Genomic DNA, 64,538 nt, shown 5'->3' with positions numbered 1-64,538 from the left:
TGAGACAGGTCTGATCATTAATCAATATCCATTCTCCCCTCTTAATCTTAGTTCTAGTGGGATTTAGGTGAGTTTGAAAATGCTAAAAATATTTTGGGCTTTTTTTTCTTACATATAACATTTTTTCTCTGAAGCTTCAGGATAAAATAATGTTCACAGACTAGTCTTAGTGTTGTCATCTGATGAATGCAGCTGTGTGGTTGCAATATGCAATCATCCTTTTCCTACAAAGTTGGGATTCACTTTTATATAGCTGATGCACTGGATCTGCGGGTTTTATAAAGAAATACACAGTCACCATCATTAATAATCTACTATTGCAAGACTCAGAAAACTCATATATTGGAAGTTACTTCTTTGAGCTTGCATAATTCCTTTCTCAGCGGCTTTTCCTAACCGAGACGTTGGTGACACTAGAGAAAGGGATAGACCGTTTGAATTCCATTTTGTGTTTCCAGTTTTCCTGGTTCTGAATCCCAGACTCCACAAGGCCTATGGGACTCACTAGATCAGTGAGGAGCTGTTAATAAATTTAACAATAAACCTAAGTAGAAACATAGAATTATTTATTCTCAAGTGGAAAGTAATTTCAGATTCTCTATTATTACTATTAATTTTTACACACAGATAAATGCATTTATTTGAACATGTAGAAATCCCATAAAAACACAAAACCAGAAACCATAATATATAGACAAAGGACCTGTAAGGTTCAAAACAACAAAAATCCCTGACAAAACATTATAAGACAAAGTACCTCCAAAAGTGCCATTGAGTTCATTTTGTGTATGTCATCTACTGATGGGCATTGAACCTGGTCTTAAAAGTGGTTTGTACTTTCTCTTCTATGAGGTTCAGTGTGGTTTGGCTTTATGTTGAGGTAATTGATTTATTTGGACCTGAGTTTTGTGCTTGGTGCTAGATATGAGTCTATTTGCATTCTTCTACATGTTGATATTCAGTTATGTCAGCACTATTTGTTGAATATGCTTTCTTTTTCCCATTTTATATTTTTAGCTTCTTTGTCAAAAATCAGGTGTCTGTAGGTGTGTGGATTGATATCCGGTCTTCAATTTGATTCCATTGGTCCTCCTGTGTGTTTCATAGCAGAGAAAGTAGGAAGTACACTTGGCATAGGAAACCACTTCCTAAATATAACCCCAGTAGCACAGACACTGAGACTGAGATAAACAATAAATGGGACCTCCCAAAACTGAGAAGCTTATGTAAGGCAAAGGACATAGTCAGTAAGACAAAACAGCAGCCTACAGAATGGGAAAAGACCTTCACCAACCCCACATCAGGCAGAGAAATGATCTCCAAAATATATATAGAAGTCAAGAAACTTGATATAAAAAATACAATAAAAAATGGGGTACAGACCTTAACAGAGAACTCTCAACAGACAAATCTCAAATGGCTGAAAGACACTTAAGAAAATTTTCAACATTCTTAGCCATTAGAGAAATGCAAATCAAAACCACTCTGAGATTCCATCTTATACTTGTCAGAAGAACTAAGATCAAAAACACCTATGACAGCTTATGGAGGAGAGGATATGGAGTAAGGGAAATTCTCCTTCATTGCTGGTGGGAATGCAAACTTGTACAACCAGTTTGGAAATCAGCATGGCTATTTCTCAGAAAATTAAAAAACAACCTACCTCAAGACCCAGCAATACCACTTTTGGGTATCCAGCCAAATGATGCTCAATCATACCACATGAACATGTGCTCAACAGTGTTCATAGCAGCAGTATTTGTAATAGCCGGAACCTGGAAACAACCTAGATGCCAAAGAATGGACAAAGAAAATGCAATACATTTACACAATGGTAAAAAGTGATGACATCTTTAAATTTGCAGGCGAATGGATCTATTAAAAAAACATATTGAGTGTAGTAACCCAGACCCAGAAAGATAAATATAATATGTACTCACTCGTAAGTGGCTTTTGGATATAAAGCAAAGAAAAACAGCCTACAGTCCACAACCCCAGAGAACCTAGACAACAAAGAGAAACATACATGGATCTACATAGGAAAGAAAAAGACAAGATCCCCTGGGTAAACTGGGGAGGGTGGTCATGGGAGAGAGTAGAAGGGGAGAAGGGAGGAAGGGAGAGGAGTGGAGAGAAAGGTGTAACTCAGTTAAAAACAAGAAAAAAGGAGTGGTTTGTACATGAAGCAAGACTCTACTGAAATAAACTAATTTTTCATTTGTAAGTGGTTATCAATTGAAGATAGCTTCTAGGTTAAGGATGAGGGCTTATGTCCACTTTCCCTCTCAACACTGGGACCCCATCTGGCCAAGGCCTGTGTGGGTCCTGTGTATACTACCATACTCTTTGTGAGTTTATATTTGTACTATCCTATTGTCATTTAGGAGTATTTGTTTCCTTGGTGTCCTCCACCTTTTCTGACTCTGAAAAGCTTCCTGCCTCCTCCACAGTTTTCCCTGAGCTCTGCAAGAGGGGATTGATGAAGCCATTACATTTAGGATGGTCTATCACTCTCTAGGCCTTATCCAGCAGTGGGTCTCTGAATTGGTTTGCATCTACTGTATGGGTAAACATCTCTGATGATGGCTCAGGATGACACTAATCTGAGTATCACAGATGTTTTTAGGAGTCATTTTATTGTCCCTCCAGCAGAAAGTAGTATTTTGCTGTCCCTTAAGGTCCCTGACCTTTCTAGTCTTAGGTTTCAGGCTACTCAAACACTATCAGTCAGAAAGTCCCATCTCATGAAGTGGGTCTTAAATACAATCAGAAATGGGTGGATTAGTCCCAAAGGCTTTGTGCCAGTATTACACCAGTACATCTTGCAGTGGGGTCACCATTGTAGATCTAAGGGTTTATAGCTGGATTACTGTTTACCTTTCTCCCTCGGGAATGGGGCAAAGTACCTTCCAGTACCATGAGCACTGGTCAGGAGGGGTGAAGGCTCTATGTGGGCACCAGCTTGAGTTCTCCACCTTCTGTAAGTCTCTTCAGCAGTAGTTCTGAGCATCGGTTTGTGGGGAGCAAACAATAGCCTGGGTTGTTTGTGAGTTCCCATGTGGTCCCTTTGACCAAGAATTTGAATAGATGTGACCCTTTCCTGGGAACTGAAGGCTTCGTTTGTTGATGAGAAATGTCCATTTGGGGTTCCCCCTTCCTGTCTCCCCTCAGTATTATTTTTAACAATGAATGAGTTTGGGGCTCTGGCCCTATGACCCCTGCATCAATAACCATAGTTAAAAACCATCAAAATAAATGCACAGGAAAATTTCTGTAATGCAGAGGAAAATCACTTCCCTTGTTGGTAAAATGCTGTTGCCAGATCGGTTACTACGTCTGTTAACCCTTCATAAACAGTAGAGTGCCTCTTCTTTCTGAACTGGGGAATAAATCATTCACCTCAGATTAGTACATCTTTGTCAAAGTGGTCTACATTGTAAATATGACACACAGAGTAAATGAAAACATCATTGGAAATGCTATTGTACAGAACTATGGGTTTCATTACAACAGCTTCACTCGTGTACTATGTGTTTAGATCCTATTCAGTCTCTTTGCCCCCTCTTGTCACCTTCCTGCTAATCCCTTTCTCACCCCCAATAGTCCACCATTGACTTTTCTATTTCTTTAATCTAAATTTCTGCATATGGAAATTGGTCATATTTTAGATGACCCAGATTCTTTTCAGAATCTGCAATATATTTATAGGCAAGCACATTAAAATATTAAAATGGAGTAAGAGATGCATGAACAAAAACAGATACAAATTTGTTATTACAGAATTTTAATAACAATTAAGACTCAAAATCACCATATTAGCAACAAGTGAAAGATATTAATGCAATGTCCGTTCACATTTGGCTTTGGCCTAAAGCATATAACTGCAAGTTTTAAATGACTATTTGAAACTAAGAAAATGTGGTAGTTTAGTTTTCATTGACAAAAGGCAAAAGAAAGTATATTCAAAAACATGATTGAATATTGGCATAAATGTATTATGAGTCATTATTTGTATATCAGTTTAGTTTTAAGGTGGAATTGATAAGTCAACATTTTTAGCACTTCTTTCTAACTTGTGAGACTCCACATCATTTTGCTTTTTTTTTTTCTTGGTTTTTCGAGAGAGTTTCTCTGTAGCTTTGGAGCCTGTGCTGTAACTAGCTCTTGTAGACCAGGCTGGTCTCAGACTCAAAGAGATCCACCTGCCTCTGCCTCCTGAGTGCTGGGATTAAAGGCTTGTGCCACCAACGCCTGCTTCTTTTTTAAGTTTATCTTCTGAATTCTCTGAGTATGTGTTGCCTTCCTTGAAGAAAACAAAAGCTTCTTCATAGAAAACCAGGAAGAAGCAGAAAACTTAGGCAGCCAAAGGAGCCCCACCATGCTAACACCATCCCCATTAATAATGCAAAGGCTCAGGTTGCCTATAGGACAAGGCTGTACCCACTGCTGCTGGCATCTGGATCTCTGCATCACCAATCAGTGCTACAGCCTTCTCTACTTGATGTTGTTGTTTTGTTTTGTTTTGTTTTGTTTTTATTCATTCTCCCTGAAAAGTCTTAAGTGTTGGGGAATGTGTACTGTGTTTGGCTATGCTTTTTCTAAGTATAGTACGCATATTTACACGCTACCCTGGCTGCCCTTTCCTGGAATCAGTTCTCTCCTGTCAAGTCCTTTTCAACATCCCCTGCTGAGATCTGACCTCGACCTAAGTAGAATCGCGTTGGATCTACCAAGGCCTGCTCGAACCAGCACACAATGCCTGAGTGCTTTTTCCTACGCAGCTCCTGCCCTCTCAGGAGGCCCCAGCACTTGAGCTTTAAAGCAGAGGTACCAGCCAAAGGGGAGCTTGTTAACTTAGTCTCCTCCTTATAAGGTGGGTCAGCTATGGCATGGGGCACGGAAGGAGAGGAGGGAAGCTGATGTAATTTGAACTGATGGCTTTTACCATTGCTGCCCCATCCCTGAAGAATTAGAGAAGATGATAGGGGTAAGACAGTTAGGGGCTTAGCAAGATCTTGGTGCCTAAGTTGTCTCAAGCATAGGCAAGACAGGAATCCTGGATCTACTGCTAAAAACATCCAACTGTCATGGAAAGACAGTATTCTCTAGAGACAGTGTTAGGTATGTCTTGGAAATTAGAATTGCTTGCTTGCTTGCTTCTCAGTATCCCAGAATACTCCCGACGAGTTTAATATTCAGTCAGAAGATTCTCGACACAGTCACGTCTGGCTATTGTGTCACTACTCTTGTTTGATTCAAAGACCTCACCTCTACTTTACGAGAGAATATAGACTTCCTTCCCCCTATTTCTCCAGTAATGTCTAGAAATCTCTAGTGCTCCCATTTTGGTTTTGCATCTTTTCAAAAAATAAATGTGAATGGAATTGGGGCTAAGGAGTATCTTTTTCAAGAGATGTAAAAATGTCCCCACACTAAACTAGTATAAGTGTACACACAGAATAGTAACTTCTGCTCCTCCTAAGTTTCCTGAGTACTCACAGCTCTATCACTGCACTCAATAACTGTACTCTTTTGATCTTTTAGATTATTAGTCGAAGTTCAATTTTTCCCATGTATTTATTCTTGAAGTGGTGTGGAACAGGCTGCTAAAGTGGAGTATGCAGTGGTTGGTCTTTCAGCAGCTGTTTTAGCATATTCTGATGATGTCTCCCGGGGTGATTGTAGCACAAGGTGGTGTCCTGAGCCAGGATCTCAGAACAGCATTGCAAGGCTGTACCAGAAGGAAAAATGGTCAAATATTTCCAGGTACTGTGGTCACTTTTGTTCTTCATCATGCTACAATCGGTGCTTCTATCTGGTAAGAAATTTCGCTTTTTCCATCAGAAATACAAAGTTTTGTGGGTGCTAACATTGTAATCTTCAAGTAAATGCTTTGAATTAAAATGATTGTAATGAAAATGCATATGAATATAGGTACAAACACCTGCATACATGCTTGTCCACACATACACGCTGAGAGAAACAGTGGGTCAGACTCTGGGCCAGAGAGTTAAAGTTTTGGTTTTCCTGTATATGATATGCATGTTGGGGTACCTAGTGCATAGGGCCAAGGAGACGCTGATATTCGGGGAGGTAGTTAGTTAGTGGAAGTGACCAGCAGTATCTCTTCATTGCAGAGCACACCTCAGAAATACTTGAAATGCCTCCCAGGGATCCCCAATGGTTCAGAATCTCTGTGGTCTCTCTAGAGCAGAGATTGTGCAGAGAATCACAAGGAGAATAGCATTCTGGGTTTTTCACATGCCTATCACAAATTACTGAGCATTGACTTAAGAAGGTATTATTTCCCTTCCTGCAAAATGCAGGATCCAAACCAAAAAAATTATAAAGTCCTGACCTTTCCCGCCTACTATACCAATCCTCTCCAGCTTGGCAAGTATTAATCAAGGAAAGCATTTGATATTCTGGGAGGGCAACCTCTGTAAGCAGTGATGTACTGTTCCCCTCTGCCGGTGATTTACAGGAGCAGAGTGACAGTCCATATCTTAAAGGGGATGAAAAAAATAAATAAAAGAAATATTATTTTCAATTACTTCAAAATTGTATAGTAAGGAATTGGAGTTTTTTTTCTCCAGGCAGTAGATTAGACTATGATTTATCAGGAATTAAAGTTTGTAACATATTTATGTATTACCTAGTTCCAGGTGCTCGAGTTTGGTGGCCACCACATGGAGTTATTAAGGTAATTGCCTACTAGGTTTTCTAGGACTCAGATTTGAATACAATTTTTCAAAGATTTTTAAAATAAATTGTGTATGAGTGTTTCCCCTGTTTCTATGTAAGCGTATTGTACATTGCCAGGTGTCCACAAGGGCCAGAAATGTGCACTGAACCTTCTGGAGCTGGAGTTACCAATTATTGTAAGCTTTCAGAAGGTGCTGGAAACTGAACCCTGTTCCTCTGCAAGCATCAAGTGAGCAGCAAATACTTTTAAACACTGAGCCATTGCTCCAGGCTCTGAATCAAATGTTTTAGTTTTTTAATTTTATTTATCTATTCTTTGAAAATTTCATACAGGTATATTATGTGTCTTCATTTCGTCTACTTCTGCTCCCTTTCTAACTTCTCCTACTAACCTCCTAATGTTTTTGGTTTTTCTCTTCAAAATTCACTAACTCAAACTACTGATGCTCATGGATACATAGGTTAATAGACTGCCCCTGTTCATTGAATCTTGTTTTTTTAAAAAAAAAACATTATTTCAAAAGTTTACCATGACAATTAAACCTATGACATTTTTTGAGGTCTATTCACATGAAGACTACAGGTCCACGATTCGTTAGTCTACAGTAGAGTGATCTAAACTGGGAACCAAGCCAAATGTAGACAAAGAGAGAGAGAGACAACAGACAGACAGACAGACAGACAGAGACAGAGAGATAGAGACAGAGAGTGAGTTAGAGAGACAGAGACAGGACAGAGACAGAGAGACAAAGACAGAGACAAGAATATCCCAAGGTGTCTGAAAACTCTTTCTGGATGCTAACACTTTCCAGTTGCCAGCCACGAGGAGTTCTAAGACCCATGGACATGAGTGTCCACAAAGTCCCTGCTCTGGAAGAGTTGCGCTTCTGTAGAGAGAGTGGACAGAACACATTCTCTAGGTTGAAAATATGGAATGCAGCAATCTCTTGGATTCTGGAAGCAGAAAAATGTGCAGGAATCTCTGAGCAGAGGCTCAAATTATGTCTGCAGCTTGTGTTTGAGTCAAACAGAAGGGTGTTTTTTTTTCCTTTTTGTCTATCCTGCCCAAACTTGTGTGTATTGTGGGTCCACCAAATGTTTGATTAGTAAAAGAAAGGATAAATTAAAGATTACTTCTTTTGTGCTTTTGTAGACTTCCTGCAGGGCATTCCTTCACTTTTGATGTATTTGTGATTTAAGCTTTGTTTCCTTCATGAATTTAGATGTTTTCTTTTCCTTCACTATAGCTTGCCAGGCCTGTAGGAGCTCCTGACCACAAGACATGATACTTATCAGACCACAGAACGTGATACTTATCAATGGGAATGTGCACAGATTCTAGTGTCATTGTTTTATGCAGATATACTGGGAGAGCCTGGTGACATTGGAATGTGGTTGTGACTTGCTTAGATGCCATTAGTGCAGTCCACAAGTAACCTGTTTTTTGAGTATAGTTCTAATTATACCTTTTTCTGCTCAATTTCAGATCAAGTGTCCTTATAAGAAAGTAAATTTGAGCTGGCTCAATAAAACAGTTGATCCTTGTCCTGGCTTAAAGCAACCCATCTGTGGCACCAATTTCGTAACCTACGATAACCCCTGCATCTTATGTCTTGAGAGCTTGTGAGTGCTCTGTGGGGGTGGGGAAGAAAACTAAGACGAAGCTTGTTGGTTGTGATTTCTATCCACCCTGCATCCAGTAGCCGTGAAATTGGTCTTCCTCTCCCATTTGCGGAGACAGCAAACAGCCCCTTCTTAGAAGAGCCATGGTATCAGAAGGACTACTGGCGTATAAGGTGGATCCATTAAACCGAACAGCGTCTGCTGAGTTCTTTCTCTGAGTCCTGATATTCCCATGTTAGATAGATTCCCTGTAGAAATTCTAAAACACCTCCAATTCTCACCATTTTGATTTTCAGAACAAAGTTTTACCTTCATCTTATGTTAGATATTTTCTGCTGCTTCTTTGTCTATAACTTTCAACTATACTAGCAGAACAGCAGACGTTGGTTCATTGCCTGGGATGGATGACTCAGATCCTTGGATTTACATGACCGGAAATTGGTCATTCGGCACCCAGATTGTAATGCCATAGTGATTTCAGCTTTGATGTATATGAGGCAGGAGAGTCTAAAAGAAGAAAACCATTCCTTGAGGTGTCAGATTGGAGCCCTTCCTCTAGCAATCCTTTAGTAATCACATGCAGGTTGTGAAAAAGAGACTCCACAAAGCCCGAGTCACCCCCATAGTTACTAATCCAGGTGCAGGGAGAGACTGGTGCACAAACAGCTGACTGCACTTACACCTCGTACATCACAAACTCAGGCCCAATCAGACAGATTAGTTCCCAAAGGTCATCGGTTTCTTCAGTGGCAAATGCCCTGGCCTTTGATCTAAGCAGCTCCCTTTGTGGTCTGTCTCTTAATTTCCCAAAGTAAAATGTCTTAATGAAATGATTATTATGCCTCCCTTTAGGAAGTCTCGTGGGAGAATTAAATTTTATCATGATGGAAGGTGTTAGGTGAGTGAATTTAGATATCTTCCATTCCTGACCAGCACAACCACTTCCTTCTTATTCTTTGCCCCTTCTTTTGCTTTTCCTTGCACAGATTCTTGATGACAAAGTTGATGGCTCTGGAGTCCTTCTATGTTTTCATTCGTATATAAACTATTCTGGCCTGGAGATGTCGCTCACTGGTAAATCACAGTCTCTCAGTTTGGAGGACCCTGGGATCAATTCTGATGACTACCAATAAATAAAAAAAAATGTTCCTTAACATCTTGGCTTGTGTCTTGGATCTGTGTCTTCTATAGTACTAGTAAAGCAGAATGAACATCTGCACTATGGGTCAAAGACAGGCAGTATTTTTATCAGCTCTTTAGCATTTTCAATGATGGCCTGATTTATATAAAACCTCAAGGGCTTCCCCATATCAAATTTCTCTATATTCCATTATCACTTTAAAATTTAAACAGTTTATAGAACACTGTGGCCTTCCTAATCAATCTCTGCTGCCCAGCTTTTGTAAATCCCTCTTGAAATATTGGAACTTTCATTATTTATGTCTTTCTGTTATGTAGTCTTTCTGTGTGCCCCAGTCGGCCTTATGCCCAGACTGGTCTCAAACCTGAAATTCTCCTGCTTTAGACTCCCAAGCAGTTGGAATAACAAGAGAGTGTCATTGTGCCCCATTGTATCAAGGTGTGAGCCTTGATACAGAGGATCTATACATATCTAACATGGCACCATGTCTTCAATGATGCTAATTTTCTCCACAGAAGAATATGAATACCCCACTGATCTTTTTTTTTCTTAAATTCTGAAGACACAGTTTATTCTTTGGGACACATATAAAATATGTCTCTCGAGGTCATAATAACTCATTTGTGTGCATGTACACGTATTTTCTAAGAGGGTCAGCAGGCTCACGGGCGCTCGTGTGTTATCCTCCTTGGTCACATCTGGCCTGGGAGAAAAGTGACTTTTTACTTGTCAGTGCCCTGCGAGCTGTGCCAGCATGACGACTCGGTGGCACATGAAGGGCTGCAGTGAAAATGAGATTTCATCTTCAGAATTTGGAAGCAAAGAGCCCTGAGGGAAAAGGAGGTATTCTGCCTTCATAGGATGCCAACTCCCATGACGTTAAGTTCTTGATACAGGAACATAAAGAGCTCGAGGGAGGATCATTTCCAATGCTCCTGCTTCTCTATCACCTTCATGAATCTCTCTTTGAAAAGTATGAGTCCCACGTTAAGGTCACACAGTGAATCTTTTATCTTAAGTAGGCACTATTGGCGTCCTGTGTATGACCTGGGCTCTGTTATCTTTTCATGTGCATACTTCTCTCTTCCATGGAGAGCAACCTACAATCTGTTGAGCCCTTTGATCAGCATGGTTCTGCATAGTAGCCATTTTTGTCTCTCCTTCCTCTCAGTTCTGTGTCCTCTGTTCAGGATAATTCCAAATAGGTTATGCTCTCCTTTTTCTGGAATATCCCCAAATATGAATGCCTAGGTCAGTCATGGAGATAACTTAGTACTCAAAAACAATATTCTTCCGTGTCTTGTGTCATTTAGTCTAATGTCTTGTTAACTTTTTTACATACTACATCACAGATAATTTCTCCAGAAAGACATTGTCAGAAAAGAAAAGAAAATGTCTTTATCATGCCACTGTCCTGTTTTTCCTCTAGAATTTTCTAAAGTTCGCACTAGAACATAATATTATTCTTTTCCTAAAGAATTCCAAAAGACAAGACTGTTTTGTAAGAGTACAGTTGAGTCTAGCAAACAGAAACTCATGTCTGTAAAATATGCTGCACCTAACTGGTCAAAGGCTTTGATGGTATTTTTTTCCATAGACATTTCTGAAGATGGAGAAGAGAACAGCGTGCATTGAAATGTGAGGTTGTTTTCTTCTGTGAGTCCTTGTCTTCTCTTCTCTCACCACTGCAGAGCAGAAAGTCATTTCTGCCTTGAGAATCCTGACTCCAGCAGTCACTGGTCATGGTCCTCGCCTCTTCCTCCCTCCTGCACTCACTCCTTCCTTCTCTTCCTCCCTTTCCTCCCCCCCCCCCCCTGGCTCCTTTGTCTCTCACATTCTCTCTTATCTCTCATCTGACGCTAGATGATTATTTTTCCTCTTTGGTACTTTGTTTGAAACCTTTAAACATATCAGTTCTCAGTCTTATGGCTAAGACAAAATGTTTTCATTTCAAAATATAACTTTATCCTGTCATTCCTAATCACTTCCAGACTTGCCTGTTCTTATCTTACCCACCCATGACCTTAGACTGACAGTCGTCCTAACCTAGTCTATGTACCTTAAATATCTACATTGAGACCACGCCATCATCCTAGTACCAAATACTAGATGTCTTAATTTCTTTGACATATGGAATCTTTAATCATTTTATACAATATAAGTCCTGTTCTCTTTTTATAAATTTGATCCTGCATGTTTTTACACAATAGAAGTTAATTTAAGTGTTCTCTAAGTCCTTAATACTAAAGATAAATGTCTAACCCTAACGTCTACATATTCTTATGTCATCATAAGTATGGATTATGTTATACCTTCAAGTATTTATTTAATCCAAACTATTGTGTTGTAGTAGGTTTTGATACTCTTTTTTATCTCAGCCTCTATCTTCTTCTTCAAGCCATCATTCTTTTAAAATTGCATAAACAGTTAAACACAACATGCTAAAATCACCACCCATTGTGAATTACAACACAAATTAACATCTCAGTCTAACCTGTAAGATGCATTCTTTGCTCTGCTACAGTAACTGTGAAGAGCATCTTCAACGGGATAAAAGCCTGGAAGGACTTGTAACCACCTCAGCGTGGCCACCAGGTGGCAGTAAAGTACTGCAGCTTAGACCAATACCTGGAAGGCCATCAGCTTGATTGAATGCTACAAAGGTGTCTGTGAGAGCAGATGGAGTTGTACATACTCTGTAAGCTAAGCCTTCTCGTAACTTAACAAGACAACAACACTTTTCTTCCCAGAAAAGTGACTGTGTCTGATACACATCAGGTTTGGCTCTTACTAAGGCCTCACATGGGGACCATATACTTAGGGAAAGTTTGTAGCAGAGTATTCTAACCAAAGGATGTTCTAGCAAATGGCATGTTTGTAAGTAATTTTAAAATTGTTCCTTTAATATTGTGAAGTTCCTCTTAGTTTCAGGCTCTTGTTAAAGAGTTTAGCAAGTTAATTCCAAGGCATAGACATGAGTAAACTGTTTCTCATACATTTTCCAAATATAATTCAAGAATGTCAGGGGTCTGGGCTTATTTAAGTAGAAAAGAACTCTCATTGTTACTAAAATAACATGCAGGCAACAACAAAAACCCCCATAGTGGTTAATTTCTTAACTTAAAATTTATTTATATAACATCCTGATAGCTTATAAATAGATACAATCCTAAGGCATAGTACGATGTTCTGAGCACTACATTTTGTGGTGAGATATTTGGATTTTTTTCTCATATATTTCGAAGGAAGAGAACTAAATTATGCTACTTTGCAGCTGATTTCAGAAACTTACTATTTTCCACTGAAACTAAAATTCCTGTCTCCTGACTAACTCATGCCCCCTCCAAACTCCCACCTGCAAATTCCTGTGTCCTTCTGTGAGGTCGAAGTGCTCAGATGCCATATGTGAGATCTGGCAGCTTTTGTTTGTCTTTACCTAGGCAATCTCATTCATTTTTCTAGCTTTTTTTCATGATGTTGCCAAAGACAGAATTTCCTTTTTAGGAAAAACAATCTCCATTGCTTAGTGCTTTCTTATCCATTGGTGAGCAAGCTCTGAGTTCTATTTTCTGTTTGTCCCTTGGGACTAACGTTACAGAAACAGGACTATTCCTATCTTCTTATACACGCAGCATATTTATTAATGCATAAAAATTACATACTTGGTGTACATATGTATTTGTATTAATCCATTCGGTGTAAACATTGTAATTGTCATTGTGTTATGTTTGGAGCCCTTCAGGTCTTCTTTCTAATCTGGCTTTGTCAACTGTGTTTTTTTGCTCCCATTCAAAAATGTCATGGCCCAGGTCAATAGTATAGAGCTTTTTTCTGTGACTATCTATGTTTACAAGTTCATGTCTCATCGGTTATTCTTTTTTCTTTTTTTTTTATTGAAAAAAAATTCCGCCTCCTCCCAGGCTCTCATTTCCATCCCCCTCCTCCCACTCCTCTCCCCCTCCCCCACTCCTCTCCCCCTCCCTCTCCAGTCCGAAGAGCAATCAGGGACAATGGCACTGGGTTTTGATCCTACTTCATGTTCTGGCTTCGTGGGAGCCTAGCCAGTTTGGATGCTTACCTTCCTAGACCTGGATGGAGGGGGGAGGACCTTGGACTTTCATCGGTTACTCTTTAATCTATTTTTATATAAGGCAGGAGAATATTTTTCTCCCATCTAGCATTGCATCTGTTAAGCAGCTTTTCCACCCTCTGATAATCCTCAGTTACCACGAAATCAGCTTTTTGTGAGTGTCAATTCTACATAGGCATGATATCATGTAGTATTTTTTCTATGTTTGAATTATTTCAGTTAATGTATTGAGTTTGGGGTCAGTTGGCATATTAAATGATGACATCTTATTTCTATGACTGAGTAGTATATTGTATATGCGTGGCATGTTATGTTTCCTTTCCTTCATTCTTTGAGAATTCCGTATGTGTACACATGCATTATCGTTATAACTCTTCCCCCTCAAACACTTCCAAGATCATGTAATGTTTGCATCAATGGGAGTATCTTACCAGGATGGTTGTTGTAGCTCACAGTGTTCATCACTGGATAATACTTAGGATGACTTTTCTTCTATCAGTAGCAAGGACAGTACCTTCTGGAAATGAAAATGCTAGCCAGTAGAAAGAAAGAACTTAGGTAAATATCTTGATTTCTCCAATCCTCTGCCCCAACTGTGCGGTATGCTAAGCAATAGGCCTCACCATATCTGCTACTCAGACTTGTATCTGCTTTCTTCCTTCACCCACCACTGCTGATGGTAACTAGTACATTGTTTCTCTGGCTCTAGATGCTTGACATTTTCTCTTTTTACCACTCATATGTCAGACTATGGAATATTTTCCTTCTGTGTATGGTTTATATCACGGGCATACACGTCTTCCCAGCCTATCCATTCTGTGGTGATTGGTAAGATCTTTTGTTATCATTTTATTTCTATCATAGGTTACTTGTGTTGTTTGATGGACACTTAAATTGCTTCCATAACTTGGATTTTTTTAAAGTTACAGTAAACATGGGCGTGTGTAACTTGAAGAGTTGGCGATTTTATATTCTTTGAGAGCATGCCCAGAAGTAGACCACAAGCTATGCAGCATGCCTCAAATCCAAAGCAAGTCAAGCAAACTCAGAGTAACTTGTTATTTTTGTGTGGCAAGAATACCTAAAGTCTATCCATTTAGCAATAATATAAAATACAATGACAATCATAGAAAAATACAATCTGCCAATATTGAACTATGAAGGACTAGAAAAGTTTAAACAGTCAACAAAAAGAGTTGAATTAGAAATTAAGGTTCCCCAACAGGAAAAGCTCAGGAAGAGTTTATTTTTTATTTGAAGCCTAGCAAATATTCAAACAATAGTTACTTCCTCTACTTCTTAAATTCTTCTCCTCATACGGAACTGGAAGAGCTATTTCTAAGCACATTATACAGGACTAGTAAGGTAACAATAATGCCAAGCAGAGACATCAGAAATAGAAACGGCAAGTTAATAACCATGATAGACACTGAGGCAAAAATATCAATAAAATCCTAGGAGATAATTCAGCGAAATACCAACAGATGATACATTATGACTAAATGATTGCTTTTTCTATAGCATGTAAACCTTTAGAATTACGTTGACTTTTTTTTATATTAAGGAAAAAGAAACTAAAAACTAAATACAGTCGTTGATATAATAAAAACACCTTCAAAACATAGCCTTCTTTCTGAACAAACTCCCAGAACACTTTATTAAAAGTAGAAAAGTTACTTATCATGCAAAGACCATCTGTGGGAAATTGACAACTAACATCATAATCAACAAAGATATATTGACAGGTTTTCCTTCTAAATCCTGAACAAGACAAAGAAGGATGCTCTTGTTATTTCCATAGTATCATAAATCCAGAAGTAGTAGCAATAGAAATCTTATTAAAATGATTAAAAATTAAAACTGACAAAAAACAATCAGGATTACAATTAGTAAGGAAAAAATAAAACTATCTATATTTGAAAGTGACTTGATCTCAGAAGCAGGAAACCTCTGACATTCTGCCAAAAGGGGGACAGGTGGAGAGAGGGCTCAGTGGCTTGAAGCCCTTGCTGCTTTGCAATGGACTGGCTTTGGTTCCCACACCCACACGAGTGGTCAAGGTTATCTGTAAACCCTGTTCAGAGAAGTTACCACCCTCTCCTGACTTCCTTGGCTACCAGACTCTCAAACACTCATGCACACAATGAAAGCATATAAATAAGTAAGTAAGTAAATAAATAGTGAAGTCAGTTAAGTTTCAGATTGTAAAATCAACATAGAAAATTCAGGCACAAAAATAATGACCGTTAAAAGCCAAATATGAATATAGGTAGGTAGGTAGGTAGGTAGGTAGGTAGGTAGGTAGGTAGATGATAGATAGATAGATAGATAGATAGATAGATAGATAGATAGATAGATAAAATATTTTAAAATAAACTTAACCTAGGTGAGAAGTAATCTCTGCAGTGACAATTGTCATTCAAGTGAGCTTTGGGGACCATATCATTTTCTCCACTGATGCAGCACCCCTCATTTGACTTTGCTTCGGTGAATAACATGCCACCTACACTTGGGTAAAAAGCTCCGGTGAAACTCAGTGGGTCGCACAAGAAAACATGAAAGCAGGAAGACACATTGTTGGGACAAAGGGCTTCAGTTACAGAGGAAAGAAGATGAAAAAGGACTAGGCGAAGCAAATAATTAAAATTTGCTAGATAAATGTATAAAGCAGTTGAACAATAAAAAAAATAACTAGAAAAAATTCAAAGAGTAAAATAAACAGAAAGATTCACCATATTTATGGATCACAGAATTATGTTAAAATGTCCATTCACCTAATCCAGTGTAAAGATGAATTATAATTTTTTTTAAAAAAAACCCTATAACATCCTTCACAGAAATATAGAAAAATGAAACTAAAACTTGGAAGCACAAAAGACTCTGATGAGTCTGAGAAATTTTAGGAAAGAACAGAGTAATTTCTTGATTTTAAGTTATATTACAAAGCTATATTATCAAACAGTATTCTCCTGGCATAAAAAATCACAAGGTCAAAAAAACAGACATAGAGACCAGAACCAAAAGGACACAATGGAAATTACAGCCTTTTCTCTGAGCCGTCAAAGCTTGGTTTACTCCAGAAAAAGAGCCAAACAGAACCTTATTTTAAACTCCATGCAAGCATCCTTTCAAAAAAGTTATATTCTTAATTTCTTTATTTTGTAATCTCTTAGATGAACATCTCATTATGGTCATCAGAGTTTTCCAAACACCGTTACATAATCATTGTTCCTTATCTAGAGCTATTTCTAAGAAAATTATGCCTTAAAAAATGGTTGTTACATTTAAAGATATCAATTTAATATAACATGATTGTGATGACATTATTTTTGGCTCTTTCTGTGTGTGTGCATGGACGATGGATACATGGACCTGCGTGCATATGTGAAGGACAGTGGTTGATGTCACTTGAACCTGGAAAAGACAAATTGGCTGGACTGAATAGTCAGTCAAGCCCCAGGACTTCCCAATCTCTTTCTACCACTGCTGGGTTTGCTGGTCCTTTCTGCCACACTCTGGCTTTTTACTTTAGTGCTGGATAGCTGAACTCACGATCTCATGCTTGTGCACCAAACACTTTGCAGACTGTGTCATATACCCCAAATCTGATCACCATCATCATCACCATCATCACTGTCATCACCATCAATCATTATCACAATAGTAATAATAACAAATAAAGCATATGGAGAAGTAGCCACTGCAAATATCACACATAAAGTGTATATATGTGCACATGATTAAGAGAGAACTGTCAACTTCTCTTTATGATGCAACATCTGTTTGAAAAAATAGTCCTAATGGAATCTTTCCACTGCCATGGGGAGCACCTTGCTCAATTTCCTCAGCTTGCTGAACATTTTCCAGCAGATGAAATGGGACATGGACAAACGAGCCTGTCAAAAGCATGCACTCTGTATTGTAAGAGCAACTTCAATGAGTACACACTTACTCAACATCAATGTTCCAGTGGAAATCAGGGCATGTTATCATCATGACTAAGTTTTAAAAGAGGAAAATCCCATATTGCAGAATAGCATCTGAACCTGAAGCAAAACCTTTGTCTCTTTGTCAGTCACATCCCAATAGACCTCGTTGTTGCAAAAGGACTCGTGACTAAGAGAAGAAATCACTGCCTGGGACAGAGAAGACTTTCTGCGCCACCTCCCTAGCACACCTGAAACTATTTGATTAGGTAACTGAATCTTTGTCTTCCACATAGGACTGTAAATTCTTTGCTGGCTGATCACTTGTCAACTTGGTGTCCATTGGGCTGATACCTGTAGGTGTTTTATATGCATTTATTAAGTAGTTTATAAGCTTGAGAGCCAACGATTGTATATTACACAAAGAACTGTGATCCTGTTCCAGCTCCTTATCCACTGATGCACAGCTGTTGAGAATTCAGTTCATCCTGCTGAGCATTTGTTTGCTGACCTGTAAAACGACATGCTGCTTTATCAACATTTCACACAATTGAACACTAAAGATTAGTATCACAAGTGCAGTTTTCAAAGAACATTCTTAAGAGGCGAGGGCCAGCTCACGAAGAGGCAAGAAGCCAAGTGCACTGGCTACTTCCTCCCCTTTCCATAAGAGCTCAAAGCATGATTGAAAACTGAGACAAAACTCCTCTTTGAGATGTTAAATCCAAAGCTTTATTCTGTGATAACTGAGCACTAAATCTGCTGTTTAAAAAAATCCCCAAATAAAAAAATAGAGGTGGGCAGTCCTTGGGCTTCCCACAGGTCAGGGAACCCTGATTGCTCTTCGAGCAGATGAGGGAGGGGGACTTGATCGGGGGAAGGGGAGGGAAATGGGAAGCGGTTGTGGGGACGAGGCAGAAATCCTTAATAAATAAATAAATTAATTAAAAAAAAAAGAAAGAAAGATTTAAAAATTTCCAAAGAAAAGGATAAGTACTTCAAAAAAACATTATAATAAACAGCAGCATAATCTTTCCTACTAAAAAACATGAGAAATACTCAAAAACTATATTAAAATTAAAAAATATTACATTAAAAATAGAATATAAAATAATACACACCAAAGGACAGGATAATCCAGTGATCTTCAGCATTAATTGCAGAGATGGGTTCAAGTCAGAAAACATTTAGAACCCCCATTCTCAAACACATTTCCTATTTAAAGTTCTATAGTCACCTCCTACTACCACATCTAGTTATGTACTATATCTATGTAAAATCTTTTTATTTTTCTAACAAAGATGATTTTTTTTTCTTTTTATAGGAGGAAGAAGAATCATTGGCTGGGCTTGGCAGATTATATCTGCAAACCAAATACTCGGGCATCAAAGGCAGGAGGATGGCCTGATCTTTAAGGTCAGTCTAAGATAAATAGTGAGTTACAAGTCAGCTTGAGCTACATACAGCATGAAACTATCTTTAAAAAATCAATAAAATAAAATGCAACTAGGCATTATGAAACACACCTATCCCAGTATTTGAAGATAAAGACAGGAGAATCAGGAGTTCAAGACCGTCCTCAGAAAATTAGATAACAGTCTGGAATACACAATACTCTGACTGAAAAAAAAATCCTAAATAAATTATAAAGTAAAAGAAAGAAAGAAAAATGTCAAGCCAATGACCATAAATTCTATTTTAAGAAATCGGTAAAGAAAGAGGAAATGAAACCAAAATAAACATAGGAAAGGAAATAAATATTAAAAGGGAAAAATAAATAAAATAAAACCCAAGAAAACACAAGGGAAAAAAGTGAATCTAAAAGTTAAGTAAAAGCAAGTCACTTATAATTAGTAAAACTGATACAACTCTAAGCTCATCAATCAGAAATAATACAAAGATGTAAAACACTAATAAGAGTGGCTGAATCAACAAGTTCAACCCCTTCCACACCTCTCCATTCATTATTGGACTAAAAACTCTACTCAAAGCAGGAAGACAAGAAAGAAGAAAAAAGAAAAAAAAAGAGAAAAAATATTATAAGAAAAAGGATAGTGCTGTGGGACAATGGTCTGTATCCTGTCAATTATATTTTAAATAAATGCTGATTGACCAATAGCCAGGCTGGAAGTATAGGCAGGACAACCAGACAGGAAGTAGAGGCAGGTCAATGAGAACAGGAGAATTCTGGAAAGAGGAAAGCTTGGTCGGCAGTCCTGTCCCAGCCACAGAAGAAGTAAAATGTGACTGCCCCACTGAATAAGGTACTGAGCCACGTGGCTAACATAGACAAGAATAATGGGCAAATATAAGTTATAATAGTTAATAAGAAGCCTGAGATAATGGGCCAATCAGTTTCTAACTAATGTAGACCTTTGTGTGATTTCTTTGGGACTTAACGACTGCGGGAACCAGGCAGGACAGAAACCCCGACAACAGGATAGTAAGAATATCATGATGTTCTATGCAAGAAATATGATAAAATCTATTTTTCAAGAAGGAACTCAGTTCAGAAAAGAGCAGGCCTCCCACGGATATCAACAAAACATCGCATATCACGTTGCAGTAAGACTAAGCACCTCCCCTGGAAAAGCTTCCCAAGAACCACAGAAAAGGAATGGATTGGGGAGCAGGATGGGACAGGGAAAGGAATGGGAGGAAAGGAGGGAGGGGAAACTGCAGGTGGGATGTAAAATAAATAAATTAATTAAATATTTTTTTAAAAAAATAAGGATCTCAGTAAGTGAATTAAGCAAGGCTGAGAGATACAACAATAAGTGCAAAATAAATTGCATTTATAATAAATTTTTAATTTTAACTAACAGATAATGCATATAGATTTCTGAGGAAACAATGAATACCTTCATACAATAATGTAGAATTGTTAAATTAAGAGGATGATCTATATCCTCACATATTTTTTTATAAATTTATTTATTTATTAAAGATTTCTGTCTCTTCCCCGCCACCCAATTCCCTCCCCTTCCCCCAATCAAGTCACCCTCCCTCTTCAGCCCAAAGAGCAATCAAGGTTCCTTGCCCTGTGGGAAGTCCAAGGACCGCCCACCTCCATCCAGGTCTAGTAAGGCGAGCATCCAAACTGCTTAGGCTCCTCCAAAGCCAGTACGTGCAGTAGGATCAAAAACCTATTGCCATTGTTCTTGAGTTCTCAGTAGTCCTCATTGTCCACTATGTTCAGCAAGTCCGGTTTTATCCCATGCTTTTTCAGACCCAGGCCAGCTGGCCTTGGTGAGTTCCCAATAGAACATCCCCATTGTCTCAGTGTGTGGGTGCACCCTTTGCGGTCCTGAGTTCCTTGCTCGTGCTCTCTCTCCTTCTGCTCCTGATTTGGACCTTGAGATTTCTCTCCAGTGCTCCAATGTGGGTCTCTGTCTCCTTTCATCGCCTGATGAAGGTTAATATTCAGAAGGATGCCTATATGTTTTTCTTTGGGTTCTCCTTATTTAGCTTCTCTAGGATCACTAATTATAGGCTCAATGTCCTTTGTTTATGGCTAGAAACCAAATATGAGTGAGTACATCCCATGCTCCTCTTTTTGGGTCTGGCTTACCTCACTCAGGATAGTGTTTTGATTTTGCTCTTTAGTTTGTTTGCCTGTTTATTCATTCTGAATATTTGTTTTATTTTTTAAAATTTTGTACACGAGCACATTGTTTACAACATTCCTACCCCAACTCTTTCTCTCTCTCCAACCCTTATGATACCAACATATTTTTGAAATTATTTACTTCTCCTTCAAATACACACACACACAAACACACACACACACACACACACACACACACACACACATGAATGTACTAATAAAACCTACTGACAGGACTGGAGAGAAGGCTCAGAGGTAAAGAGCACTGGTTTCTCTTCCAGGGGCCCTGAGTTCAATTCCCAGCAAACACATGGTGGCTCACAACCATCCATAAAGAGATCAATCTGATGCCTTTTTCTGGCGTGAAGGCATACATGCAGTCAAAGTACTCGATACATAATAAATAAATAAATAAATAAATCTGAATCAAATCCTACTGAATCTATTTAGTGTTACTAACATGTGTTTAGGGCTGACCACTTGGTAATCCATCAGGGTTTTATCTCTGGAGAAGACTGATCCACCTCAATAAGGAACTGTTAATTATCAACAGCTCTTCACTTCAGGTGAGGCCCTGTAAGATTTCCCCATCTATATTGGCTTGTCAACCACTGTTGTCATTGTTCAGACCTTAGCTAGGCCACCATATTGCTAAATTTTTTGGCAGAAGTCATGTTGTCACCCCCTGGGAATGGCACATAAATGTTTTGCAAATGGAGCTTCTTAGATGACAAGGCCGTTTGAAGAACCCCATCCACTTGGCAAGAACCTGCGGCAACAACACTGCAGACTCCTGTGCTGATTCTAGAGGCTCATGGGCTTCAGGCATCTCTGACTCTCTCTGTGCTCATTCCTATGATAACTCTTGATTTTGCTTTGCTAGTCTTGATTGTGCCTGAGGTTACTGGTAGTAAAACCTCTGATCCGTTACAGAAACCGTTTTCTCTGGTTGCCCCTCACTGCCTTTGCATCATCATGAGAAAGGAAGAGCAACTCACTAAGATTAATGACTACTGGTATTCAATTATTCTAAAAGGAGATAAATATAATCCAAAGAACTTACAAACCTGGAAAATGATTTTCTAGAAGATACATATAAGAAAAACATTAAAAACTTATAGGAAGTAATAAGGAAAAGATATAGAACACAAAATGGCATATATCTCTCTGGCTCCAGGACGTGTATACTCAGATATTTTTCCAATGTCAAAATATCAATAAAGGAATATAAAACTCCCTGTTCTCTTAAGAGAAAGGCACATGCTGAAATTTTCAGTAAGAATGGAAATTTAGTCCCAACAATTAAAGAGTTAGGTTTTTATTGTTACTATTTTGAGAACTTATAAATTTATGCTAGGATGATAACTGTAGTCCACATAAAAGTGGTGTACAGGTTACTTAGAAACTGGCATACACCTGAAAATGATAACCTAGGCATGACAATATACTCAACTGATTTCAAAATATGAAAATGTCATATTGTTAAGAATTAATCACAGGGCTTAAATCTCTTTCATTGTAACCACATGTTTGTTGCTGGCCAGAGAACAGTATGAATAAGAGGTGCCTGGCTAGATATAAACATTTGGCTTGCATTATAATGATAAGGGGTAAAGGGAGTGGTAAAGGAAGAGAAACTAAAATGAGTCAATGCTAATCATTCTTGGAAAATGCTTAAAGAGAAATGCTTTGAAATAGCCCATGTTTGAAAGTATTAGAACTTGTATAAATAAAGATGGTCTGTGCTAGTCGAGACCATCAGTTTGAAAGACGGACTGTGGTTGTCTTTTGCTGACTCCACACATCCATCCTGCGGCAGCACAGAACCCCATTGAAGCTGGACTCTGGCAACTGGTGCCCAACGTGTTTATGACCTTCAGGATGGTAAGTTCCCACCCAAGACAGATGGTGGTGTAAATACCTAGGAATTCTACTACAGTCTCACTGGAAATAAGCCAGTTGAGTAAGGGTAGAGAATCTCAGGACCTTTTGGAGATATTTTAAGGCCCTCTGTTACTATGGGACAGGGTAAATCTAAGGATGCTGCCCTTTGTGGGAACATCATTGAGCATGCCCTAAAAGGAAGAAGTCACAAAGTTAGTGCTACCCTGATTCAAGACCTCTTGCAGTCTGTTCAAAAGGTACATTCCTGGTCCCCAGAACAAGGAATCCTGGATATAGAAATCTGGAATGATCAGAAGAATTTAAATCATGGTATAATGATCACAGTGCTTCAAAAATACCACCAACTGCCTTTTCTACGTGAAGCCTTTTAAAAGTGGCTATGGATCTTAAACAAGCAGGAAATACTGCTTTAGCCTCTCAGCATTATTCAGATAAATTTAAAGATGGCATTTCACAAGAATCTCTGAAAAACTCTAACTATAGACTGTTTCCTATAAGAGAAGGTTTGAATAAAGATGAGAAAACACAGGAAAAACTTGACCAACAAGATGAACCAGACCTTGAGGAAGAGGCAGCTAGATATCATAATCCTAAAATGGTTTATGGGCCTCTCCCTAAAATGGTAAATAAATTGCCTTCAAATAAACCTCTGATTAAATTCTCGAATCTCTTTGGATTGCTTAGGATTTGAAGGAGCATTAACACAGGCACAAGAGGATAGGAAAATGTTAACTGATTTCCAACACTTTGTGATCCCAAAACTGATGAGCCTTTATGGGAGCCTCTCCCATACAAACTATTAAAAGAAATTAAACAAGCTACAGCTGATTATGGGCCTACCTCATCTTATACTATGACTTTAGTCGAGAAACTCAGTATTCTATGGGTGACCCCATATGTTTGGTTCCAGGTAGTTAAGGCCCGCTTAACAGGAGGAAACTTTCTACTATGGAAAGCTGACTTGGAAATTTCAAGAAGTTAAAATTGTACCTAATGATTCTAAATGGATGGGATGCTTTTATATATCCAAAATTTTCTGGGATACTAAATTATACAGATATAAATGGTTTGCCTATCTGCTTTTTTACTGTTGGTATGTCCCCTCAATCTGCTTGTGTTAGTCTGTTTTACAGTACATCACATACTGACTCTCCTACTAAACAGCCTGTGGGAGATTCTCATTACCCTTGAACTCTAAGTTTTGTTTCTGTAGCAGACAAAGATTCTCTTACTAAATTGGGCAGGACTAAAGATTTCTCCATTGATTCCTTGCTTGGTTGTCGATGGGTCAATCAGTACAATCCTTCCTGGGGCACTGTCAGGCCAAATTCAGGCTATCCTTATTGGCTCCCCTGGGCTTTCCCTTTTAAAGGGCGTTATTTATACAGTTCAGGATTCTCAGGATAGAATCTATGATTGGTCTAAGTCTATAAGTGAACAGTCTTATTTTACATACCAATCCCAGTTCCCTCTCTCTCCTGTCCTCTTGCTCCCCCACTTTCTCCCCTCCCCACCACCCTTCCACTCCTCAGAGGGTGAGGCCTCTCATAGGAAGTTCACAAAGCCTGTCACATTAATTGAGGCAGGACCAAGGCCTTCCCCCACGTATCTAGGCTGAGTAAGGTTTTCCTCCAGAGGGAATGGGCTACAAATGGTTGCACTACTAGTGGTTCCACAAACTGCCAAAGCTATACAGCTGTCACCCACATTCAGAGGGTGTAGTTAGGTCTTATGCAGGTTCCCCAGCTATCAGCCCAGAGTCAGTGAGCTCCCACTTGTTCGGGTCAACTGGTTCTGTGGGTTTTCCCATCATGGTCTTGACCTGTTTGCTGATATTATTGCTTCTCCCTCTCTATGACAGGACTCTAGGAGTTCAGCCAACGGCTTAGCTGTGGATCTCTGTATCTGCTTCCATTAGTTGCTGGATGAAGGCTCAATGATAACGATTAATGTAGCAGTCAGACAATCAATCTGATTTCAGAGGAAGGGCAGTTAAGGTACCCTGTGCACTATTGCTTAAGATTCTTAGCTTAGATCAACAGCGGCATCAGGGTCAGTAGGTTAGCTTCACAGCTGACAAAGCCCATGGAATTGAGTTGCTCCAGCTGCTGCTGAAATCTCACTTCTGACATTGGCACCTGTGAATTTCCACTTCCAGCCAGAAACTGGATCATCTGTTGCATGCGCTGCTGCTAGGCACTGGAACCCGCCTTGGGAGGAGGCGTGGCTTGTAGGCCTGGGGAATAGGGGCGGGAGGGGGGCGCCTTGGCGGCAGACCGGGAGCTGCCTGTCAGGGATACAGGGGTCCGGGATGTCCCAAAGGAGCCAAGGCTTGGTACCAGCCCAGGAGCTTCAGTTTTCAGGGTCTGCATGGCCTGGGGATTGGTGAGAATGGAGAGAGACTCTGGGTTCTGCATCTGCTGCAGAAACACAGGGAGCTGCAGGCGGAGCTGCTCCTGAAGCTGTGGATTCCCGGCAAACAGCGGGACATTCACCATCATCTGAGCAGCAAAGTCAGGGTTCTGGGCTAGTGTCTGCATCATGCTGTGGATGTAAGACGCTGAGATCACATTCTGCATAAGCTAGGGGTTTTCAGAGATCTGCTGGAGAAGCGCCCACGTTTCTGGGCTGTTGAACATCCCTGACCCCAGGCTAGCCGCACTGATCCCAAAGGGGTTCGAGACTGTGGGGTGCACCTGGCTGGTCCCCGACCCTCCGGGGCCCTCCCCCACCGGATTCGGGGCCTGGAAGTTGGGAGGGGAGGGGCTTTAGGGGTTAGGGAGGGGCTCTCGATTCTCTCTGTCCGAAGAGGCTGGGAAGATATGCTGTTGGAGTTTCCGGTCAGGGAAGAGAAGGGATTGTTGCCAAACTGTTCCCGAACAGCTGTGAGCATGGGCTCCTGGGTTTCGGTGTACATGCGGCGGAGGGCATTATACCCTCCAGGAACGCTTTCCAAGTTGCTGGGAGCCCGGCCCTGGTTCCTCATTATTTCTTGCATTATGGTTGGGTTTCGAGCAAGCTCCATTGTCTGCCTCATGAGCTCAGGGTTGTTGAGCATGTGTCTGATCTCAGGGTTCCTCTCTATCAGCTGTTGCAGCTGGGGGTTAGCCATGATCATGTGGCACATCAGGTCAGGGTTTGACGTCATATCCCGGACCAAGGGGTTCTCCATGATCTATGACAGCATCTCAGGGTTGGACATGAGCTGTCTCTGCATCTGTTGCTGTAGCTCCATGAAGTTGGCAGAACCCAGGCCCAGAATGCCTAGACCAAGGATGCCCCCAAAGCCAAAAAGAATCGATGCAGTAGTGCTTGGAGGCCCCTCTGCAGCCACTGGAGAGGGTCCTCCTCCATTGCCAGAATCTGAAGTGGCATTGCCAGAATCTGAAGTGGCATTGCCAGAGCTGCAGGGCTGGGCAGGGGCAGCAGGGGAGGCAGGTGTGGTGGAGGGTGCAGAGGCAGAGTCAAGAGTGGAAGGGGGAGAAGTAGGCGTGGCCGCTGGATCTTGAGCCTTCTGAGGGGTCTTGACTAAATGGACTGTGAGCTCATCCTTGATCCCATGCGGGTTCAGTGTGTCTCCATCCTTGAAGATCTTGCCTGCAAAGATCAGGACCAGCTGATCCTGCTGAGGCTTAAACCTCTGGGAGACTTCCTCCTTAAACTCCTTGACCGAGGCTCGATCACAGATCACGATCTCCTCCTTGTCCTTGGGGGTCTTGACCGTGACTGGAATCTGGGGCCTCATCTCAGCGGCTTGGCCTGTCTGTCAGCCCACCTGGTTCCTCTTCCCGACCCGCCCGGCCCGGCCCCGTTTTATTTTTTGATCACATATTCCTTCCTTTTATGTGTACCATTCATTGTCTTATATAAAGTTAAATTTCTATTCAGTAAAAGTAAATGATCAGCAGTTTATGTAAAACATTAACACTTTTATTCCTCTCATACATTACATCATGACTGCAGTTTTCCCTACCTCCCCTGTCCCCACAACTCACTCCTCCTGTTTCCCTTCAAAAACATAGAGCCGGCCTCCCAGATATATCAACCAAACATGCCATAACATGTTACAAGAAGACTAGGCACAAACCCTTCTATCAAGGCTAGACTAGGCAACCCACTTGGTGGAAACAGGACCCAAGCACAACCAAAGGTGTAGGGGGACCTTTCTGTCCTGAAAGCTGCTTCCAAGTAACCATACAAAGGCTTAATATTAATTATAAGTGCTCTCAACCAATAGCTCAGATTTGTTGCTGTCTAACTCTTACATTTTCAATTAACCCATTTTTTCTTTGCTTTGCCATATGACATGCTACCTTTTCTCGATACTATGTCTTGTCCATGTTGCTTCTCTCTTCGTGTGTTCACTACTCCTCTGACTCCTTCTTTTTCCCAGCATCCTCTCTGCCCAACAATCTTGCCTAGCTATTTACCAATCAGCTTTTTATTAACAATTTGAGCAACACATATTTCACAGTGTAAAGAAAGATTATTCCACAGCACAAAAGAGTAAGAAACATGCCCCCATTCCCACTGTTCTTGTCCCAAAGAACACCAAGCTACACAATCATAAAGTATATACAGAGGTCCTAGCTCAGATCCATACAGGGTCTGTGTTTGTTGCTTCAGTCTCTGTATGCCTACCTCTATGAGCCCTGCTTAGTTGACTCTGTGGGCCATGTTCTCATGGTCTCCTGGATTCCTCTAACTCCTATAATTCTTCATCCTTCTTGACTCCCTAGTGTTTAGTTGTGGGTCTCTGAATCTGATCCCATCAATTGTGTATGATGTTTCTCAGACATTGTCTTAAAAATATCAAGAACATAAAATGTTGTAGACCTATCTGTCAGAGACCAGCCACAACAAAAACACCTCTCGCCAGGGTAAAGGCGTTTGGATTTAGAAATATAGTAAAGAATATGAAGACGTGAACGAAAATAATAAAATGGAGAAACATATAGAAAAGTATCAAGAGGGCATTCCAGTGAGTACTAAAAATTCACCTGTGTTTAATTTCCAACTGCTTCAAATACTCCTAACCCAAAAAGGTAGTAGTAAGACAAAAGACTGCATTAACATGATACAAAGAGATGAAGATACCAATCCTAGAGAAGTTAAATAAGAAGGTGAATCCAAAGACAAACATATAGGCATCCTCCTGAATCAGGCGATGAAAGGTGACAGAGACAGAGACCCACATTGGAGCACCGGACAGAAATCTCAAGATCCAAATCAGGAGCAGAAGGAGAGGGAGCACGAGCAAAGAACTCAGGACCGCGAGGGGTGCACCCACACACTGAAACAATGGGGATGTTCTATTGGGAATTCACCAAGGCCAGCTGGCCTGGGTCTGAAAAAGCATGGGATAAAACCGGACTCTCTGAACATAGCGGACAATGAGGACTACTGAGAACTCAAGAACAATGGCAATAGGTTTTTGATCCTACTGCACGTACTGGCTTTGGGGGAGCCTAGGCAGTTTGGATGCTCACCTTACTAAACCTGGATGGAGGTGGGCGGTCCTTGGACTTCCCACAGGGCAAGGAACCCTGATTGCTCTTCGAGCTGAAGAGGGAGGGTGACTTGATCGGGGGAGAGGGAAGGAAATGGGAGGCGGTGGCGGGGAGGAGGCAGAAATCCTTAATAAATAAATAAATTGAAATTAAAAAAAAGAAAGTCATAGGCTGCTGCTCTGATGAGGGTCTCTGTCTCTATCACCATCTGTCATAGGACAAAGATTCTATGGTGATATTCAAGATAATCATTAGTGTGATAGTGGGGCAAAGCCAGTTCAGGTACCCTCTGCTCTGCTGCCCAAGAACCTAGCTGGGGACATCCCCATGGACACCTGGGATCCCCTCTAGAGCCAAGTCTCTTGCCAACCCAAAAATGGCTCCCTTAATGTAGATATCGTCTTTCCTGCTCCTATATCCACCCTTCCTCCATCTCCACCCTCCCACTCCCCCAAACTCTCTCTAGTCTTTCCTTTCTCCCTTCTCTCTCCCCCTCTCCCCTTCCCCCAACTCCAGTCCCCTTAACCCTACCCCCATGCTCCCAACTTTTGCCCGGCAAGCTTGTTTGCTTCCAATTTCCAGGAGGATCTATATATGTGTTTCTTTGGGTTCACCTTGTTATTTGGCTTCTCTAGGCTTGCTAACTATAGGCGTAATGTCCTTTGTTTATGGCTAGAGTCACTAATGAGTGAGTACATACCATATTCATATTTTTGGGTCTGGGTTATCTCACTCAGGATAGTGTTTTCTATTTCCATCTATTTGCATGCAAAATTCAAAATGTCATTATTTTTTTACCGCTGAATAGTACTCTAATGTGTATATATTCCACATTTTCTTTATCCATTCTTCCACTGAGGGACATCTAGGTTGTTTCCAGGTTCTGGCAATTACAAATAATGCTGCTATTAACATAGTTGAACAAATGCTTTTGTAGCATGATTGGGCATCTCTTGGGTATATTCCCAAGAGTGGTATTGCTGGATCCTGAGGTAGATTGATTCCCAATTTCCTGAGAAACCGCCATACTGATTTCCAAAGTGGTTGCACAAGCTTGCATTTCCACCAGCAATGCATGAATGTTCCCATTACTCCACATCCTCTCCAGCATAGGCTAATATTGGTGTTTTTTATTTTAGCCATTCTGAGAGGTGTAAGATGGTATTTCAAAGTTGTTTTGATTTGCATTTCCCTGATGGCTAAGGAGGTTGAACATGACCTTAAGTGTCTTTTGGCCATTTGAACTTCATCTGATGAGAATTCTCTTTTCAGTTCAGTACCCCATCTTTTAATTAGGTTAATTAGAATTTTCATGCCCAGTTTCTTGAGTTCTTTATATATTTTGGAGATCAGACCTTTGTCTGATGCGGGGTTAGTAAAGATCTTCTCCCATTCAGTAGAATGCCTTTTTGTCTTAATGACAGTGTCCTTTGCTTTACAGAAGCTTCTCAGTTTCAGAAGGTCCCATTTATTCACTGTTGCTCTTGTTGTCTGTGCTACTGGGGTTATACGTAGGAGGTGGTCTCCTGTGCTCATATGTTGCAGACTACTTCCCACTTTCTCTTCTATCAGGTTCAGTGTGGCCGGATTTATCCTGCCCTCTCTTAAGGAGAGAGGGGAGGTAGGATCATGAGTAGGGGATCAGAAGGAAAATGGGAGGAGGGGAGGAAGTGTAAGTTTTTGAATGGAAAAATAAATTTGAAAAAAGAAGTTCAAAAAACTATAATTGTATACACTACATTCTTGTTATGTCTTTTTCACCTAACTTGGTGAAATGCTATAAATAAGGTTCAATAAAATATAGTTAAATTAAATTTTAAAAATGTCTCAGGCTACATTCATAGTTGAACAGTTTGTTGCTAAAACAAAAGAAGTGACACTTACATCCTAGACAAAACATTCTGTGGGCAAACCACTCTCCCTGGGTTTTCTGTGGGCAAAGCACTCTCCCTGGGTTTTCTGTGGGCAGACCACTCTCCCTGGGTTTTCTGTGGGCAGACCACTCTCCCTGGGTTTTTTTTTTTATATCCATAAAAAGAACTGAAACTTAGTTGGATTCGTAGACTCTTGTTTCAGTTAGGAACAAACTACTTCTCTATTTCTGGAGCACAAGGTTTGGCTATTAGCCACACCTGTAGACAATTATCTTGAGAGAGCAGAACTCTCTGAACTACATCTAGGTAGGACCTTTGTTTGAGGCAGAAGCACAATAACCTTGAAGGAACTAAAAATAAGCTCTAACTCTCTGACCTTTGAGCAACATGGAAATAGGCTCACATTTTGAGGCCTCCAAACATATCTGTTGAAAACTGTGCATGTCCTATATATTGAAAATAAGTTATAGTGAAGCTAATGGTATAATTAAATGAGAACATATTCTTTATTTGTGGGTAAGAGGATTCATTATTGTCAAAATATCATTTTTCCAATTTTATTTTTGCAGAACCTCAGTGCTGGTAAAACTCATCCACTAATCTGAAAAAACAGCCCCTTTCCTCCAGCTTCTGGCAATATTGTCATTCTTCTTATTTAATTTCTTACCAATAAACTTATCAAAATTACAGGCTTTCTACTAAAGGTTTTCTCAAAACCTTCCTAGCTTTGCCCACAATTTAGTTCTATTTACTAATACTGCCTTGGAAACCAACTCTAAATTATTTTTCTTTTATTACTTAATATTCTTGATATTTTGAGAATTTCATACATGAATATTGTATTTACATTGTCTTAACCCTTCTTCTACCAGTTCCAATTTCTCCCGTGCCTCCCACCCACTCTCAAATTTGTGATCTTTGTTTATTACCCACATACACTAATATTTTATCTTTTTATTTGTATATACATCAAATCCTACTGGCTTTTACAAGCATTCATAAAACCCGTTGAGTCTATTTAGTATTGTTCATAGGTGCGTGTGTTTAGGGCTCACCACTTGGAATCAGGAAGCTCATTCCTGGGATGCTGGCGGGAACTCGATTCTCCCTCGCTCAGCAGCCTTTGCTCCAATGTAGCTGTTTGTCTAAGAGCTCCCATCTGCTGTGAAATAAAACATGTTTAGGCCAAAAAGGGAGGAAACAGGGGCTAAGCTGGGTCAGGTGGAAGTGTGCGGGTCAGAGGAAAGCCTTGACTTTCAAGCTGAAGCTCATTAGCATCCCTGCCTGGACTGTGTCAAGCCATATAGAGGCGCATCCACTAACTGTTCCCTGGGTTAGCTTGGTAGGACCAGTGTGGATAGGCTTGGGAGAATATTTGTATGCAAAACATCATGGGATTTTTTTAATCCTATATATGAAATTCTTAAAGTATCATTTTTTTCTCTTTTTTTAAAAGGCAAACCTTGTTACATGTTGTTTGAACTAAATCACCTGACATGGGCTGTACCACTTTCCGGAGACTTTAAAAACCTTTGGCAAACTTTCCCCTCCTCACACTGATGTCTTAGCCAGCGTTTAAGAGGCTTCCTCTGATGTCTATAATTAAGCTTCAAAGGGACTGGGCAAAGCCAGCCATTTAAATGGGCTGTTTCCTTTTTTTCCACCTTCTTACTATGGTGCAGTTTGCTCTCGTTTGTACTCATCACACTTTCCAAAGGCTGATTCAATGTTATGATTCAGGGTGGCAGGTCAGAGTGCCAGCAAGAGTTCTCAGTGATGTCAGCTGACAAGGGGTCTCTTGTTTTACTGTGGGCCAGTGTCCACTCTGTGAATGGTCTCGCATGCCGACTCTATTTGGTCCTGGCTAATGTCAGCTTATTTATTATTGTTGCTGAGTATTCTACATTCCAGTCAAATGAACCCTGTGGTGTTAGTGTAACCCTGAGTCTTTGCACATCTGCATGCCTCCTCATGGTTCTAGCCCCTCCTCTTCTGGGTCTGCCATCATCTCCACTTACCCCAGTCTCATTTTGCCACAGAACCATTACGTCTTTCAAGAACGACAATTGTGTGACTGTGTCTTTTGCTTATTTATTAAATGGACCTTCTCTCTGAACACCATTTTAGCAAAAATAATTAGTTCTTTAAGTTTGCGTAGCATCTTAAAAAATATATTTTCTGAAATGTATCACTTTATATTGGTGTGCATTGTCTATACCTGATTTGCTAATCCTGGGATCCTTGAGTACAGGGTAAGTCAATATTATAAGTAAAACATTCAAGATATGTGCAAATTGGTGTGAGGATATTGAAGAACAGAACCCAGACCAATCGATAAAAGCCACTTAGTCTTCAAAGAGCAGTGTTTTAGATAAGTTCATCAAAAGGTTAACAAATTGATACATATTAAAAGACTGCATGTCTGCTTCAACAACTTTGATGGTCATGCGTCATCTTGGTAAATTGGTAGAATTTAAAAGAAAAATAATATAATTCATAATTTACTGTCAAGTCATTCTAAGATTATCTTGTAAATGAAGCTACCAAACATGAAGCATCCAGCGAATAGTGTCAAAACAATTCAGAATTCACCTCTGTAGATCCCAGTGGGGAAAGTTCTAGAAAGAACAAGGGGGATGGCCATGAGAGCAGAACCAGCCACATACTCCTGAACCTCCTCTACCTCCCAACATGGACTTATCAAAACTTACGCAAAAATATTTGTAACATGTAATACACCATCTGAGCCATTTTACATGTACAGCAGTTCATTGTTCTTGTAGACATTGTAGGTCATGTGAGCAGCCATTGCTATATGATGGGTTCCTGGGATGCTTTCACAGTTTCCCTGAAACTGCAATTACATCCATGAAACAGTAAGCCACATTGTTCTTTCTTCAAGGCCTAATATCTAATATCAGAGCACATGCTTCTTAAATATTATAAACATTTCTTAAAAGTGAAACCATACCAATGCCTTTTTGTGTGTCTCTTGTGGGCATGTGTGTGTGGAGATAGATAGATAGATAGATAGATAGATAGATAGATAGATAGATAGATAGATAGAGATATAGATATAGATATAGATATATCATCTTTCTTACCTACTCATCTACTGAAGGACACTTAACTTTCTTCTATGCTTAAGTTATTGTAATTAAATCTACCATAAGTGTGGTTTTGTAAGTATCTGTGTGAGATTCTCTTTTTAAATATTTTGCATGTGCCCCCAGAAACCCACCTAGACGATTTTTATAGCTTTATGGGTATCATTGCCTTCACTCTTTTGAATAATTTCTTTAATAAATTTTATTCAAAGCTCAGAAAGAAGACTCTGTGTCGAGTCCAAAAGACCTCTGTGTCCTGAGACCTCCCAAAATGAAGAAAAAACTTAAAATCTATTCATGTAAGTCAAGAAAATGAGCCATAAGTGAGAAAAGGGAGAGATATTCCCCCACATTTAAAAGCCTGCTTTCAAGAGGGGAGCAGAAAAAAAATGTAGAGCTCAATAAAAAAGAAAAATAAAAGAAAAGCCTGCTTTCTGTCTTCATTCAGGTCTGTTACAAAGGATTTGGTTGCCTCAGAAGTTTGTCTCCTGGGTTTCATTTTTTACTCCTGTAATGACTGGAGTAATTGACCCAGAGTTCCTATCATTTATTGTTCCTATAATTTATCACCTCATCTATCTTTATCCATTAACAGTTATATCATGGGAGTTCTTATCTAATGCCTTGCAGAAGGTCAAGCCCATTATGTAACTATTATATTATACAGATCTACTGGTCTAGTGACCACATTTAAATAAAGAAAAAATTACTTTTACCTACTGTTTTTATAAATCTAAAAATTGTAAAATTCCTTTGTTATATATATTATGTTTCTAAGCCTAACCTTGAATACATTCTTAATTAATGCCAAATTAATTAATCCAGAAATACTTGGATTTAAAAATTAGAGATTTAAGTATCCTTTGATATATGTATATATATATTATATATATATTAATATATATATTAAAACTTCTAAAAATAAATTAGTAGCCCAGAAGTAGGGTATCTGGATAGCATGCAGAAGTTCTTGGTTTCAATAGCTGATGTGTCAAAAGTAAATATTTAAGTAAATGAATAGATGATAGATTAGATAGATAGATAGATAGATAGATAGATAGATAGATAGACAGACAGATAGGCAGACAGTCAAACAGACACACTGAGAGATATGGTAGATAGATGCTATGTGGTTTTGTATGGTAATAGAACACATACTCAACCTTTTCGAGATAGGTGAGGTGTTAAGGAAATGGAAGCGATAGGTTGCATGAACTAGACACAGGGAGAAATGGCATCTGAAAGTACGGACATTGCAAAAAGCTGACCTTCAATTTTGATTTTGGTTGCCTACATACTCAAGCATGATAATCAGAGAAAATTGGGGGGGGATGTCAAATTCAATATCTTTATGCAATCTATAACAAATAAGGCAAGCAAATGGAACCAAAGCAGATTTAGAAGAGGCAGACTCACCTGACCACCAGCTGACTTTTGCTATAGCAGTTAAGGTCTCCAATACTTTCAGGAATGCTTATATCTTATTGGTTGAGTTTTAAAAAAAATATTACGTTTTTTAAAGTCATGGTCTGCTGTTTTAAAACAAGATCTTACTCTGTGGCTTTGGCTGTCTTGGAACAAGCTATGAGACAATTTGACCTCCGACTTCCAGAGATCTGTTTGCTTCTGACTACTAAGTGCTGGGACTAAGGGCAGCTTCCTCTACACCTGGCCCATTTTGTAAATAAAATAAGACCTATTAAGGCAGTTTTAGGTCTCATGATACCATTTTAGAATATTTGCCTTTAAAAATAACTGTTCTAAAGAAAGTATTGCAATGTGGACTTTGTTTAGTATGTATAATTTAATCATGTATTGATTAAAGAATATCATTGACAGCCGGTTTAATACTAGGCCTATGACCTATCCAAGAACAGGTTATTGACATCTTTATAGGTGTGCTAGCTGTGGGTTCCAATTTGTTGAGAGGTCCTCAAATCCAACCAAAAGGTGGTTAATTCCCCAGATATTCATGCCACAGTTGTACCAATATCTTGCTGGGCCTGTCGTTGTAGCTTACAGTGTTTACAGCTAGATAGGAATGATGAGCATTTCCTCCTCTGATAGCATGATAGCACATCCCAGCGTCATGAAAGCTAGCCATGAGCAATGAAGCTTCCAGACAGACACAGTTTGATTTCTCCACATTCTATGACTCATGTATGTGGAGTCTTCAGCAATAGGGACTTAACATCAATTCTGGAGAGTAACCAAGAGCAATGGGAATAGTAAACATGATTTGGGGAATCTATGAGACCCCCACTGGCCAACAGCTCCAATAGAGGTTACTTTTTACTGGCATTGTACTTTTTAATCTATGGTTCTGTAGTGTCTAGTTGTAACATTCCCTATTATAGAATAATTCCATTTTGATTCATTTTATCCATGTATAGGTTTATAGTTTGGGAATTTCTGCACAGAAGTTTTACATGACTTTTAGAAGGTTCTTAGTGTTGTTTATTCCTCTGGGTTTTCTTTTTTGTACTCTGCTTTCGAACCCCTATCCCGCTTTTCCTGCTCCATTTTAGACCACTTACCACTTTATAACACTGTGTGCTATCTTTCTCCCCTTGAATCCTGCCCTATAGTCTCTTACTAGTTTCCTAACCTCTGTAGGTACTCCAAATGAAGCACACATATCTAAATATTCAAGGCTTACATCCACAAATAAGAGAAAATATGTATTTGTATTTCTGATCCAGGGTTACCTCACTTAGAATGACTATTTCCATCTCCATCTCTTCACATATAAATTTCATAATACATAGTGTTTTTCTTCACAGATGAAAACTATGCCATTATGGAAATGTACCAGATTTTTATTATCCATTCATCATCCTGGGCATCTAGGCTGTTTCATTTACTAGCTATTTTAAATAGAGTAACAATGAACATGAATAAGGAAGTGTCTCTATAATGGGCCATAGAGTTCTTTGGGTATATCCTGAGAAATGGCATAGCTTGATCATCTGCTTGATCTATTTCTAACTCTTTAAAGGACCAGCACACTGATTTTCCCAGAAGCTGGATGAGTTTATAATCCTACCAGTTATGAATGAGTATTCTCTGTTCTTCAGAGTCATACCAACATTTGTGTCACTTTTTGCTGGGGACCAGCCTCAGCAGAGAAGTGGGTCTAGAATCTGGGATGTCTGGAAGGCAGAAAAAGTACACGAACACAGGATTCTGATACAAACTGATTAACTATCAGCTGCGGGGAAACAGCCTTCTTCTTCTTCTTCTTCTTCTTCTTCTTCTTCTTCTTCTTCTTCTTCTTCTCCTTCTTCTCCTTCTTCTCCTTCTTCTTCTTCTTCTCCTTCTCTTCTACCTCCTCCTCCTCCTCCTCCTCCTCCTCCTCCTCCTCCTCGTTTTCCTCCTTCTTCTTTTTCTTCTTCTTCAGCTTCCTCTTTTTTCTTCTGCCTTGAGCTTTAAACCTCAGTCTTTTATTGTAAATTTCACATAAGGAAAATTACTCTTTTTCCTTGTCAAAGGTTAATCATTACATGGCCAAGCAGTTCACAAGAAGTATAAAGATTCTTTGAAATCGAAGCATCATCATTCATTATGACATTTCCCCAGTTCCCAAGCTCCATTCCAACCACTATATTCTTAATTCTTAGCTGAGTTAATCATTAAACAACTGCTGAGGCTCTCACCTCAAAAGCTAACTACTTGCTGTTTACAGACATAGTTCAGCAGGTTTTACTCCATCGCTGGACCTTTCTCATTGTTATTCCTCATAATTTCAATTTTGATTTATAAGGTCATAGGCAGTCAGACCTACAGCCTTAGGTTCTTCAGAATCTTCATTCATCATAACCAAGTTCTTTTCTGTTTTAGTATAATTCTTTTGCCAAGTTTTATAATCATGTAAAAAAAAACAATTTCTGCAGTTTCCCCAGATTTCCCCACTTCTTTCATCAGTCAGGTTTTTTCCATAATCTGTTTTATAGCTTCAATGGCTGCCCACTCTATCAGATCAGGAAGATTCATTTTATCATATAGCACATCCATATTTTCAGAAGCCACTTGTGTGGAAGGAGAGAAAGAACATGAAGAACAAGTACACTAGTAGAATCACTATAGCCAGAATCATCTGTAACATTGCCAAATACGTATGCAGATGCCATAGAAGTGGTTCTCGGGGCATATAGGTGTTTCCTCCTTGGCCCTCAAGTAACACGCTCATTTAGCTGCCCCTGGGTTGCCTGGAGGGAATTGCTTCCTGCATCTCATGAACCACACTTGGAGGGGGACTAGGCTTTGCCATCTCTGGCAATTTTTCATCTTAATAACACATCACTGTACTACTAAATGAGTGCCTCTCTTGAGCCTCATCATAGGAACTTCTCTTTGAAGTGAATGTAGATTAACACAGATTTCCACAACTGGTCAAGGTACAAAGAAAAATAGTCTGTGGAATTCTCAGCCCTGAATGGGACATCTATGTCATATAATTATCAGAAGAGTTATGAAAATAATTATTTTTGTCACAATTACAATTCCTATTGATCAAATTGATGACATTCTGATTGTAAAGTCTAAGAGTTTGTCAATAATTTTTTTTTCAACTTTTAAGATTCCCTTTAATTATACATGGGAGCAGCCAAATTGCAGGCTCATTACTGCCATGCCAATCATTATGAAAGACACAAAATCCATCCTAGCTCTTGAAGTATATCATTAAAATTTTCAAATAATTTTCAAAAGAAAATATAATGTCTTGAGACAAATGGAACATGTGATATATACATTTTAAATGCAGAGAAAAAGTTATTTGACATATAACATATAGCTTTCTTATGAAGAGATTACACCAATACCCCATGTTTCAATGGGGAACATTTTATAAAATTTTCCTATTTAAATTGTTATCATTTACCTCAGTGTATTTTAAATGGCAAAATATATTTCTAGGCAGAATTTCCTACTATGACTATAACTTTCTCTTTGTTCATAGTTCTGTTCTCTATAAAGTGTTCTGACATCTTACCCTTTGATAGGTTTTATACTTACTAGGTTCATTTAATTTACATAAAGACATCTTAAACAAAGATTTTAAACTTGAGGCTATCTATTATAACTTCTATTTTTAGCTTGAAGAATCACGAAACTGTTCAATATTATTTACTTCAAATTCTCAATATAGTAACTTTTCAATGTTTTTTACAAAATGAAAGTAAGACATTGGCTTGATTTTAATTTAAAAATGGGAAATCACTGCCATTGGACTGCAGCAGTGACTTTTGAACCGACAAGCTTATTCCTGCCCTAAAATGTTCATTCTGATGAAGCTCTGGTGACAATGAAGAATGCCTCTCTCCTTCAAGTACATCTTGAAGATGTGGAAAATCCAAGCTCCACCCAGGAATTCCATTCCCCTGTGGTTACTCATCTGGAGCACAGACATGTAGGACCTGTCTGAAAGAGACATAAGGAGCAGTAGAACACCACCTGTGAGTCATCCTGTAATACAGTGGAGCCTTAGAGGGAACAAGTAGGGGGGATGTATTGGTTGCTAGGAAAATGTAGGTTACTGGAAGAAAGTAGCATCCTCCATTATACGATCTAAGGTGCGACTCACATAATTGTTTTCCTTCTTAAGATTGATGGGGCCCATGAGGCATTTCTTTAAGGTGGTGACGAGCATCATAAATGCCTAAGGTGGATAGGACTGCACATGGTTTTAGAAGGAGATTTTTATAAAGAAGGTGGAGATCCCAACTCCGTTCAAGCTGTCTCTCTCTATATATAAGTCTGGGTGTTTATTCTAGGTTTCTTTGGAACTGTCTTGACAGAGAACCTAAGCTGAGCTGAGCAAAGCGGCCTTGATCTGAGTGAGTGAACTGGCATCATGAAAATAGCAGGTGTCTTTCTGCTCCTGTCTCTGACCCTTCTCTGCTTTTTCTCAGGTGAGTTGTTCCTTAAAATTAACATCCCCCTGTTACATAGAAGCAGAAAGGAGAAGTGTAGATCTTCCTGGCATTTCCAAAGTCTCATGACTTTTATGTGAAAGAGCAGTTAAGAAAGACTATGCTAATGATGATGACGGTGGCAGCGATGATGACAATGAGGCTGGGAAGATGGTAGGGAGTCTCATTCACAGAGAGCATGCTTTGCTCTAGCCTTGTACCAAGGGCAGCTAGAGCTCATCTCTGACTCTCTTGTAAGGAGTTCAGAACCCGTTCTTCATATAAGATGCTATGACACAGAAAGGGAAATTACAACAAGTCAATAGAAACATAATTTTGATTAAGGTCTTAAGAACCTCACAGTTGATGCTCATTTGTAAAGCACAAATGTAGAAGATAATAATTGGCCTTACAACTAATCTTGCCTTTTCAGAAAAACTTTCCTGTCCTTTTTTTATTATTTCAAAGAGACGAAAGTAATTGAAATTAACCCGGGGGGGGGAGGGCGGGTAGAAACTCAGTGTGGAAAGCTTTGAAAAGAAAGTTACGGAGCTTTAGAAAGAAGAAGCATATGCAACAAGAAGAGAAAACTAATTCTCAAGCAGGCAATATCTTGAACCACTTAAATGAGCAATGGATATGCATTTTATCAACTGAGGGGGTTCAAAGTCGCACTGTAAAGTAACATTCATCTGGGGATGAAAAGACTACATTTCTGAGCCAAAGGAACCCCTTGATGAACATGTTTGTTAATGGACAGAGTGTCCACTGGGGTAAATTGGCCCATCGTTCCCACTGGTACCCTATATATCCTCTTAGATAGTCTTTCCTATGTAAATGCTAAGAGATGAGACTAAGCTCGGTTGAAGGAAGAAGGTGGGTTTTCATGGATGATGTATCATTTTCTGGGATTGTAGGCGATAAACTGCATTGCCTTCAAGGTTTCAAGTTAAAGATTTTTTAATTTTTGATGAAATTAAGTTGGTAGAGAAAACTCACTCTAGTTAGTCATATTTACAGAAACAAGTTCTTATAAAAAGATGTATTTAAAAATAGATGAAAAATTCCTGTAATACTGCTGAATAAGTTTTAAAACTAAACTACTCAAAAATATTTTGTGAAGTACCAGAAAGTTAGACCTATGCTAAAACTTAGCCCTTGCAATCAGTTGTCATCCTTTGTAGAGATGAATTTACTCTATCAATATCTAGTTTACAAAAGTACTGAGTTCTCAGAGCATGGATGCTTTCTAGACACATCAAATGTCACTCTTTGGGATATCATGCTCAAAGAAAGCTAATGCTGAAACTGAGAAAGTTAATTTAAGTCCTAGCATTTCTTTTCCATCATCCAGTTCTAACATTTCTGATGTTAACCAAAAGCTACGTAGAAACCCTGTCTCGAAAAAAAGCCAAAAAAAAAAACAAAAACAAAAAAACATTTCTTACGTTTTTTTTTCTTCATGTATTAAATGAAAATGTAGAATAACTACTCCTATATAGGGAAATAAATGAGAAAACTAATATAAAGTGTTTGACATTGTAGTTGGTATACAATAAGTGTTCAACAAATATCTTAAATTAACGCCATAATTAAAAAACAAAAGAGTAATTTTTCTTAAGCATGATCAATATGAATCTATCTTCTGCCTTGCCATTTTCTAAATATGGAACAGTGGGCAAATCCTCCCTTTACCAGGTACAGGTTTTTCAAAATGAAACATTGAAAATGGCAATAATTAATTTTCAAAGACCATAAAAATCACTAACAGAATTTACAAAATACAGATTTCTGGGCACTATATGGGTTCACAACATAACTTTCCAATAGTGTAGCAGAAGGCTCTGTACTCATAATAATCATTCACTCTGACAGTTATGAATCAGTGCTGCTGGTAAAGCTTCTGGAAGAGACGATGAGGCCCATATAAAGTCTAAATGTGGAGGACTTTCCTGCATCCATTAATGCATTGCATTTGGAAGTACCTCTGCATGTCATCCCTGAGTACTGGGTCATGATGGCAGCAGCATCTGTCTGTACTTGCTCACTGAAGAAGTCTTGGACTCACACAGATAGAAGGTGTTGGTACATTTGCAGTTGTACCAAATGCAGCACACACTTAAAACCATGGGTGTTAATATTAAAAAGGAAGAAGAGAGTGAGAAGTAAGGCTGCGCAGGAACCCGCCTTCAGAAATTTAAAGAAATAGAGAAGATATAGAAAATGAGGCATGGAAAGAGGAGGGATCGGTGTTTAACAATGCATATTTAAAGAGCCATATCTTTAAAATTGAGTTTCAATAGAATAAACAGAAGGGTAATGCTGAGTTCAGTAAACAGCTAACATCACCACTGACCATGATACATGCTTTTGACAGTAAAGGCAAGGGCTTCACCTTGGAATTTGGGTTAGGGGACTCTTTCCAACTCCTCTTTTATGAAGAGGGACCAAAGATGATAAAGTCATTCCCATTGTGAGCGAAAAACAAGGTCAAAGCATTGACATTAATCTCTAGATTTTAAACCTTTAGCAGTCTCTTAATCCTAATCCCCAACAAATGTGTCTCTTCATGGTCTACTGATCCCCAAGAAGGGAACAGACACAAAACAAGACATTTTGAGGCTTCATGACTTGGCCAACAATCAGAAAGAGGTGTGCATATTTCTGCTAAGTTTGTAGATCTTACTTTTACACATTCAGAAATTACAATGTTTGGAATTTATGCTGTTTTTCAGGTGCCTTTGGTCAAGGAGAAAAGGTGAGACCCCCCATCTGTCTGTATTTTTCTGCCCTGGGTAGAGTGTGGCTCTTATATGCAAGTCTATATCATAAAATATATGTGCTCAACCAAATGTTATGGTACAGTTTATGCTAAATATGGAAGCAATTCAGAAGGTCCAAAGACTCAGCCAATATGTTTCATATTCCATTAGACTGTAAAATAAGATGAATAAAATAAATAGAAGCATTGCACATAAAACTAAAGGATTTGAAACTTAATCCCACTTTTCCCATTAACCATCAGACACTTCCTTTCTTGGAATTTTCTTTTCTGAGAGTTTAATTGTACTTTATATTGTTCTATAATATCTCCCATTTATTTATCCTGTTCTTTTCCATTAGCCAACATCTTACAGTCTGCTTGCCTCAGGGCCCCCTAACATGCTTTCTAAATACACGAATCCTCATGGAAGACCTTCAGTAACAGTTGAATGGCTCAGGGGTTTAAATCTGCATTCTATACAACTGTATAGATGATACCTACACAGACTAATCTAACAATTAAAAAAAAAAAGGAACAGCAACCAAGATAGAGTGTGAAGTACTGGTTTGGAGTGAGATAAGGTGAATGACATCTGATTCACAGTTACTTGTCATGTTTTTTTGGTTTATATCTTTCCCTTATCAATAGCTCCATTTTCACCTTTGAAGATGAAGGTTGAGGTACACTGCTATCTAAAGCCTCTTGCTGAAGTAAATATTTGAATCATTGTGAACCAAGCCTGCACTGCCTAGGCTGTCTGTCACCTTGGATCCATAAAATAAAAGGAAGATTCTGTCCTCCCAGACCACACCCAAGCGGCTTTCCTCTTTCTTCTTCATGGCCAAGGGGAGAGTAGGGCTGAAGGAATTATTGATATTAGGAACATGCTGGCTCAAGTCAGGCACAGCCAAGTCAAAAGGAAGGCAGGTTTCCTCCAGCACCCAAGACATTCTTCCCAGGCCAGGAATTTTGTCCATGACACATCTTCTGGGAAATTATAGTGTACACTCCTAATTATAGGCCTTTATGAAATTCATGTTCTTTTCCAACCATTCTTCATGGTAACCGGGTGTGTTTTGTTATACCCATACATGGTGGCCTCAGCTCTGGGAAGGCTGAGGCAGGAGAATCATGTAATTTTAAGACTAACTAGTTAATGTAATGAATGCCATACCAGATAAGCCTAGGCACCAGAGAGAATGAACGTTTTCTGCTTTTCTATTATTTTCACTTTCCAGGCTCAAAGTTTGGATGTCTTAACCTTAAAGAGCCATTTAAATGTATGGCCCTAGCAACAGTTTCTGCTGTAGTGCTTTAGGCACAACTAACTATGATATTTAAAAAGACTGACTAGTTTTAGAATATTTGTAAAACAACATTCTACTACTGAGTTTGAGGTTCTTGAATCTTTCCAACTAGCTAAGTTTTGCTTAATATTAATGTTCTGGTAATATTTTTATTTCTTTTTTATTGATTTTATTGAGCTATACATTTTTCTCTGCTCCCCTCCTTTCCTCTCCCCTCCCATTCAGCCCTCTCCCATGGTCCCCATGCTCCCAATTTACTCAGGTGATCTTGTCTTTTTCTACTTCCCATGTACATTAGATTAAGGTATGTCTCTTGTAGGGTTCTCATTGTTGTCTAGGTTCTCCAGGATTGTGATTTTTAGGCTGCTTTTCTTTGCTTTATGTTTAAATACCACTTATGAGTGAGTACATATGATAATTGTCTTTCTGGGTCTGGGTTACCTCAGTCAATATGATGTTTTCTAGCTCCATCCATGTACTGGTAATATTTAAATGTAGTTTAAAGGGGTTGGAGAGTATCCACAATGTAACCACAGGTGGAACAAAACCTTGAAGCTTGGTGAAGAGAATGGGGGTTAAGTCTCAGGAGCAGGAAGTGGGTGGAAAAGACCCCAGACTGCTGAGTCTCTATTGACTTAGCTGTAATCAGCATCATAGATCCATGTATTCTCTGCCAAAGGCTTCAACCAAACGATTCTCCAATAAAGCAGATGTGCTGATTATTGTCATCCTGTCTTCTGCAAGGAATAGGATGAAAATCATAGTTTAAAATAACATTTCTTCAAATGTAGAAAGGATTAGATACCAGTAGGAAATTGCTTCCATAGAACGGAACGTACGGTATTGGTCAGACGAGAAATGCTAAGGACTTTTGCTGGTACTAAATGGAACTAGCATAGAAGGGAAGGAAAGAAAGAAAGAAGGAAAGAAAGAAAAGAGTGGGAGAGAGAGAACATTTCAAAGGGAAAATGGCAACTTCAGTCAAAGAGCAGGCTGAGGAATTTGAAGAGAAGCACTGTCATCAAAATGGATCACTTAGAATAAAAGTCTAGTTGACAGGGAAAAAAGACATGCTTCGGAAATAAGTAATTCTTATCTACGAATTAAGCCAGTGGTTGCAAGTGTCTTAATCCTCTGACACGAAAATTAGAGAGTGAATTATTAATGAAACTTCAAAAATGAAAACCTTGGCTCAATCAGTATTATTTGAGAAAATGTATAATCTTAAAGGAACTATTAAAGAGGAAAAAACAAAAAGGAATAGTTAAAGAACAAAGGAACTGACATATTTATAAATCTAGGAGTTGAAAAAGATTTGATGATCAAGAGTTCTGTGTATCATAAGAAACCAGTGTAGAGTTCATTAGTAGCAAGTATTCTCATGAGCATCATTTATGCAGATCACTTCTAAGAGAAGAGAGGCACATAAAAGGGGAAGGCTAATCTAGACCAGTGGTTCTCAGTCTTTCTGATGCTGCAACCCTTTAATACAATTCCTCTTGTTGTGGTGATCCCCAACCATAAAATTATTTTTGTTGCTACTTCATAACTGTAATTTTGCTGCTATTATGAATCATAATATAAATATGTGTGTTTTCCTATCATCTTAGGTGACCCCTGTAAAGGGGTCATGACCCACAGATTGAGAATCACTGGTCTAGATAGAAGTGGGTTAGGAAGACTGGAGTTGACGAAGGATGCAGTTGGATTGACTGGAAGTGATTTAAAAGGCATCCTTTTTTCCCCTTAAGCCCTTGTGCTTGTGTGTGAGAATGTATATTTTCATTGGCTTGATCTATAAACTTAAGATGATTAAAATAGTAACCATCTCGAGTCTTTAGTTGACTTTATGAGCATAGTTGCTCAAATTTCAACAAAAGTAAACAATTCTATTGTCTCGACAAATACTGCTAATCTGAGTACTGAAATGTCATACCTTTCCAGAATTTTTTTTAGCAGATAACAGTTCTTTGAGGAACCACAGGGGGCAGGCCGATACTCAGTTTGGTACCCAAGAAAGGACTATAAATTCTACATATATATTCTTCTCGCATATATTGCAACCCGACCGCAGTTTCCTCTCCCTCCTATTTTCTCAGTATCTCTCCCCCAACAGTCTCCAGAAAACCTACCACCTCCTCCTACCCTCAGAAAAGATCAAGCCTCCCAGGGAGATCTACCATACACGGCATAACAAGCTACAGTAAGACCAGACACACACCATCATATCAAAATTGGATAAGACAACCCAGTAGGAGGAAAATGATATCACAAGAAGGTAAAAGAGTAAGAGACAGCCCCTGCTCCCACTGTTAGGAAACCCCCGAAGAACACCAAGCTATACAACAATAACATATGCAGAGGATCTCGGTCAGACCCACCACCCCCCACACACAGGGTCCTTGATCTCTGCAAGTCCCCATGAGTCCCTGTCCCTGAGATTCTGTAGACTGTGTTCTCATGGTGACCCTATCCTCTCTGGTTCCTTCGCACCACCCCCTCAGGACTCCCTGAACTCTGCCTCATATTTGGCTATGGGACTCTGTGACTGCTCCAGTCAGTTGTTGGATGAAGTCTCCATGGTCTCTTTGATGATGGCTCTGCTAGGCTCCCTCCCCAGAACACTGCAGGCAGGATAAACTGTAGGTGGCAAGTCTCCAGGTTAGGTTGGTGCCCTAATCCTTTTACTTGAGCCCTTGTCTGGGTACGGAAGTTGGCCGGTTCAGGATCCCATGTACTGCATTACCAGGAGTCTTGGATAGGGTTTTTCTTATAGACACCATGCAGTTACCATTGCACTCAGTTTCTACCTTGCCCCACATCCCCACCCCTCAATTTCCAGTCTTGGGAACAGGAGGGATCAGGTGAGGGGGAGGGAGAAAATACTGGAATAAATGACTGATATAAGTCTTGAATATCAAAGAAAATCGAGTGGCATTTCTTGTTAAATATGAAAGCAATCCAAATATGAAAATATCTTGTGTTACCAGCCTCTTGTTGTATACATTAGACATTTAAACCCAATATAAAGAAGCTGACAAGTATGAGAAGCAAAATTCTCATTCTGTCCATGACACTGCCGTAACATCTGGTGACTCTTCAATCTCCTGGTTCTTCTTCTGATGCCAACAATCTTGAGTAAATATTTCAGTGATGCAGAGGCCTCCCTCAATGCAGAAGAAGTATTGATGCAAGAAGGATCACATTTCTCATCCAGCTGAAGAACTAAAGACAGGAAAAGCTTCATTTAAACCACTTCATTGAAAGAAGTCATAGCTACTTTGAGACCATCTAAGCTAGAAAGGCCATTAGGGTATCAGTGATGGAAAATACCAGGTTATATGACTGGAAACAACTCTTGTAGCTTCCTTAAGAAGAGGCCCCCAATAAAGAGATATCTTTCTGCAATCCAATCCAGGAACCATTTTAAACATTCCACAATAATGTTGCAAATCCCTATGCCATATTTGGTCTCTGAGACGGCCCTAAGAATCTGGGAACAAGGCATGGCTGATGTCTGAGGAATGCTTTCTTCATTCAAGTAATTAAAAACACAGGAGTTGTTTCACTTAGGATAACACAACCAACAATAGAGAAAGTTCTAGAACACACTTCTCAGCTCCCTGCAGATTCTTGAAGCACCCCACTAATTAATTATCAATGTTGAGCTATCTATCTGTCATGAGGCAGTTTGTTCACAGGCTAGCTGATCAGTGTAATTTCTTTATTAAAACCCTTTGCTCCTCCTAATCTTTTTCCAAGCAGCAGGAGAAGGTAGTGGGTAAACTCGAGGAGAGCCTAGGGCATGAGAAATATTCAAAGTGAATGTTCTCCCCAATTGCCTGTCTTTGTAGCTGCTTTCCCAAAGAAAAAGAGGCTGGATTAATTGTGGTGCTCAATGAAGAATTTTCCATGCAAAAATTTGGCCAAATTTGGTTTGGACAAATTTATAATGGTGTATGCCATTGTAAACAAGGGATTACTCTTGCCAAGGCTCATTGGTTTTACTACTATCCTATTTCCAAAACAAGGTATACAACATGATGTTAAAGGGTAAAATAAATAAATAAATAAACTGATACTATGATAAAGGTACTATATCTATTACCCCAAATAGTTAACCATTTTTTTGTGACAATAACAGCTAAAATCTACTCAGTTAGCGGGAATTATAGTACAATACAATTTCAGTATCTATAACATTTATGTTGTTCAGTAAAACTGATAAACTCTATTAATGAAATCAGTGTGTCCTGATCATAACTGTGGTCACAAAGTAACACTGAGTCTAATTCTCTCAATAAGGATATTTTATTATTCAATTATTCAACCACAGTAGATTCTTGGAAATTCTGGACTCAAATGAGAAGGAATATGTTCAAGCATGGTTAAGGCCTTCAGTTCCAAAATACTCTAGTCTCTTATCTCTCAGTGGAATTTCAGATTTAAATGAAGTAATAACTTTGAAAATGATTAACTTGGAGGTACTGAAAAACATGAGGATATTATTTTAGTGGAGGGAGAACAAGATTAAAGCTTTGTTCTTATGTAAATTATTGCTCTGTTACTTCTGATATCTCTAGTTTTGTTCAATGGATTTCATGATGTCAATATCCTTGAAATAAAAATACACCAATTATCAATTTATTGTTCTTGTATTGGCAAGCATTTTACTGCTACTAATTAAATAATTTTTGATTAGTGTAATGGATAGGATGTTAGTAACATAGATACTTCTATGCATTTCTGTGATCGCAGCTCTTAATTCAATGTTAACAAATGTGCTCAAAAGTCTGAATGAAACCTCTAGATCCTTCTAAACACACAAGTTTCAGGGACCATTAATAAATGACTATAGTAGTCAGCAAAGCTCATATTCTACAAACAGGTTCTTTGAGTTAGTGCAAAGGCATTTAGAATTTTGTTTTCAGTATATAAAGGGGTATTCACAGGAAAAACTAAGAAGTTTCAAGTACTGTCTAGAAACTGCCCTGCAAGGATCATTCATGTTTTGATAGTATGCAAAAGTACTATTAGAAAACATTAACACAGTACTTGTTATTAAAGATTTGACATATTTTACCCAAAACTACTCTCAACTACATCAATTTAAAGTTGGAATAAGAAGTCTTGTAGCATTTGGCCTTATTAATTTACTCAAGTATAATAATGTATTTCTCATATTCCTATTGCTTAATAAAATGTCTCAATGAAGCAAAATGTTCTACCTAAGTATTTCAGGATACATTATGTTAAGATTCTGTTCCTAGTCTACTAGACATGCTATTATTGATGTTGTTTTTCCATTGTAGATTAATTGTGGTGAGTTCCGTAACCCCAATATCTTCTGTACTCGGGAATCCGACCCACTCTGTGGCTCTGATGGTCTCACCTATGGAAATAAATGTGCCTTCTGCAAGGCATTGGCGTAAGTGTTGTTCTCACCACACCTGTCTTGTGAGCATAAGCTTCCAAAGATAGATTAATATTTTTTCAGCTATCCTAGCATGTTATATTCATATCTCCAATAGAGACTGAAAAGATATACCTCCAGAAAATGGATTGAAAAGAAATGTCTCAAAAGTGAATAAAGCAATTATTTCAAAAACACTTTAACTACTTTGTACCTATCATAAAGCATTTGGGAATTTCTTTGTAATACATTTTGCACGTAACAGTTTACCTTTAATAAGTCTTATACTTTTCATCGTTTTATTTTATTTAAATATTTATTCATTTTTGTTTTATGTATGTAAGTGCTTTACTTGCACATATGTCTGTGCACCATGTACATGCCTGATGCCCAGCGAGGCCAGAGAGGGTATCAGACTCCCTGGAACAAGTGCTGCAGTTGCTTGTAAGCTGCCATGTGGGTTCTAGGACTGAAGCCCAGGTCTTCTGTAAGAGCAGCCAATGTTCTTGTAAACACCGAGCCATCATCTCAGGCCTGTTTTTTCTTATTTTTTTTAAATTAGTTTAAAATGTCAATACTGATATCAATATGTAATCAGCACATTAATGTGTAAAGTATCTACCCTATTCAAAGCAAATCTTCTCCACAGAAGTTTGAAGTATAGGATGAGATTTGCATGAACGGGAGGCCATACACCTGATAAAAACTTGCATGCGCAGTCTGCTATAAAATGCAAAAAGCTTCAAGGTTTGGCTCATTTACTCAAATACTCTGCGAGACAGAACTATGACTTATGGCTTATTCGCGTATTTCTCCACCCATCTCCATTTCACTCCTCAACCATGAGGAATGACTATTGATAGTTCAAGACTAAGAGTTGAGATTAGTCTAAGATTCATTCTTTTCACACTTAGACGAGGGGATTCAATTCACTTCTGCTGAATAGCAGTTAGATACCAACAAACCCCAATAATCAGATAGGTGGTACCATTAAATTGCCCTGGGCACTGTGACAAACTCTGAAGATACTGCAGTAAGCATGTATTTGTCATTTGTTTTTCATAGGAAAAGTTCTGGGAAGATCAACCTAAAGCATCGTGGGAAATGCTGAACGTGAGCTGGTGTTTTCTGCGAGATTGCCTATCCTCTCACCTTAAATTTTTTGATTTCTACTTTTACTTTTCTCTGGCAAATCCCATAAATTAAAAAAAAAATAAAACAACTTTTTCTCTGTGTGGGTCTTGTGTAGGTCAATATGTCTGTTTCCTTTAATTTGTCAATAAAGTAAATTCCGCAGAATTGATTACCCTTTGGTCTGGGATTAATAAAACAATTAATACAACAGAGAATACTGAACTTTATTCAATAATTTGAATTAAAATTCTCCTTCTCTCATCAAAACACACTATCCATCACAATAGAGTCCTGTGAAAATATCTCTCCTCTACCACATTTGGAATTTTCATGGTAATAATGGAGCTAATATCAATGCTATTCCACAATATGCTATTTAAATATTAATCAGAAGATATTGATGCTCCTTAATACCAGTAAAGTTATTTTACATCAAAGCAAAATATGTATCATCTATGGTTTTGTTTTTAACTGTCTCTGAAATAATGTATTTAGACTGTGTAATATTGAAATCCAAAACATCATGAGGCACTCTAAATGAGAAGTTTAAAAATGCTCAAGATGAACAGTGAATATTTAACAAATGTTGATTACTCAATAAAGAATATGTGAAAAATTTCTTAATGAAAAGTGAACTTCATTGTAAAATGGGGAAAATGTATAAATCATTAGAAATTCAAAGGCTTACAGAAATTTAGTTATTAACTAAAAGAAATCCGTTCCAATTAAAAGAAAACTAAAGATTACAAGAATCCTTTTGATAAGGCAGTCATATTCCATGTAGCTACTCCATTCTATGAAAACCTACAATCATAATGTACAAGTTTATCTCAATCTGAGAAATCAGCATGGAAGTCTTTGAAACCAGTCATTTGAATACTTTAACACATGAGAACGTGATATTTGTAAATAATGCCTTCCTAAGGAAAATTGCACTTAACCACATATCAAGATTCATTTCAAAGCAATAACTGTCACTCTGTTAAAAACCTTTTCCTGGGTGCCCAATTTGGAATAGATGCTGTTCTAAGTACTGATGAAAACACATTTAAATGGAAGTAGTAAGAACCAATAATTCTTCAATAACTTATTGAACTTGCATTTAATAATGGAAAAATAAAGTAAAAATAGAAGCAATAAATTTGATAAATAAAACATAGTGAAATGAGATGTATTATGTGCTACAGGAAAAATAGTAAGTAGCATCTGAAAATATCGGTAAAAAATTCTTAGGGAGGACTGGTAACCAATGGCAATATTATGTTTGGTGGTTAGAGGTACTCTTCCTGGGAAGACCTGGAGGAGCTAGAATTGCCCAAGAAAATGTCCTGAAGGAAAGCAAAGGCAGAAGCAAGGCCACACTCCTTGTGGCTGATGCATACCTAGTTTGTTCCATTTGAGACAGTGGGGCTGAGGGAGATTTTGTTGAGTAGACAAACAACAGATGACCATGACAGAGAACAATGTGGCCAAAATGTGTGGCATGGTGGTTATTGTTTAGACTTTGGCTTTGACGTTAATGAAAAATATATGTTTTTAATTATGAATGTTAAGATCATATGTCTGACTTGTATCAGAAGATTTAGCTCAGTGGTAGAGCACTAGCTCAGAATGAACAAGGTCCTGTGTTTGTTCTCCAGCTCAATTAATAAGTGTAAAAGTGCAATTAAAATCTCAAATACATTTGAGACATGTAGATGTTACTTTTCATGAATATAATCAAATAAAAGCTAGCCACACACAAGTGTTATGAGTGACTAGATAAAGATCCAAGATATCACTTAGATTACGCAAGTAAAAGCATATTGGCATACATTTCAATATCTTTTACACAAAAATAGCTATATATATTTTAATTGGAATACAGTGATGAGAGGTGGGCCTTCTGCCAATGCAGCACAATGTGAATCTTGATTCCTTTTTATTTTTTTATTGAGCTACACATTTTTCTCCAATACCTTCCCTTCCTCTCCTCTCCCCTTCTACATTGTCCCGTGACTTACACACTTCCAATTTACTCAGGAGATTTTGTCTTTTTCACCTTCCTATGTAGATCCATATGTGTCTTTCTTATGGTCCTCTTTGTTCTCTAATGTCTCTGGGTTTGTGGCCTGTAAGCTGATTTTTCTTTGCTCAGTAATATAATTTAGCTATATCTAACACACGAACACATTGTGACGTTTGCTAACACAATCATAGCGCTTCTATGGAACGCTATTTCTAAGGAACATCCACGTCTGTCTCTCACTGGGACCTTCCCCTCTAGCTGTTACAGGTCCATCTCTGTTATCCTCACACTGAATACTCGTTTCATCCATGATCCTGTCCTTCCAGGAACATTTCTCACATCATCTTCTGCTCTAGTTCTTCCCTCAAGCAAGTCTCTAACCTGTATCTTAGCTCTATCATGTATCCTATAGCTCATTTCATGTGCTGGATCTGAAAGAAGAGAGAAAAAAACACTATCTGGTTCTAAACTATTTTTGAGAATGTAAAGAAAATGTATAAGAACAAATAGCACAAGAAGTTATATTTCTTATAAAGAAAAGGTAATCAAGTATTTGTAATCAAAATGCAGGATTATAGGGTTGTATACCTTTATCAATTTCATGGTTTTGATGTTAATAAGATAAACTCTTAACAGTCTTCACTATGACATACATAGGCACTGTTGTCTGCAATTTAAGCCACAGTTGAAAGGAAATATCCAAATGGACTCTTAGGAAAAGTCAAGCAAATACAAACAATATAAAAGTCACGCAAAAAAAAAAATAAAAAAAAATAAAGAATTTGCCGGGCGGTGGTGGCGCACGCCTTTAATCCCAGCACTCGGGAGGCAGAGACAGGCGGATCTCTGTGAGTTCGAGACCAGCCTGGTCTACAAGAGCTAGTTCCAGGACAGGCTCCAAAACCACAGAGAAACCCTGTCTCGAAAAACCAACAACAACAACAAAAAAAAAAAAAGTCACGCAAATATAAATACAAGGGTAGAAAGTTGCTTACTAAAGTCAAGAAGGAGAAAAAACTGGAGGAAAGAAATCGAAGGTTCAGATTTGCTTATGGACAATGAGTTAAGAGCTAAGAATTTAATATTCTCATAGACTGCGTTGATAGCTTTGTATTGATACTGAAAATTGGCTAAAAGATACATGTATTTGCACACATAGAGTGTCTCATGTGTAATCTTTCAATCTAGTTTTTATTTCTATGCATGTGCATATGAAAACTTGTCATATCTTAAATACATTTAAAATAATTACATAATGTCATAAGCCATATGTCTGGGTGTTCTCTATAAAATTGCTTCATGACTGAAAAATATCAAAACAATTTTAAAAATTACTTCATTATTAGTATATTTTTAAAAAATTTTTCAATGGAAAAATATTTAAATTGAAAATCGCATACTTCCATACACAAAGACAGATTCAGCTATTAAAATAAGATACATCAGTTTGTTTTGCTAAAAAAAAAAGTCTTCCATCGTGTGATGTTCAGGACAAAGTATACTCTTTCAAGTATGACTTGTGCTCCGTGTTCTAAAGAAAATAAATAATGAATTCATTTTATCTCAGTTCTCATGTCTACCATCATACCATTAGATCAGAAGGGGAACATTGCCAAGAACAGATTATGCCAAAGTTGAAATCATTAACTGCTTTTGGATATTTTTACTGCTCGCTCTCATTGTTGCCAAGTTACATCTTTCTCAGTAATCGGTTTTTTTTTCTAACATATCTGCATGAAAAAGCTGTTTGGTATATCAATGATTAAACTTTCGTGAAGGAGTGTTGCAGAAAAAAACAGTGGAAAGAATTCTTTGAGGGAAGTGTGCGTGCAAGCATAATAAAAAAAGAAGCAAAAATATAAAATAAAGTCCTAGGAAATAGGACTTGAAATAACACATTATTAATAGTGACAACTAGCCAATTTTCTAAAAAAAGCACATATATGAGTTTATCAACAGCACTATGCCTCTTGACTATGAAGACAGTGTATCCAGCAACCCATCTTCCTCCTGCCATTTCTTCCCCACCATGATGGAGCGAGTCCTCTGAACACCATGTTTTCTCATTACTGAGTGGTATTGGGAATTTGAAGTTGAAGAGTAATCTGATCTATAAGAACAGAATTCTTCAAAATCCAGAAGAGGCATTCCAATCAACAGATGTGCCAATAACCACTCAGGAATCAATAAAAGTGAAACTCAAAGCAAAAATGACTCCCCTTAAAAAAGAGCACAAAACTTTAGCTGATGAACTCAAACGTTCTACAATAGGTCAAATATGTCAGATGGAGATTTCAAACATTTTTCTGTTTAGAAACAATCAATGGTCTAAAAGAAAATACAAACATGGATTTATTCCAGGCCAAAGAGGGGAAGGTGAGAGCATAGGACCAAACTAGCCCCTCTGAATGTTGTTGACAGTTGCATGGTTGGGCAGACTGGGGAACCACTGGCAATGACATCAGGATTTATCCCTACTGCATGTGCTGGCTTTTGGGGAACTTATTCTCTTTGGATAGAAGCCTTGCTCAGCCTATATATAGTAGGTAGGGCCTTGGACCTTCCACAAAGCAATGTGCCTTATTGTCTCTGAGAACTGGATGGAGGAGGGGTGGGAGGATATGTAGAGGGAATGGGAGGAGGGGGGAGTGGGAACTTGAATTAATATGTGTAATGAAAAAGATAGCTTATTTGCTTTTTTTTTTTTTAGGAAGAGCAAGGAGACAACCCCAAGAGAAATATTAAACACACTTGGCTAAACAAATTTTGGCAAATGTGTTATTAAATAATACAAGAAAATTGGAAATCATCTAAAGTCTTCAGAGAGAACAAGTGGTAAACATGAAGCACATAGAAAATGGTGTGGTTCCCATTCACAGAGTGACAATACTACACAGCTATTTGAAAAAAACCATCTGCAGGAAGGGTCGGAAATCACACACGTTTCAAGCCAGAGTAGCAGCGTATGGAAACATTGAGGGTTATTTTACTTTTCCTGTGAATAATTTGACTTAAACCTAGCTCTCTTAAATTATCATTATGAAAAAAAAATAAACCCTGTTAATCCAATAAAAGCCACTTTATTTTTCTGCAATAAATATTTTGGATGTGCAATGCTTTGAAATTTAATAGGCTTAGGCAGACACCATTAAACACCCTCTTACTGACTATAAAGAAGCATTAAGCCCCTCCTTTAAGCGTCATAATTAATTATAGGTTAATTTCTGGAAGTTGCTGCAAACCTCTGTACTCTTTCATATGAATGAAAGTGTAGAGTTTCTCACCACTTCAAGTATGAGTCAATCCCCACTTCTCTAAGAACATTAGTCTTTGTTCTTAAAATCCTACAATGGGAAAAGAGAACGTGGCCTCTACTTAGTAATAAGCAGTGTACCTCCCTGCTCTGCGGCAGCTATTGTACTGTGCTCCTTATGAGAAATAACACATTGTAAAACACAAAGAGGGATAGCAATGTGTAGTCTAGATGATCAAGAATAACAAAACATATCTCTATGCAACAACAATGAATGAAAGAAAAGAGCTTGAAGAGCGGGAGGGGGTATATAGGTTGGAAGAAGAGAAGGGAAGGGGTAAATTATGTAATTATGTTAATCTTATAGAAGAAATAATTTTTAAAACTTATAGAAGAGAGTATTCACTTGAATTCTCATGAAAATCCTAATTTCCTTCTCTGGCATAAATTAATGATCTCTAGAGGGAATGAGCTTGGAAAGCCTTTGTCCTCTCCATAAATGCAGTATGCAAATCTGTACTATAGACAGTCTGTCAATATACTGTCTCCAGAGTCCCTGGAAGAAATTGTGTTTGGAGCTAGAAGATGTTTTTGTTTAGATTCTAACAGGAATGATGAGCTGAGTCAGAATTTAGTAATGTTCAATATACTATACTGCTCAATATCATAATAATTAGAGACCACTAATTTAGTTTCGGGGAAAGTGAATAAATATAAACCATATGAAGTGTCTACACACACTGTAAAATACAATCTGTGTGACTATATGAAGACGGTCTTCTAATGATTGGTATGAAGGAGATAACTTCCAGTTTGAGAGGGAATCCTGATATGTAGTCAATTGAGAGATGATCCTGCTATGTACTCAATTGAGAGACGATCCAGGAATGTACTCAACTGAGAGACAATCCTACTATGTGCTTAATTGAGAGATGATTCTGCTATGTACTCAATTGAGAGACGATCCTGGTATGTACTCAATTGAGAGATGATTTTGCTATGTACTCACCTGCTGCACAAAACTTGTATTTAAGTGTCTTGTTTGTTTTTAAGTTTATTTTATTTAAAATTTTTAGTTTAACTTTTCACAAGTGTGTATCAATTTTACTTTTAGCTTTGAGGTTTTAATTCATGCAGTGTACATTGATCAAATTAACAATTAGCATTTTATTTTTCTCTTATTTTCCTACATTTATGCTCTTCTTCATCCAAATATTAGTAAAATAGTTTAAAGAATTCTAGGGATAATACAGAATTAAGTAGGAATGCCAGAATTCTCACATTTGACCTTCTGCAAATTTTACTCGACCTCCTCCCTCACGTGTCCATTCGTCACAACAGATGACAAAGTTGGCATACTACTGATCTAATACAATGGTGTACATCGTGTATCTCTCTTTGCTATTTCCTCTGGAAGCTGACAAATGTTTCAGCACGCATCTTAAAATTCCATGCAAAATGGTTCCATTGCCCTTCTTCTGTGTCTCTTCCTCACTCTCCTTCCCTTTCTGAACTTCTGGGAACCACTAGTTTCATCTGTTATCTCTATTACGATGTCTTTCCCAGAAGTCACGTAGCTAGAACCATAGAGAATGCCATCCCTTTTGGGTGAATTTCCTCATTGGCAGCATTCATTCATGTGAATTTGGAATCACACGTGATTTGTGACTCACGGATTTGTTACATTTGCTTTTGTCAGTGTACCTCAGCGTTGGTTTTCAAGTTATTTCTTTTATTATTTGGGATTTCTCCCTTCCCTTTTCTCCTTCCAAGTCCTCCAATATACCCCTTTGCTCTTTCAAATTCATGGCTTCTTTCATCATTCATTGTTGTTACATACATATGTGTAGATGTATATACACATGTATTTCTAAAATACAACCAGATCATTCTCTTTAACATTACGTGTGTGTGTGTGTGTGTGTGTGTGTGTGTGTGTGTGTGTGTGTTTCAGAGCCGACAATTTTGAATCTACAATTTCCTTGTGGAAGATGATTCATCATGCAATGATACTCAATACTCGCGACCACCCCTGATGACCTGAGTTCAGTCCCAGAAACCCACAGGCTGAAGGAGGGAAACACTGAATCCATAAACTGTCCTCTGACCTCCACATGAGAGCTTTGGCCCTTTATTGGCTTCTCCACATTTTAATTTGCCATATTTTTTTAGAATTTTAAATAAATAGTCCTTTTGAAAATGGTAACAACTCCTAGTAAATGAGGGAAGTAGATGCATGTGTTTGTTCGCAGCTTTCTGTGTTTTGCTATGTGGTTGCTATACTTCACTATAAAAACTGTTAGGACCCAAAGTACCAGAATGGCAGCTATACTTTTTCTCTTTCAGTCAATCTAAGCTTACTTAACATGCTATTTTTCTCTTTTTGCCTGGATTTCCAGAAACATATTCAAAACTTCATAACCACTAGCACTTGCATATGTCCTTCAGCATAATTCTTATTTTTAAAGTGTTCTTTTAAAACTGTTGCGATATATGCATTTTAGAGCAAGAAACTATAAATGTTTTTCTAAAAAAACACATTTACAAATACATTTGATGATGATTATCATATGCATATGTGTGTCATATGTATCATGTTATGTATGTGTAGTATGCATGTGTGAGACAGAAAGGCAGAAAGAGAAAGAGAGAGAGGGGTTATATGTGGTTTGAATTTCAAAGATACCAAGGAGTAATAAACGAGGTTTGTGTGAGATTTCAGTTCACAATTTTACTCCATGTAAATAGTAGATTAATCTCATCTCTAATTTGACCATTTCTCTGCTGCAGGTCTTAGTCCCAGGGAATTAGTGAAGTGACATCCCCGAGCAGTTTTAAGATCTAGCAAAACTCTACTGATGTTTAATTCCCTAACATAAACAAATGAAGTGTAAATATTAAAATAATGGCTTCCTTTTGTTTTATTTTTAGTGCCAGAATCAAATTCAGTAATTCTCATGAGCTAAATTCATTCTTTACTACTGAATTACACTCTCACCCCAAAAAGAGTTGTTTTACATAATTGGTAAAAGCTTTTTGGAAGCACTAACAAAGACTAAAAAAAAAATAAGACTGGAGTACTGAAGATACTAATAGGAGGTTAGCAATTAATGTACCAGACAAAATACATAACACATTGTCTTTCATCCAATAACCAAGACAAAGAAGCTATTTATGTCCTATGGTTTTCCCTGGTGAGAGAATTAGGAGAGAGCTCCCCGTAGTGCCCTGTATGTACTTTCATGAGGGAGAACAAGGCGTCTGGAGTCCACAGGGCAGAGTATAGAGCTCAGGAGATTTGCAGAGAAGCACTCTCCAGTCCTTGGTTAAACACTGGTCACCATGGCTATATTAGGAACCTCTAGGAGTCAGGTTGGTTAATTGGATTAGTGGTAAACGCACTGCCACACAAGCCTGATGATATGAGCTCTATCACCAGAGCCCACACACAGGTGAAAGGAAAGAAATGACTCTTCAAAGCAATTCCCTCATCTCTAGAGGCACACAAACAAGCATCAGACACATCATCATCATCATCATCATCAAATTTAAATAGAAATAGAAGCTATAGAAGACTAAGAAAAGAACTGCCCAAATGGAACACACAGAGAATAACTTCTCAAACACTCACACAAAACTGAAATTATTTTACAATCCACTGGCCAGAATGTAAAACTACATAATACATAACATCTAGATCTTGAGATAGAGTTTCTGTGATACAGCAACATTGGCTTAGGATCAACATTATCTTGTATGCATCTAAGAAAGTCTTCAAGGAGATCTCAGAAAATAAAGACTACTTTCAAGTAATTTGACTGAAAAAATGAAAAGTATAGATACAAATACAGAAATATCTACTTTCAATCCAAATAAAATCCACACGCTCAGTTTTCTAAAGGAAAGGGAAAAATGCTTTCTTATCTCAAAAATATCACTTACATAAAGTGGGCAGAAAAGACCCATATAATGTAATTTATAGACAGAATTATTAAGTGAATTACCCTATCTGCTTGAGAATGTATAAGAAGAATGAAGCCTGCTAAGCACATACAAAAATAATCGAGAGATCCGAAGTACAAAACATACTTCCAGAGAAAGGTAGTGTGCCATATGGTATTAACAGTGAATTTAATGGACTCCAGAAGCAAAGAGAAACATAAAATAGCCAAGAATACGTTTTATAGTCAGGTTTTTCTCTGCATTTATATCTAACCCTTAATTACCCTCCTTACCAAGACTACACCTTCATTAGTGATGGAACTTGGTGGAGGAGCATTTGACCAGCCTGTGCATGTCCCTGGAAACAAACTCCCATGACCAAAAAAAATCTACAAAGTTATACTTTAATTTTTTAAATTATTTTCTCATATTAGTTCATCTTCTCAGAATACTGGGTTTAAGTGCCTCAAGTTCTTCTAATAACCCCCAAGGCCAAGAATTCAGTCATTACTACCTCTTGGCCAAAACTTCTACACACTATTTCCAGTAAACTCTTTTCAGTGTTTTTTTTACCAGTATATATATAGTTTTAATTGTTTTTTTAATGTTACATGCCACCTTCTTTTGCTCATTTTTAAATTTCCAGAGTTCAGTAATTACCTTGAATCCATAGGTTTCAAGTTTAAGTACTTGAGAAAAGACTGGAGAATTTAAGTTCTATAAAGATGTTTCTGTGTTCTATTTTCGACATTTAAATAAATATGAAATTATCAGTGGCTAGTATTTGTTTTGGAAGGCAGAAAAGGAATTTTTATTGTTCTCCATTTGCAAGTTGCTGTCTATATGCATGTACTTGCAAGACATTGTGTAGTTGTGCAGACACAGGAAGAAGAATGTAATGACTTATAACCCAGCTTGGATGGCCCTAAACTTGTAAATGTCTGCTTGGTTATTGGCAAGCCTGTAATGAAAATTTCAACAAAATGGTGTTTTTAGACCTTTAAAGGTATGTTGAATACAATAGAAAACATCAATTTTATTTAAGATGAGAGTTTTGTGAATAGTCATGGAACTCTTCTTATGAAGGTAATATCTGAACCTGTATTTCTTTTTTTCTTTTCTTTTTGAGATTATAAGATAATTAAGTCATTTCTCCCTTCCTTTTCCTCCCTCAAAGCCCTCCCATATATACAGTTTTCAATTCATGGCCTTGTGGTTCATTAATTGTTATTGCATGTGTAAAGGCATATATATGCCTCATATTCCTAACTGTAACCTGCTCAGTCTGTATAATACTTCTTGTACATATGTTTTCAAGCCTGACCTCTTAGTACTGGATTACTAGTTGGTGTTCTTTTCCCTAGCGAAGACTAGTTCTTCTGCTCTTAGCATTTCTCAGTTGTATGAGGTCTTGGGGTGTTTTCCCCATCCAGTTTGGAATGTCTATTGTCATCCTTACTCAGCTCTTGATTAGGTGAACATCGTAACAATACTTTATTATATTGCTTATAAAATCCAAAAATCAGAATCAAGTTTCTAGTCCAGAAATATTTCTCTTAGAACAATAAAAGCAAAAGAGTTAAAATGAAAAGTATGAAAAGTGTGTAGTGTGTTTGAGAAGGAAAAAGAAAGGCAACTATGTTTAATGCCTAAAACTGACATAAAATACTGATTTGATTTAAAAAAAAAAGTAACTAGCAATCATAATGCAGACACTGCCTAAAATCCAGGAACTGAAAGAAGCAGCCTTGTAAATCCTATCCACCTCCAATGTCTACCATTTGTACCGATGATCATTAAAGTTGTACTCTTCTTGTATTTAATATATTCCTTGAACCAAAAAATCCTCACATCAACATTTTTCGTTTCCTCATAGTTATGGTGCCAAACCCTATTAATATTATACACAAATTATTCAGACTCTATTCCAGGTTGCTGTTATTAGCTTTGTGGCCCTGAGGCTTTGTTACAGACAAGCCCGAAATATATAAATTGCAAGGTAAGGATTTGATTGCAATTATCACCGTGCGGTGCCCAGGAGAATCGTTGGGTGTGCTATTTACCATATACTTCATTATGCCTAAACATCATTTTTGATTATTGTTCTTGACTGGAAAGGGCCTGAAATAGCTTTCTTTGGTGTCTAGTGTCTATTCTTTAGAGAAATCTATTGCATAATAGGGGTGGAGGTTGTGACTGAGTGACAATGTATAGGTACTTAGATTCGCACGTATAGATTCACTTATAAATACAACCAGAGAGCATCATACAGAGTGTACACTCCATCAACGTTTCTGTCTTCTCAGACCCTGAAGTCCTCAACAACATGAAGCCAGCAGGCACCATTCTGCTTCTGATCAGCCTGGCCTGTCTGCTTCTCTCTGCAGGTGAGTGCAAAACAATGCAGCGGACTTCTGGGCCAGACTGACTTGGGGGAGCCTAGGCAGTTTGGATGCTCACCTTACGAGACCAGTGTTGTTTTCTATGATGATGATAACGATGGTGAATGATGGTCTTTCCATTTCAGTGGAATTTTAGTGAAAATAAGCTATTTTTACTTTTACTATAGTTCTCTGCTTAAAGCACTTTTCTTCATTTCCAAAATCAGTTTCATGCTGTCTAGGACGAGAAGGCTAGTTTTAGGTTTCATAGGCTCCCAAAGTCCGACTTTGGAACTGTAGCCCATTTGCATTGCTATGTGTGGGCCACCAAAAAAGGACATTTGGTTAAAATTAAGCTTCCATCTTTAGGGGAACTTTGATATCGACATGAGAAATTCTCCTAAAACATCTTCTTTAAGAAATTCTTATTTAATATGCTTCAACTATCAGCATTCTTCTGGGATATGGCATAAAAATCTGAGTCATTCTTTTTTACCCTCTAAGCAAACAAAGTAAAGAGAGAATTAGAGGAAGAGAAAGGGAGAAGGAGCAAAGGAGTGGGAGACACAGAACATTGCGATGATGTCGGAGAGTAGAAAGAGCCCAGGGCTGACAGTCCAAGACTTGTTTCCAATGTTCATTCTCCTACCACACCTATACATACTGAATATGTCAATCCAGTGCTCTGCCTGATAGTTTGTCTGCTGTTAATGGTAGAAAGGAGGCTCACATGAACGGATTTATCTTTCAACCACCACAACAAAATGCTCCCTAGCACACGGGCTTTAGATCCTAACAAGTCTAGATTATATTCCTTATTCTGCCATTTATAAATACAAGTATTAATACTTAGCCAAATACTTGTCCCAATACTCCATTTCCTTACTTTGTTTGCTGGTTATCTTTGTTGTTATTGTTTGTTTTGTTTTCTGTTTGTGGGCTTTTCATTGTTTTTTTGGTTTTGGATTATTTTTGTTTTGTTTTCTTGAGACAGGGTCTAACTGTGCAGGCCTTGCTGGTCTAGCATTTGCTAGGTAGACCACGATTTGAATTCTCAGTGGTCCACCTGTTTCCTCAGCTGTGCTCTGGAATTAAAAGTATGTGCAATCATTCACAGCCTTCCTCAGCTTTAAAAATAGGATTGTTATATGAGTTGATCCATATAAGATTTAATGCAGTACTTAAATGTATAATTCCCACAATAGAAGGAGCTATGAGAGTCAAAACTGACAAATTACAATTATTCATATCGAATTTATTTAGTGTTTTTGTTATATCACTATCATTTCCAAACTTTTAATTCAGAGATTTCCAAGTAAATATGTACCTGTATTCAACACATGGAGAGGCTTGCTATCTGATAAATCAAAATGTGGAAAACATAATTGCATAAAAGTACATAAAGCGCAAACATAGTGAGAGCAATGTTGTCCTAACCATGCACAGGACAACCTACCTCTGGCAGTTAACTCCTGTGAAGTTAACAAGCCGTGTGTCTTGATGTAGTTCTCCATCCACAAAGCAAAATGGAGGTGACAGGAGATGACTGTGATCAGCTGCAGCTAGAAAATGCAGTCATCAAGTGTGACTTATTGGCGTCTGTTCTTGCCCTGCAGATGCTGTGAGCCAAGGAGGTTTTCAGGTATGTGCCTCTCGTTCCTTCTGTAGCCATTTCCACCCCAGCAAGTGCACCACATAGCCCAGAGAAGAGGCGGAAGGAAGCCAATCAAACTGCTAACAAGAAAGGCTGCCGTTCTAGGGGTTTTGCTCTCTTTTCAGTGTATTTTCACTTTCATAACAGAACATAAGTATGCTTTAAGGAATCTTGAGATATGTAATGCTATTTCTCCATTCTGTAAGAAATGAAATAAAAAAATACTTCATTTAATTTACAGGCATTTTGCAGAAACTATGAGAAGACACTGGGTACTGATGCAAAATCATGCCCCAAGATCCACAAACCAGTGTGTGGCACTGATGGAAAAACTTACCAAAACCGCTGTGAATTCTGCCGAACAGCCATGTGAGCAAATGGGCCTCTGATAGCATGATGTTCTTGGTTGGGTCCAATGGCATAGGCGTCCATGAATAGTTTATTAATAATTTACTGTTTCATTAGAGTTAATTGTATATGAAATAAAGTAATATGATTGTCTCCCAATCTTAAACCTAGAAAACCAATCTTTGCCTCCTTTACTCAACCTAGAATTAACCCATTTCTATTGCACTTTATCTCTGAACATCATCTCTTTTCTTCCAGGGAAAGAAGTTTTGGAAAACTTGGTTTCAAACATGAAGGGAAATGCTGATTCTTTTGCACAACAACGGGTGCACCTCTGGATTAATTTTTACATTAAGATGTGTATTCTCTATTGCCCAATCTCCATGGCAATGTGCTTGCGGCCAGTTATTATGCACAAGACAAAATTTTAATAAAGTTATATCAGTAACATTTTTAAACCAATGAAAGTGTCTCTAATTAATCAAGTTAGCTGGACTGTTACACAATTCAATATGAAATAAGAAACTTGAAAACTAAACAGAATATTACTATACTTGCCTGACCCAGATCTGCCCAATCGCAGCTCAGTTCTTCAGTAGCTATGCAGAGTGTCTGAAGAAAATCAAATTGGTGAAGAAAATATATGCATCTGACACATGATATATTGGAACAGTGGCTTTTCATAAAGAGTATGTTGAGTTCCATAAAGTCTCAATAAAAGCATTGAGGTCAGAAAGTGATAAAAGATGGGCAAAATATTGCTCACTCTGAGTTCGTTCTGGAACAGTTGCAGCCTCCACATTACTTGTCCCTGGTTTTTTATTGGTGTGACACTTGTACCACAGAAAATATAATTTCTGTAAGTGCAAAACTGTGAAAAGGCTAAAATAAATAGATTCACTCACGTGCTGTGAAAATATATAAATGGACAAGC

General features: G+C 38.3%; 3 protein-coding genes and 1 pseudogene across 3 annotated transcripts; 3 read left to right on the top strand and 1 right to left on the bottom strand.

The window, feature by feature from the left end:
- The first annotated feature begins 5,748 nt into the window (after nucleotides 1-5,748).
- On the top strand, nucleotides 5,749-9,226 carry LOC121453152 (serine protease inhibitor Kazal-type 14). Its single transcript, XM_041659668.1, has 4 exons — nucleotides 5,749-5,818; nucleotides 6,660-6,703; nucleotides 8,192-8,328; nucleotides 9,181-9,226. The coding sequence occupies exons 1-4, from the start codon at nucleotides 5,749-5,751 to the stop codon at nucleotides 9,224-9,226; spliced, it is 297 nt and encodes a 98-aa protein (XP_041515602.1).
- A 15,801-nt stretch (nucleotides 9,227-25,027) lies between these two features.
- On the bottom strand, nucleotides 25,028-32,426 carry LOC121453556 (annotated as a pseudogene).
- A 6,916-nt stretch (nucleotides 32,427-39,342) lies between these two features.
- Nucleotides 39,343-49,995, top strand: LOC121453130 (serine protease inhibitor Kazal-type 6-like). Its single transcript, XM_041659638.1, has 4 exons — nucleotides 39,343-39,400; nucleotides 42,136-42,158; nucleotides 48,784-48,899; nucleotides 49,950-49,995. The coding sequence occupies exons 1-4, from the start codon at nucleotides 39,343-39,345 to the stop codon at nucleotides 49,993-49,995; spliced, it is 243 nt and encodes an 80-aa protein (XP_041515572.1).
- An 11,552-nt stretch (nucleotides 49,996-61,547) lies between these two features.
- LOC121453166 (serine protease inhibitor Kazal-type 12) lies at nucleotides 61,548-63,911 on the top strand. Its single transcript, XM_041659690.1, has 4 exons — nucleotides 61,548-61,608; nucleotides 63,219-63,244; nucleotides 63,498-63,625; nucleotides 63,863-63,911. Exons 1-4 carry the CDS (start codon nucleotides 61,548-61,550, stop codon nucleotides 63,909-63,911), a joined length of 264 nt encoding a protein of 87 aa, XP_041515624.1.
- Nucleotides 63,912-64,538: the final 627 nt, after the last annotated feature.

Source organism: Microtus oregoni, unplaced genomic scaffold (assembly GCF_018167655.1).
Source record: "Microtus oregoni isolate MIOR12 unplaced genomic scaffold, Mior012 000011F_ref0000422, whole genome shotgun sequence".
Classification (NCBI taxonomy): domain Eukaryota; kingdom Metazoa; phylum Chordata; class Mammalia; order Rodentia; family Cricetidae; genus Microtus; species Microtus oregoni.
This window is presented reverse-complemented; position numbering and strand designations above follow the sequence as displayed.

Excerpts from the sequence above, each read along its gene's own strand:
- LOC121453152 (XM_041659668.1), top strand. The coding sequence starts at position 5,749 with ATGGTCAAATATTTCCAGGTACTGTGGTCACTTTTGTTCTTCATCATG. Across the intron at positions 5,819-6,659 it reads ACAATCGGTGCTTCTATCTG|TTCCAGGTGCTCGAGTTTGG; the intron begins GTAAGAAATTTC and ends TGTATTACCTAG. Across the intron at positions 6,704-8,191 it reads CACCACATGGAGTTATTAAG|ATCAAGTGTCCTTATAAGAA; the intron begins GTAATTGCCTAC and ends GCTCAATTTCAG.
- LOC121453166 (XM_041659690.1), top strand. The coding sequence starts at position 61,548 with ATGAAGCCAGCAGGCACCATTCTGCTTCTGATCAGCCTGGCCTGTCTG. Across the intron at positions 61,609-63,218 it reads CTGTCTGCTTCTCTCTGCAG|ATGCTGTGAGCCAAGGAGGT; the intron begins GTGAGTGCAAAA and ends CTTGCCCTGCAG. Across the intron at positions 63,245-63,497 it reads TGAGCCAAGGAGGTTTTCAG|GCATTTTGCAGAAACTATGA; the intron begins GTATGTGCCTCT and ends TTTAATTTACAG.
- LOC121453130 (XM_041659638.1), top strand. The coding sequence starts at position 39,343 with ATGAAAATAGCAGGTGTCTTTCTGCTCCTGTCTCTGACCCTTCTCTGC. Across the intron at positions 42,159-48,783 it reads CCTTTGGTCAAGGAGAAAAG|ATTAATTGTGGTGAGTTCCG; the intron begins GTGAGACCCCCC and ends TTTCCATTGTAG. Across the intron at positions 48,900-49,949 it reads GCCTTCTGCAAGGCATTGGC|GAAAAGTTCTGGGAAGATCA; the intron begins GTAAGTGTTGTT and ends TGTTTTTCATAG.